This window comes from Eucyclogobius newberryi, unplaced genomic scaffold (assembly GCF_026437365.1).
Source record: "Eucyclogobius newberryi isolate DKJ021-1_F unplaced genomic scaffold, fEucNew1.0.hap1 SCAF_12, whole genome shotgun sequence".
Classification (NCBI taxonomy): Eukaryota; Metazoa; Chordata; class Actinopteri; order Gobiiformes; family Gobiidae; genus Eucyclogobius; species Eucyclogobius newberryi.
In genome coordinates this window covers 18,247,167-18,312,136 of record NW_027315746.1, presented here as the reverse complement: position 1 = coordinate 18,312,136, position 64,970 = coordinate 18,247,167, and the positions used below count along the sequence as shown (strand labels likewise).

The following is a 64,970-nucleotide window of genomic DNA, read 5'->3' as shown; positions in this document are numbered from 1 at the left end:
TTGTGTTTGGTTTCCACTAAGGACACAATCCTTATTTGTTTGTTTTTCCTCTCCAAAAGTACAAACAACCTCTCGACCCGGATAATACTTTGTATCACTTCCAACGTGGAGACGAACTTTATCCACCTCTAAGCTGCAGCCCCTCTGAAAATAACAATGATGTCATTTCTAGGGCTTCTGATTGGCCGAAGATGATATGATGGGCGTGGAAACTCTAATGACATGCAGGTTGCTCTGACAACAGGCCCTTGCCCCGCCTCCCGCGATGGTCGACGGGATTAGGTAATGCAGACGCCGGAGCAATGGACTCTGGGATTACGTAGTGTTTTTGAATATTTAGTTACCCGCTCAATTATCCCGCATGCCCCAAATCAGAGCGGCTTCTACTGTATCAAATACACATAGTATTATATATTTGACTATCCGAATACGCAATTTATTCTCACTGAATTAATAAAAAAAAATAATGATGATAATAATTATTATTATTATGTTCAAATAATGACCCCATAGCCCAACCAATTACTCTGTGATCAAACCAGCACAAGAAGAAAATAAACTTGTTTTAGGCTTGAAGATGCAAAGTGGCAAAGGGGACAGATGCTGTCCGGTCTGTCTAGCCTCCTCATTGTATTATTCAACATGTTCTCCTCCAGCCACCTATAAATAAGTAAACAGTCCCAGACAGAAGCAGCACTCCTGAAGTCCCAACTGTTGTGCTACACTAATTCAGGAAGACTATGGTTATATTGTAGTTCATTGATCCCTTGGTGGAGGGTTCACTATGTGTGTGCCGTATATTCCACAATATAGCAGCAAACATGTATTTTTACTGTGAGCTTGCCCACCTCTCCACAGATCTGACCTGTGACTTCCTCCCTGTCTCCATGGAGTCAGATGCCTTAATGTGGAATATTCCAGGTAGAAGACGAACGTGATCCTCTATAAAAGTCAGGGCCGGCCCAGCCTATAAGCGAACTAAGCAGCCGCGTAGGGCCCCGAGGAGTTAATAGGGCCCCCAATCTGGCAACCCGTCTTATGCGAAGTGCAAGCGCAGCGTGCGCCACTAGTGTAGTAGCGCTGCTGGCGCGGCAGCGCACACAGCGGTAACATTACGCACAAACGATGAGTCCAGTTTTGAGGGATTACACCGACATATAACGCACAAACCGCATTTATTTGTAATGACAATCTGGCAACCAAGGCACCAGACCTGCGCTGATTGGTCAACTTCATTATGCGCGAGCAGAACGAGAGCAAAACATAAACACAACACAACCTGGTCCCTGCGTGGTCCTCATGTCCAGAGGAATATATCTCCTGGTGCCGAAAAACGAAAGAAGAAACTTCTTGACGATGTAAAGAAACTGCAAACTCAACAACACTCTCCAGGTATTGAACTTCTCTTACAAAGAGACGGTTAATGCTGCTGTTTGAAACAACACGATTCTGTCACGTTAGTTCGCTCAGGCTGGAGGCGACGAGAGCTCTGCCCCGCACACAATGTGTGTGAATGAAAGATAATAAGCTTAACATTTACACCAGCTCCGTAGTGTCAGCTGCAGGTGAGGCCGGGGAGGGGCGTCTATGCCCCAGGTCACTAAGTTCCGTCTCGTCCAGAACCTCTGACGTGAGACTTTGGAGTGCACAGTGTGCGGCCCCTGTCCCGGGCCCCTGTCCCGGGCCCCTGTGCAGGGCCCCTGTGCAGCCTCAGTCAGAGATGAGCGGGTTTGAGTTTGCGTCTCTCTCTCTCACGTCACCATGTGTGAGATCAATCGTGACTCGTGATGTCTGTTTGACTTCTTAAAGTGCAATGAGAGGAACGTGAAGGTTTATGCGTGTAAGGTCCATCAGCCAATCACATCGCAGCATTGTTTCATGCAGGAGTCCAGTGTGTGATGTTCTGATCAGAACAAACATTTATATTGTAATTCACTTTTAATAGAGCAATAAAACATTTCAATTTATTTAAAAAGCATCATTAGACTATTTGTTATAAATTATAATAAATTGATAGTGAAAAATAACCAGACATATTATGATTACGTCTGTTATAGAATAATACTATATATTTTTATACAAAAGTGGCAAAGCTGCAGAAACGCAATCTCTTCACTATAGCTAAGCTTGGACCTTCACTTCACGTTCTGTTCATTCTCTGGGAATAACATTTTTGCACTGTCTAGTTTTATCAGTGTTAATTGTTAATCAAGCAATGCTTATGCCATTTGTTTAATTTAATATAACTTGTTTTGTCACTTTAGCAAGAAGGAACAGTTGGGAGCTGTAAAAGATAAATTAGTAAGGATAACTATTACTTTTACATTTTCAGTTAAAATGAATCAATTTGATCATAATTATTTTTCATAGCCAATATTGTATTGAGTAATTAAGTACACTAATGTATTAATAACTGGCTTTAGTCATTTTCTCCTGGCACAGTTTCATCACTTCATCATTTTATAGCATTACAACCTCAACATTTGACTCTTACTTTAGCCGGCTGGACCACATTAAAATGCAGCAGAAGACCCAAAAAAGGTCTGAAAATCTCTGGGGGAAAGCCCCCAGACCCCCCTGTTCATTAATTTAAGCTAATGTGGCTGTAGACCCTTAACGCCCACAAATACGCCCAAAAACATATCTGGGACGTGTGTTATTTGTACAGGGAGTAGAGGTGATGTCAGCGGAATACCAAGTTGCATTGTGGGATTTAAGTTATCAATATTTGAGCTTGTGAGGTTTTGAGAATAAACTAACTGGCAAACAGATGCCCTGGAGTTTTGGTGCGCTTTGTTTGCGTTGAAGAAAGTTCCCATATGTGAATTGTTTACTGACAATGGCAATAAAACTGATTCTGATGACGTGGTGAGGGGCCCCCAAAAATGTTTTCGCTTAGGGCCCCCTGAAGGCTTGGGCCGGCCCTGATAAAAGTTACTTAGTGCAGCTTTTATTTTAGGAGTTTTGGCCCGTAGGCTTTATTAGACAGGACAGCTGAGCATGAGAAGGGATGAGAGAGAAGGGAGGACATGCAGTAAATGTCAGCTGCACGTGGAGCCTGATATGTACTGCCACCTTAACCACTCGACCATCGGCGCCACATAATACAGCTTTTCACTTAAAGCAGGGTCGGGGATAAAATGAAAATACAGAGCCGATCAGAAAAATTTACTTTGACTGATTACTTGTAGAAGTGCTTGTAGAAGCCTTTGGAGTGGGAATGGGATGGAGATCTACAAGCCAAGAACAAATATATATTTTCTACATTGCATTACTTAATACTGTAATATGGTTTTGTTGTTAAATGAAAAGATCAGTTATTGTAAAATTATAAGAGTTCAGGCCTGGCTGGGTAACACGACCTCGCAAGTGTTTCAAGTTTTGCTTATCCTTATACCTTCAATTCAAAGAAATGTATTTTGTATCACCCAAAACCACAAAAGCAGTTGACTCAGTGGGAATTCCAGAATTGTTAACCAATAGACCAGAGAATCAAACAATGAAATGATAAAAATCTAATCAAACAATGTCCACAGGAATTAAGCAAATGGATAAATGTTTCAGATTATCCTCTGTCCTTAGACAGCAAGGAAAAACGGTACATAACCCTGTGGGAAAAAGTAAAACCTTGGGGAGAAATGAACTGACATGGTCCAGGACTGATGTGTTTCCATTTACAAATGGACAGTGGAGCTAGAACTGAGGAGAGAGGGTGGCTCGTCTAGTATAGTGAGAGTTCATACAGGTCTACAGGTCAGGGCGGTGAGATGGGGCAGTCGTCACTGAGGCAGCATCAACAGTGTCTGAAACGGTAAGAGGAGAAAAGCATGTGAACAGTAACACTGCAGACTACACAACAGTACAGACTACAGGTGAACTAAAACATGAAATATCGTTGATAGGAAAAGTAGTCAGAAGAAGAGGATAGTGCTCAAGCTGCCACACTTCCCCAGCATAGTTGCTCCTGGGGCAGCGTAGCTGGGAAACTGTAGGTTTTTATTTCTGTTCTGGCCTGACCAGTCGTCCTCTTTAACATGAGGGAGCTGATAGTAGCTAAACGCTCTAGCTCCTAATGAGCTTTATCTTATTGACACATGCACGCCACAGACATGAGCTCAAACCATTACGATTGTTAGGCTGAATTTAATATTTGAATACAGTAGATAGTATATTTAATACACTATTTAATACAGTAGATAGTGTAACAAGTGTCCTCCTGTAGTCTACACCTGTGTTATGTCTGTTTACTGTATTTTCACTGTAACTGCCCATCCTGCTTTCCAGTCAACTTTTCCTCTGACATTCTCCTGATGTTTCCACAGCACAGTTTTCTAATCAGGAACTGACCTCCCAGTAGCACATTGCATATTGTAACCTTAATAAAGGAAGAGATCCATTGTTAGTCTATAGTAGTAAGGTTTGATGTGCTAGTTAAGTAGATTCTACATGTGTCTGGTGCTTGTTACAGACCATCTGTGTCTTCCTGTCTCCTGCTAGGCTTTTCTTTTTCTGTACTCCAGCTCTGTTTATCATTTTGAGAACAAACTCCCAGCTCACCCAGCTGTTTCCAACTGACAGCTGTGAATCCTCTCAACAGTTTGTGACCAAGTCAACATTGTAAAAATTAAGTCCATTCCAACTAGGGGAAGAGAGCATTCGTCCCGGGTCAGATTTAAATGTCTTGCCTCATTTTGTTGACTTTTGTTGAAATTTAAGAAGAAAAAAAAATCATACCAACACCTTAAACCTGTTTTTCTGAAGTTTTAAATGTAACTGTTATAGATCTACTATATAACTTTGGAGGTGTGTGCTCAAGTGTTACAAAGAACCCATATTATTCCTTTGGTCAAAAATATAATTCAAAATCTTTTCTCTACAAACACATTTTGACATTTCTTATGTCTTTAATATTTTTTTGCCGTGGACACAAATTTGCCTGTAGTTGTAGCATCGTCCATACATGTACTTATGCATGTGAATTAAAATAAATAATAACACACCTTTAGGTATTGATTTATTCATTGTTTCCAGATAGTACATATTTGAGATAGTCTCCAAAATCGCTTTAAGTTTTATTATACATATGAACAATCTGACATGTCATTGTTTTGACTTAGAATATATTAATCTGGCCCAGTTTTGATATAATCCTGAAAACCCTGAACCTCAAAGACCCGTCTCTGTCTCAATCGTCCTGCTCTGCACGTGTTTAACGACATGGGCTTTTTGGCCTCTCTGGCGATCCGTAATTCCGTGTTGTCGCTAAAGCTCAAAGTACAGAAACTCATCATGATCACACGTAATAACTAGGAATAACCGCTCAAGTAAGTGTTTCAATGTTTAATGAACACAGATCTCATGGTTATGATCATAACGGTGACATTTGAACGGAGATTCTGTGGATGTGAACGTGTTTGAGTCTCGCTTTGTGCCCACTCCCTGACCTCGCTGCTGTTGGACGCGCCTCTGTCGTGTTCAATGACCGCTGGAGCATCTGAACTATTTGAAATAAAACTCTTTCTTCTTAGAGTCTTCGTCCGTGGGGCAGAGATGTTTTACGTGGGAGTGGACGTGGGCACCGCGAGCGTGAGGGCCGCTCTTGTGACCAGAGAGGGTTTGCTCCAGAGCACAGCGGAAGAGCCCATCAGCATCTGGGAACCTCAGGCCGACCACTATGTCCAGTCCTCCTCTGAGATCTGGGCCAAGTGCTGCGGTGTAGTTCAGGTCAGAAGGTGTAATGTATTTCCAGTGTAGTTCAATGAAATAGTTGACTTATGTACTATGATATATTTTATTATTCTCTTTATTATAGTTTCAAATAAAATGCCTACATGTATGGTGGTCTTTGAAATGGTTCCTGTCTGTCCCAGAGGGTGGTCAGTGGTGTGGAGAGGAGCCAGGTACGGGGCATAGGGTTTGATGCTACCTGCTCTCTTGTGGTATTGGACCAGCGCTTTCAGCCTGTTTCTGTCTGCAAAGATGGTAAGTCCTAAATAATACAACTGTAAACTCAAAAGATCAAATGTCTTGATATTTAACTCAACGTATTTTACTCAAACATTTTCTATATTATTTTCTAATCAAAGACCCGAATTGACCATTTACAATCTCAATATCCAAGAAAAATAATTAGATTTATTCAAAAAACAAAGCAAATGCACAACAAATGATTGTATTAAAACTAATCAGAAACCTGGATATAATTTGTTATCCGAAGATGCATCGTCATGTTGTTTTTTAGGAGACCGGGACAAGAATGTTGTGATGTGGATGGACCACCGAGCAGCAGAGCAGGCGGTTCGTATTACTGGCACTGGTCACCAGGTTCTGAGTCAAGTGGGAGGGGTCATGTCTCCAGAGATGCAGCCCCCTAAACTCCTGTGGCTCAAAGAGGTGAGAGGTGAGAGAGGCCACCACAAACTATCTTATGTTTGATTTTCATACCTGCATTTCATCATTTATTAGTGTGTAAATAGTATAGTTGTCATTTAATTTTTATCATCAGGATAACAATGCTTTCGTAGCTGCCTCTGGCTTCTATGTATTCTCCTTTGTGGAATAAGTGCACAGTTCATTTAGTGTAGCTGGAACTTTTCTGTTTTCCAGAATCTGAGAGAGAGTTGCTGGAACAAAGCAGCACATTTCTTTGACCTTCCAGACTTCCTGTCTTGGAAAGCAACAGGCTCGTTGACTAGGTAACTTCACAGATAATGTAGTAATGCACATAACTTACATAAAAGTACTGTTTATAATATTGATAAGTATTTACATGTGCTTTGTAATCTGATATCATTTTGGTTATTCTTTTCAAAAGGTCCTTATGCACTTTGGTGTGTAAATGGACATATTGTCCCCCAGAGGGATGGGATGACAGTTTTTGGACAACTATTGAACTTACTGACCTCTTGGAAAACAACTACTCCAAAATTGGTAAAGTTATTATTACTGATATTATCGGTAGAATTTAAAATGTGAAACCGTTGTTGAACTAGAGTTGATGTTTTCTAGGTAATGTGACCTGTTCCCCTGGCAGTCCCATGGGGCAGGGCCTGACAGCTGAAGCTGCTGCAGATTTGGGTTTGGATCCGGGAACTGCAGTTGGCGCTTCTCTTATTGATGCCCATGCTGGAGGATTAGGTATTAAAACGAATGTAAATGCATGATCCAGCATTAGATTAGCTTTCTGCTGTACACCCTGTGCTCCTAGCTGTAAATATGACTATAAATATATATTATTAAAGTGAAGTTAGCAACAAAACCTCACCTTGAAGTTTGTCCTGGAAACTCGATCCTAGACATCTGGATTTGTTCTGAGAATTAAACTACACATGAACCCTACCCTCTGACCTCGGTGGCGACCCCTGCAGATCACACATTGTTGTATAAGTCAGAGGCTAAAGAAAACTGCGCTTTTAGTTGTTGTCGATGTCAAAGTGATATACTCCTCTGACCCCAATATGTGGATTGGACCACTACCTCAAACCAAACTAGAGAAAGACCATCTCTAGTCCAGCAGTTAGTGTCACTGCTGCAAGCCACAAGAAAGACTTCAAAGCTTTGATCTTCTGTTGAGAGTCAAAGCCCAAAGCCCAAGCACAGCATCGGTTCAAGTGTTTTATAACATTAGAGTTCATGTTACAGATCAAATTGCAAATGAAAAATAGGTGATCTCTGCTAATATTTCTCTTGATAGGTGTGATAGGTGCAGATGTCGGAGGCTTGAACTTACCATGTGAGCACCAACCCATCACTTCACGGGTGGCCATGATCTGTGGGACATCAACCTGTCACATGGCGGTCAGTATTCACACAAAGCAAAGGTACTGCTCTTAAGTAGTTTTTTTCATGATGTATTTTTTTATTTCTTATTTTTAGATTAGCCAGAAACCTCTGTTTGTGCCTGGTGTTTGGGGACCTTGTTTGTCTGCAATGGTTCCTGGTTTTTGGCTGAATGAAGGAGGACAGAGTGCAACAGGAAGATTGGTATTTCTACTATACTTTTGTATAAGTGTGTTTCCAAAGTCTTTTCACATACTGGTGCATATTCTCAACAACTGTTATTTATACATCTAGATGTTTTCTTGTTTTTTTAATCGTTCTCATTAGGTTGACCACATGGTCAAAGGCCATGGCGCTTACACCCAGCTTCAAGAACAGGCAAAACAAAGGTTAGTTAGAAGATAAATGATGTGTAGACATGTTTTATTTATTAATTATGTTAACTTTTCTGAAGGTGTCCTTATGCTGGAGAAAACATCTACTCATACTTGAACAGCCATTTGAAAACTATGACCAGCTCTCCAGTTGACCTGCTCACTTCCTCTTTACATGTGTGGCCTGACTTTCATGGAAACAGGTCACCACTGGCAGATCCAACATTAAAGGGAATGGTGAGCCTCTTAAAAGCATCGGTTTAGGTTAAGAAGTAAATGTTTGGAGACGCCCTGTGTATAGTTGGCTGAAATGAGAGATTTCCATTTCTTTCTCAGGTTGTAGGACTCACATGTTCCCAAACGCTGGAAGATTTGGCCTTGCTCTACCTGGCGACCGTTCAAGCTCTGGCTGCAAGTTTATTTCCTTTGACCCGATGCAAGTTGGTTGAGATGGCTCTTTTCATCTTTTTCTTCTTTTTTTCTTTTTAGCTTGGTACATTACATATTCTGGAGGCCATGAAAGAGGCTGGTCATGACATCAAAACTATTTTCCTTTGTGGGGGTCTCAGTAAAAATCCACTTTACGTTAAGGTCCATGCAAATGCAACAGGTATACAGGAAATTATTTTTAAAAAAAAATTCAACATAGTCTATCAAATTCCATATTGATTTTTGTCATCTATTATTTATATTTGAATTATTATCTCTACTACTCTAAGGACTGCCTGTGGTGTTGCCGGACCAGGCGGAGGCAGTTTTGGTGGGAGCAGCAGTTCTTGGTGCATGTGCGTCTCAAGATTATAATTCAATACAGGTACTTTTGCTTGCCGTAGAAATATTGTGCTTTCTACTATCAAAATCTATTTCTATACATGTTTATTATCTTACCTGTAACTATTGAACATGATTTCATTCAATTATTTGACTCCATACTGCCATCTGCTGATAATTGTTTTTTTTTTTTAAATGAACTTCTATTAGAAATACAGTAGTAAAGCAGTTGAAAGATTCAGTGTAGTGTGGATTTAATATATTATGTGTAAGTAGTTGCTTAAGAGTGCGCACTCATGTAATCCTTATGCACTAAATATAAGTGATTATTGTCTGGTCTAAGTTGCACCTGTTGTCCCTGTTGTAGCCATAACTTCTGTAGCCTGGGGTTTCGTCTGATCCTGGAGCTGGACGAGGTGCATTAAGGAGGTTTAGCTAGTGACAGCAAAAGAGGGGGGGGGGCTGCATTGCTTTATTCTTACCCTCCAATCAGAATGCATCTTCAGCAGTTGTTGGTCCCATAACTGGGTCAACTGAGGCCCATAACTGATTGTGGTCCATGATTTATTGAAATATGTTTTATTTATACGTGTGTTTTTTAGGAGGCCATGGCAAAAATGGCTAAAGTGGGTAACGTCGTCTGGCCAGATGATGAAGTAAAAGGGTGAGATACTTTTTCTTTAAATTTTTTCAAAAACTTCATGGGATAAAGTACAATAGATATGGTATGATACTGAACCACCCCGTAAAATAATCAAGCCATGTTTTTCCTTCTTAATTAATCTTTTAGATTTCTGACTTTAGGTATTTATTATTAGGCCCGAGCGCCACAAGCTGGCGAGAGGCCTATTAATCTCGTAAGGCCGTGCGAAGCACGGTTGCGAAAGTGCGCACGTAGTGCGCACGAAATCGAGCGCGAAGCGCTCGCCCACTTCCAAACACTCACTAACGCACTCCTTCACTCACGCACACCCCGTGACTAATTAGTAGTAGGAAAATGGAACATTACCGTTGTAAACGGGCAAAGCCCGTGCAAAAGTGCGCACTAAACGAGCACTTTACATTGACATTTACATTGTCATCCCCATATAAAGCACTCATTTGCGCTAAGTAGCTCACGAATACGTTCCCTATCTCTTGCATGTTCCGTGCATATAAGCATGTAATGTAAAAATTGAACATTATTACTGTATAGAGGGCCAAAAACACAAAGTGGGCGGAGCCCACTGAAAATTAACGAAAGTACCCGTCAGTGACCAGGGACCCACACCATGAGGTAGGAAAGCGCGAGCGCTTTCCGAAAATGTATAGTTTATGATATTTGAAAAATGGGAAACATTGTTTTCGCATCGGAATATTATTCTTTCTTTCTTCTTCTTCTTCTTCTCGGGACCAACCCCCCTATTTTTCACCCAGTGAACATTGACGAAAAGTCACAAAAATTAGCACACCTCTAAAAATCGTGCCTCTCTACATTCTGGCTATTTCCTTTTTCTAAAATTAAAAAAATTGGCGCGTCAGCGCCCCCAAATGTACCAAAAATGCATTGAGAGATGGGAAATGACCCAAAAAAAATCTGATCGTAGAATCATGAAATTTGGCGCAGAGGTAGATGGTGACAAGAGAAGTAAAAAATATTATTACGGCAACGCCGTCCGCCCAACCAAATGTCGGCCATATTGCTTCAAAAATGGCTAAACATGACTTCGGAGTTTTTCCAAACGTCGTACTTTTACGAACTCCTCCCAGGGCGTTAGCCCTAAAACGCTGAAATTTGGTGAAAATGCTACTGAGGAGTGGGACATCAAAAGTTATCCAAATTACATTGACCCTGTCACGGTCTCTGTGCGGCGAAGCCGCAAACTGTAGCTAGAATTTCAGAAATCTCCCAAATTTAACATTTCTGCCGTTTGCGCAGATAAAGTCCGAATTGCGTCAAATTAGAATCAGTTGTTAAACTCTTTGCCCTAAACCTACTTGAAGTGAAATAAATTAATTTGGAGCCACAGCGCCCCCTACAGATTTTATATGGAGGTTAAATATTTAGTTTTGCGAAATTATCTGAAATTTGACACACAACTCAATTTTGGCATCCCCATCAAAAAAGTCAATGAGACCCATGTCATAATTGTTATGGCTTTGCCGTAACGATGACCGAAACTTTCCATGTTATTCCAATGGGGAAATCGCCAGAACATGTTTACACTTTAGACTTTCACGAACTCCTCTTAGGGCGTCAGCCCTATTAACCTGAAATTTGGTGAGACTCATCTTCAGGGGTGGACCATCAAAAGTTATCCACATTTTTATTCTAAGAGTCACGGTGTCTGTGCGGCAAAGCCGCACATTTTGCCAAGAATTCTAAATAAAATTGCTTTTTGATGGTAAAACAAAGGGGAGAAGATGTGACAGCGTCACAGATTCAGCAGTAGATGTACTAAAAGGACAATTGGGGAGCGTTAGCGCCCCCTCCTCTTGCGGCGTGGCGAGGGCCGATCATTGCCGCTTGCGGCTATATTTCTATTTATTATTGTTAGTCAATTATTGTCAATTACTCTGGGCTAGGACTCGGCTGTAAATTTCAATTATTCATTTCAGTGTGACATTCCAAATTAAATATACTTAAGAAAATAAAATATTTTACTTTGGCATGTCTACACTGCCCCAACCCTCTTGTCTATTGATTTTTTTCTCTTTTACCTGTTCCACAGCTTCTATAAAAAGAAGTACCGCGTGTTTCTGCGCCTTGTCGACCACCAGAGGGAGTACCAGACCCTTATGAATCCAAGATGACCATGTGATGTACCGATTGGAGAATTCACACACTGGAAACACAAATGACTGAAACGCCACTGCATTTCTGAACTTTTTTCCACTTTAGTGTTTGAAAAGAGAAATAGTTATTTTTGATAATCTAAGGTGAGACTGTGATTGTATCAATCCTCTACATGTAACCTGTTAATCTCCAAAGATCCAAAATAATAAGTACTTGTAAACCCTACATGGATATTTTATACTGATTCAGCACTCTTTTTTTAATTTGTATTATTATTATTGTATGGCTCAAAACAAATAAACTGTTGCACATCAAATATACAAATCATGAATTAAAGGATAATTATGATACAATATGCGTTATACTTTTTGTTTGCATTTATAAAATCATGACATTTGTTATAATCTAAAATGAGATGTTCCTGTGATCAGATGAGACAAAATTAATTACAATAAATTAAATAAATTATGTAAAAGCAGCTGATTTCATTGTTTATGTGATAACTAGTGGTGGAAAGATTACTTAAATTTGTACTTGAGTAATGTACAATTACATGGCTAATAATGTACTCTATTACAAGTAGAGTACCAACATTTTACTAAGATAAAAGTTAAAAGTATGCATGAGAAATACCACTAAAGTACATGTAGCAGTTACTTTTGAACACAATTTTAGATCATGTTTTTGTATAAAGGTTGGCACGGTACAGCAGTTAGTACTCTCACACAGGACCTGGGATCGATTCCCAGGTGGCGCAGGACCTTTCTGTGTGGAGTATGCATGTTCTCCCTGTGTCTGCGAAGGTTTCCTCTGGGTGCTCTTGTTTCACCCGCGAATGCCTATTGTACATTAATGCCTATTGTACATTAAAATCATGTACAATAGGCCAGGACTCCCCTGAAAAAGATATGCTACATCTCTATGACTTTCCTGGTTAAATAAAGGTCAATAAATTATACAAAACTAAATCAATAAAGCTGTGTACAACTGAATTTAGCAGTTTATCTTCACGTTCTTTGAGTTCCCGCTGAACCGAAAGTAACGCCAGTACTTGTAATTGGTTACTTTCACGTTATACTAAGCCATTCAGAACTATCTTGTGTTGCACGTCATAGTCACTTCCTGTCTGCAAGTGGTGTCAGTTGGCAGGATCTCTGCAGATCAAAGACAACATGCTCCTCGCTGACATCCTTAACCCAAAGAAGAGGACACCAAATCCTTCACAGCTGAGGTAACAGTCAGCTAAAACAGGACCACTCATTATGAAAGGGAACGGGGTGAGTTTTGCTGGCCAAAGCAAACAAACTCTTTGTTCAGTAAAGTCATGACTGAGCAAGTTTATTGGGGGCAAGACTAACACAAATGACCTTTTATCTCACATAGGAAGTTGTTACAAGAACTTGTCAAGCCTTTTGTCCATTAAAGTACTCAAAGAATTGAACCTTTATTAAAACAAAAAACACAAACACTATAAAAACTTATCCATCAGGGTAAATAGAAATGCGTACATATTTTGATTTAAATAATAATAAATGCAACTTCCTGAAATGATTTTCAAGAAGTAAACATATAGCTATTATCCTCTGTTTACCGTTGCAATTGATTTGGGTAAACTAGTTAGTTAGTAAGTATGGATGGCAATATGACATATATTTCAGAATTTCTCTTTCAGCACAACTTACTGTATTTTGTTAATTTGTGTTAATGATTAGCATTATGGTTTGGTTGGGGTGTGTAGCGAAGGTACTTCTTGCCAGATGGCAGCTCTTTCGTGTAGATGCCAGCAGGAAACATGGAGGCTGCCTCTTTATCCGATAGAGCTGGAGGCACCATCACACAATCTCCTGGCTGAAGGGACAAACTCACTTAAAATGTTGGCATGACATCATAATAGTTTAGTTAATTTATTTTTGGCTCGTGCTGTTGACATTTTGCAGTGTCACTACTACTCTTAACATGAAACTATGTATAAATGGTTTGTGTTTGACTTTACCTGCCAATCAGCTGGAGTGGTCACCTGCCTGTCCGCTGTGAGCTGCAGTGAGTCCACCACTCTCAAAATCTCATCAAAGTTACGTCCCGTTGTAGCAGGGTAGAGGATTGACAGTTTGAGTTTTTTATCCGGGCTGATGACAAAGACCTATGAACATGGACAAAAGCATAATGATTGTAGTTACAAGTGTTTCAAATCAAGACGACTTTTCTCATTCTTTTTCAGGCTCACACATCGTGCAGTCAGTGGCATGCCATTTTTGTCTTTCTCATCTGGGTCCAGCATGCCTAGAGCCACTGCCAGATCTCGTTTACTGTCCGCGATGATCGGAAAGGGCAACGAGACGCAAGATGACTCTTCACAATTGTAAGCCAGAATATCCTAGTACAGTCAAGAGCAACAACAATGTGCCAAACAAAGTTAGTGTCAAATTGAAACTAGACAAATACAAGAGACGTTATCATAACCTGTTTGCTGAGTGAGCATATAACAGATCAGATCTACTTGAGCCAACCATAAACCACTTCTGTTTCCGATGTTTTTCTAAGCACCTTGGTCCAGCCTTGGTGATCCTCCACAGAGTCGATAGAGAGACCAATGATTTTGACGTTCCTTTTGGTGAACTCACTTCTGAGTCTTGCAGCTCTGCCCAGCTCTGTGGTGCACACAGGGGTGTAGTCTCTGGGATGGGAGAACAGGATGCCCCATCTGTGGAGATACAGAGGACAAGTGTAAACACTCACTTTTATGTTCATTTTTCATATTTTCACAGAGCAGTTTACCTGTCAGTCTATCAGGATGTGACACGTGGTTTAAAATGTGCAAATGAGTTCACACCATGTTGCCAGTGCTGCTCATGGCTTTTTGTTTTTTATAACCCCTTGGTGTGTATTTATATTGTTAAAGTATAGCATGTATTCACATATCTATATTGTTATGTAAAAAAAAAAAAAAAAAGCTAAAAGCCTTAGGCTCACATTTAAAAGAACTAAAAAAAAAAAAAAAAATCTAATGATATTCACTTACGAATTGCCAAGATATTCGTGTAGTTTTATCCGTCCAACTGTGGTCTCCGCTTCAAAATCAGGAAATACATCTCCGAGCAGCAGTCCGGGCATGTTGTGATCACTTTAATGTCACCTTCACTCAGACCTGCATCTATTATGACTCAGACACAGTGACACGAGCGGAAACAAACCCCTCTGCGTCTGATCTGCGCACGCAGCATCCGTGAGAGGAGTTATTACTTCAAACATGTCATTACTTTTTTATGTCAGGAATGAGATGTAAGTAGTTTTAAAGACATGGGCTCTATAGTTTGTGCTTTGTTCTTTTATGCTTTCTTTTAATTGTTAGTAACGTGGCCAGAGTAGTCTGTGGTCAACTTTGTCCAGGTTTTGCATCAGCGGCAACAAGGATTCAAGTGTTTCCTGTCCACGGTCAGAGGACTTCACTTCATAAAATGTCCACCTCGGTGTTCAGACGGAACAGTTGTCGCGGGGCGTCGTGCCACCGGCGCAGAAGCTCCAGCTGTTTCCCGCCTGGAGCTCAAGCTGAGAACTTCTCTGTCAGCCTCAACCAGCCCATCGTGTCCATCGCTCTGCGCTTCTTCTTGGCCATAGACCTGTGGCTGTCCAAGCGCCTGGGAGTGTGCTCCTGTGAGGAGGCGGCGTGGGGGAGCATACGGCCCCTGGTGCGGCTCGTGGAGCTCTCAGGTCACGTCGCCCCGTGGCTCTGCGGCGCCGTGTACACGCTGCTCCGTGTGGAGACCGCGGAGGAGCAGGAGATCATGCTCAACCTGACCCTGGGTGAGATATGTCTGTATATACATGATAAATCACACTCATCTCACCCTGTTTTGTTTTGCACCGCAGTTTGGAGCGTTTGCACGTTGTTATTAGAGTGATGCTACTAGTCAGATTGTTGAAATTGTTATAGCCTATTGTAATAACTTATAAAAAATATATTGATATGTTCCTATCATCACAGACATGTATCTCTGCAGCAGCTTCATGCACTCTCTGTGTGCCCCCATTACCCAAAAAAGATCAGCCATGGAAAGTTTTCCACTGTCAGGCCACAGCTGAGGGATCTGATGGACATGCACGTGACAACTGTGCTTTTTCTGTACACAGATTGTCATTGACCGACACTCACTGACACTCACCGACCAGGACCGGGACAGAAGTTATCCTCTAGTTTATTGTTTTTGATATTAATATGGCAGTACACTTTGTGTACAAGACTAATTTAGAGCAACTCACCCCAATAGTTAAAACAATTATTTTATGGCGTCATAAATATTTCTTAAAAGTTTAATTCAAGTTAAACTAAATATATATGAAGTTATATTAAATGTACATTTTCTATTTGCAGCTTTGCTTCTTGACCTGATGATGGTCAGACTTCTGAAAAAGTTGGTCAGACGACGAATGCCTGTCCAAAATCGATCAGACATCTTGTCTACCTTTTTTGTGGAGAAGTATTCTTTCCCATCTGGTCATGCCACGCGGGCCGCCCTGTGCGCTCGCTTCCTGATGGCGCAGCTGGTGGACACTGACTCGATGCGGGTGCTGGTCCTGGGATGGGCCTCTCTGGTCAGTCTGTCCCGACTGCTGCTGGCCAGACACTATGTGACAGATGTGGGCTTCGGCCTGGCCATGGGCTACTGCCAGTATGGACTGGTGGAGCGGCTGTGGGTGTCCTGGGACTGTCTGCAGGACATTCTGCTGCTCAAAGTGAGGGAAAGGTTCACCAGGGCCTACAGTGAACTGTGGACAGAAGACTGGGCTCTGTAGAGTGTCTGTGGGACTGAAAGGGCAACAACTGTGATTTTCACACTTTAGAAAAGATTTGTCTTTCCAATTAGGACCCGCTTGATGAAGGACCTTTGAGAAACACCTAAAGAGGCCTAATATCATCTGGCATCAGTTACATAACTACTGGCTGAATAAACCTACTGTATCCTGACACAGACGGGATGTTATTCATCATTGAAACACCATTGCCAAGAAATCAAGATCATTTGAATTTACTGCCTATTCGTGCTTCAAATTTTATTATTTGAATTACATAATTACTTGTGAATAAATTTGATTAGATTGTATACATTTGACTGGTCTCAGATTGCTAAGACTGTAAAGGTTTGACTGATTATAGATTTGGTAAATGATAGTGAGAATGTTTTTTGTGTCGCTAAAGATAATGTTAGATGTCTTACTGGGAGAAAATGTCAAAGAGCATGATCAGTCTCATTGTCCACCACATCATTACTATACACTTCTGTTTTGTGCTTGCTACCATACTGTTTCAATGTCTAATGACATGTCAATTTAAGTGAACTAATGCAAAACATTTTTATATTTTGTGTCTGAAATATATGCCAAGAGGATGTTCTGCTTTATATCTGTGATGTATGTGATTATAGCTAGCATACAAACATGTACAAATAGTCAAACTAAGTATTTTATTAGATTATAATTCTGTATTCCTGTATTAAAAGTAAGGAAGCAGATGTTTTTCATCCATTCGTTTTACAGTTTTTAAAACAGATAAGAAAAATACTATGAACAGTGATATTTAAATGATCCATTAATTAAATCTACAGCCATACACATACAGTATAGCTATGTACCAGCTTTATTATTTTATTTAGAAAAATGTACATATATGAGAAGAAATATGCAGACAGTGGTATGTACTGAAGTCCAGAAGCTGTGTTGTTGGTGTTGTTGAAGTCTAGCTGGTGCCATGGGCAGATCTCTCCAGCAGCCTGAGGTCATAGGTCACCATGTTGAAGTTGTCCCAGGCAAACAGCCTCCTCAGGGCGTGGTTGTAGTCCACCATGCTGTTGTACCTGTACTTGTTCTTGAAAGGAATAGCTATGGCCCTCCCTGCGTTGGTGGCTGTGTCGAACATGTAATTGATGGTGGTGTTTGGTGCGGTGTAGCTGCCCACAGTGTACAGACGCCCGCAGATCATGAACGCATTTGCCACTGTGTTCTTCCTGAGGTTAGTCTCCCAGCTCTGCCTCACCTCCAAACTCTCCGGATCCAGCGTAGAAATCACAATGGCGCCTTTTGCTTCGTCAGTGCTGTAGATCGCCCACAGTCCCTGCTCGTCCACTGCCAGGTCAATGTCAGTGCGGCCCCCCCAGGAGTACGGGTGCTGACCATGGAAGCTGGCGCGGGGCAAATCCTGTTGGTTCACGAGGCTCTCTGATGTCAAGTCGTAGCGAATGATGGTTCTGCTCTGCCTGCGCTGGTAGTAGAGAGATCCTCTGTAAACTGTGGCTCCAGTGCTCTCCACAGGCTCAGGCAGCAGGAGGACCTTCATTGGGAACCCACGAGAGAACTGGTTCATGTCTTCATATGCAAAGAGCTGGCGAATGTTTTTGCCCACGGCATCGATGCGCCACACTGTGCTGTTAGTGTAAAGAGTGCCCTGTGGTTCTGGATCCTGCAGCCACACTCCATACTTTCCGGTGATACTTTCTGCCTTTTTGTGGGACACTGGCTCTCCAACAGTCACAAGCTCTCCACAACCTGAAGAACACGAGGTCAAAGATCATGAGGTCAGGTTTAAGTTGAAAGTTTCTTAACCCCATTGTTAGGTTTTTGTCCATCCTCTGTAAACTAGGCCAAGTTACAGGTTAAGTTACAGTTTGTAATAATGTTTTTTTTTTTTTTTAACAACAAAAATAATTGAACCTAAACTGAAATGTAAGTTTGATAAGTTTAATGTTACACTGAACATTCCAAGCGAAGCAATATCATCTCCACAGAGACAAATTATCTGAATAAAAATCTCAATTCTGTTATTTAGTTTGTACTTCTGCATGTATGTGAAGGAGTCAGGATAACATGACAGATGAATATCACATGCTCTTTCATATTTACCTTTATTGAATGTTTGGTTACTCTCAGGTAGGAGATGAGATGCAGGAACCTCTGTCACCTCCGCCTTCATCTCCTGGTATGCATTTGTGCTCAAACTATTTTCAGAACCTGGAAACGGAAAGCGACCCATAGTCAAACATAAACAAGTATGGCTGGTCACATAGCCACACAAGAAGACTTGTGAATTCCTAAAGACCTCATTAACCTACTTAACCAACGCAAAGGCCAACTAAGCTATATTTGTGGATCTTAACTGAGGCATGTTATAGTATCAAAACTACATATAATTGCACATTTAAATTACTATGTTAAAGCATCTCATGGCAAATTGAAACACACTCACTAATTAAATTAATTCATATATTTTTCACATTGGATTAAAAAACATCTTTGTAACTTTATTTTTGTTTCAATAAACACGACAAAATGTAATAATCAACATTGTATTTTATTTCAAGTTTCCAAAATGACCAAATTGCTTAAATTCAATTTACAGTGGATTTTCTCATGTTATTTGATTTGTAGAACATGTTACATTGTCTCCCTGCTTTCTTTTTTTAAAAAAATCCATGCAATTTTCAATGTTCTGGAGCAACTTTCATTAAAAAACTTTTCTTATTACCAGATACCCACTGACTGAAGTTGCATGTTGTTATAGTGTAGGTCCTACCAGTGTTTGGTCTGTGCCTGTTGTCTTGTTGACTCCCTCCAGTGTGGTGTTGCTGACATGGTTTCAGCCTGAGACTCTCCACCTCCAGGCTGGTCTTGGACAGTCTCCTCTGCTGCTCCTGGATCTGCTTGGTGAGCCTCTCCTTGTCCTGCTGCAGCTGGTCCCTCTCCTCCGTCACCTGAGCATAGGCCTCCTGAAGATCCTCTCCATCGGGCTTTACGTCTCCACCCGTGCCCACGACGAGCTTGTTGACTAACGCTTCCAAAAGGGTGAGTCGGGACAGGAGTCCATCTCTCTCTGTCACAGCGCCTGGGCAGCTGCTGGACCCATCCGAACTGGACACAGTGAAGATGTACTGGCAATGTCCTTTGTCGTTGTGACTATGGTTGAAAGATCCTTGGTTTTCAGCGAGGCTCTGGCTAAATACGGTAAAGCCACAAACAAGAAACACCTGGACCCACATTTTGAAGATTTGCCTTTTAGTCTGATTTTGACTTCAGTTGGAAGAGCAGGTCTGAATCCTGACTGTCCTGGGACATGGATATTTATACAGTGAAGTCTTGGCGGTGGGAGGGGGCGAGGATAGGTGGGGAGTGTTAGTAGCATCCATGTGTTTGTGTTGTGAGTAGGTTAAGTATAAAAACAGTAAAAGGACAGACATTTTTTCATTGCCTCTCAGCAGTTTGTACATTTTTGAATGTTGTTTTGGATGAAGAGTGCCTCCTAATGTCTCTGTCAGCTGTGGCGCGGTTTACTTCCCCTTTAACGCTCAGTTACTTTCATGTCATTAAGTGTAGACAATTTTATGGCATGGCTCCAGGGTGTTGTGGTCAGGAGTATGTGGGCAGTTTTGTAACACATTAGGAGTTATACAGACCTGCACCTTACGCCCCTCATCTCAGTGTCACAGGAATGTCTAAGACGCAACAAGTCGTCAGTCTGGAGAGAAAAGTGTCATAGGCTGTCATTACTGCCCAAACATATGTCTTACACACGCAAAAGAAATTAGACACAACAGGACTCCACTAAACAGTGAAGAAAACAGGCCATGGAACCAGGTTACTTAGCTTTTGAAAACTTCAACGATAAAATGTGTATTCAACTACATGATTTATAATTTAATTCTTATTTATAGCAGAAAAATACAATTACAAACTCAATCGAGGTGATTGATCAAATTAATGCACAATTGTGTGTGGCCAGCCCCACCATTTAGGTGATAAATGTGTGAAAATGATCAAATGTAAATGATCAGATTAATTCTAAGCACATCTGAGAGAGTTGACACAGGAAAGAAAGTACAAAAGGATCACCATTGTCCTCTCTGTGGAGTGTGACCACACTGCTCTTAATATTTTCCAGGCTTATTTTTAAACTATTTCTTAAGACTGTTTATGGATCTTGGGAAGTTGAGAGAGGTTGGCTGTATTTTCACAGTAAGTGTGCTTCAACTCTTCTGTTTTCCCTGAGCAACAAAAGTCTTCTGCAGACCCCGGTCTATTTACCAAATGCCTGTTGGGAGCAAGCACTATTTGAATGCCTAGCATGTGGGGGCATTCACCTTTGCCTCTCTGAAATGTTTAATTTGGTTCTCACCATAGATACATAAATGACCATAGTCAATAATGTACGAAGCAGAAAGAACTACCATTATGTTGACAGTAAAATCCATCAGCAAATCCAAACTCTTGATGGATCCCCCATATGTATTATTCAATACATAATGCAAAGACCAGGTAGTTTAAGTCATTTTGTGGCAGCTTGTAACAAGCTTGATGTAGTGGGGGTACACCATTCATTTGTTTTGGAAAATACAATTTTGCAGTTTTTGTTAGCCAATTGCTTGGTCCCTGAAATCAAAGTGACGATTCTCATTTTCTCAACGTGAAATTACACCACACCAGGGTTTGTAAAACACCACTGCAACAGCGTCGTTGTTTATCCTACTGTCCATCAAAATACTACCTTCTGTTACGAAAATCTACGAACCAAAGGCAATAAGGCACTAGGTCTAGATCCAGATAATTTCTGATTTAAGACACTCAAAAGATTGTTTCAATGAAAATAAAGCACTGCAGTAGGCCTGTGTCTTTGCCAAAAGAATGAAGTTGTTTAGGGACTCTTCTACAATGATGATGGATCAAAGAAAACTTCTGTCAAGTGACACTGCTTTATTTTCTTCTTTCACTTTGAATTTCTCCCCATTTGAGAGCTTCGTGATCCGGGACAAACACATTCCACCAAAGTGTAGTCACAGGTTGTTGTCAGACAAAGAGGGATGCATTCAAACTCAAGGAATTTTAAAACATTTCCCACTGGCGACATCTTGTTTATATGAGTATGTGTTTACGGAATACTTTGAGTCATAATATATATATTCAAGAGTTGCAGTTAATTCCTCTTCTCCTCATGGTTATTTTACAGGTATGAATTATGAGATGGGGCCAGACTCCTCCTAATAACAGTTTTACTATGGTGACAGCTGACTTTTTTGATTTGGCTGACTGATTTGCGTCTTGCATTACAAAAATCTGGAGGAGAAACTGTGAAAATATGTATTTTTCAATTATTTTTTTTCAATTACACTTTTTTATTTTGCCAGATTCTTTACAAGGAGGACTTGGCCAAGAGACATAACATAATTTATGTCCGATTGAAACAAGCAAATCAGTCGGCTACAACATAAAGCCGACAGAGGGGTATGGATACCAACATTTATATTAAGGTTGGACATTAGATAGTATATTACAGTGCCTATTGCCTATAGGATTTGTGATCTCAACACTCTCATCATCATAAAACATGATGAAGTGGCCTTGTGAGACACATTTTAACGACAGAAAGGAGTCTAGGGGTGATTCTGACACTGTATGCCCCTGTTCACCCTCATGGGGTCAGAGTTCATGGCCCACCATAGAGTGAGGTTTTATGTGTATTCAACTATTTCACAACACCATATTCTGAAACATGTGTTTTCTTACTGGCCACAAATACAAACCTAGATACGCAGCGGATTTAAAAGCCACTTAAGTTACGTAATCGACATTTCATTAATGAATTCATTCTTGTGTCATTATCATGTAAAGCCTCCTCAGGCCAAGCTGAAGTAACTGGATTTTTGTGCCATCTAGCGGCTGCTCATGGCACTACACTGAGGAGGCCTGATTATGACGAACAGGGCCAAGTCCAAACTTAATCGATTCTGTATAATAGTCGGTCAAAGGGGTGGGGGTGCAACCTTGTAATGTTTTAATATCACAATACACAGCTTGCCACAGTGGCAGCTAGGCAGGAAGAGGACATCCGCGTTTTCTTCACTTTACAGTGTAGACATTTTGTGTTCCCCTTTATAACACACATCCTATTCTCTGTTCTAAGGATTTTACTGTGGACTTATTATTTCAATAGCCCAAGTTATGCAGATACAGCCCTTCACTGTGGTTGGTATGAAGGACTAAACTAAACAGATGCTTAAACAGTCTAACAATTAACCAGTGTGCCAAAATCTCACCCACCCACCCACCCACCCACACACTCGCTCGCGCACTTGAACGCACATTCTTGACTCATATGACAAAGGGATCAGCTGCTTTCATTGTAAACTAATCAAAGGACTGTCAGAGCCCGTGGTGTTGATGAAATGACAGATTTATGTTTGGTACTGGGCTGCTACTGCGGGGAATATGTCCACTTCTTGTGTTGCAGCGATGCGCAGCCGTGCCGCATGACTCACAAACGGCAAAAATGGCACGGATGTAAACAGGGACGGGACGAACCTGAAATCCTCCCCCAATCACAAAGCACGCTTTTCTGACTCCACTTTATGTGCGTCACTCTCATTGGCTGTGCTCACTGCCTTTACGCTGACGTAGCCTCGCAATTACACCGCGGAAAAGGGGAGAGAGAGGGGAAAAAAAAAATAATCTGTCAAACACAAATTTGTGTTGAGAATAGGGAGTCACTGTCATTTTCCCCGACTACGGTCCAAATACAGCAAACACGAAGCTAACATTGGGATTTCCTGTCGCTTGGATTGTCTTGTCTTTGACACTTGTCTTTGGAGCCTGTCGTCGTTTCAGCACTGGACAGCGACCAGGACGAAGGGACACAAACAACGAGGATCTTCTGAGGCGAGGTAACGCAACCAAACGCACAGTTTAGCAATGCAACCACCAGCTCTGTAACACACATCCAGACCTGTAACCTTATATCCACGACATATATGTGCATGGACTGTTCGTCTGCATTAATAATGTGCCATATGCACCATTATTCATGGCGGTTTGGCGGTAAATCTGTCCTTATCAAATGCCCTTGACAGAAGCAGAACATTGGCAAGGGTTTCTGTTTCCCTGTGAGAGAGGCGGCCTGGTGCTGGTGGTTAGCAACTGCGCAATTGTCTGTCCTGTCTTTTCTCATCTCCTGCTCTGTTTTCACCTCTTGCCCGGTCTCTTTTCACCTCTCTACTGTCTGCTTCCTCCTGCTACAGTCCGTGCGAGCCTCGCTTTCGCCCGGGGCAGTGCGCGGCTAGATGACTTCACTACATCAACAAGCACCGCGGTATCCTGGACTAATATAGCAGCGACACATCCCCAATTCCCCCATCTCTTCCTCCAACTCCCTGTCTCTGCTGTGTCTCCATTCGCTGATCCTCGGGTCCGGCTACTAAAGGCACCATGGGAAACCGTGGCATGGAGGACCTGATCCCGCTGGTCAACAGACTGCAGGATGCCTTCAGCGCCATCGGACAGGCGTGCAACCTGGACCTGCCGCAGATCGCTGTGGTGGGCGGCCAGAGCGCAGGGAAAAGCTCCGTATTGGAGAACTTTGTGGGCAGGTAAAAATGACCACCAGAAATAGGATAATCCCCTCTCCTTGACGATGACATAAGAGGCCTACGAGGCCAAGCTCTCAGCGCAGAGTTCAAAGCATCTTTCCGTGAGCTTTAGTGTAACAAACAACTCATGTGCTGGTCTCATGCTCTGGTTACTGCAGGTGTCTGTGGAGGAGGCTGCTTTGTACGTTACACCTGCATTAACGGGACCTGCATTCCAAATACATGCCTACAGAGTCCCAGAATAAACTCATACTATGCCTTTTGAATGCCAAAAAGACTCTTGGTTCAGCTTTAGTTTTTCTTTTTGGTCTCATGTCTTAGGTGAAAATGTATTTTCTTTGTTCTCTCTGTTTAAAATATACATGTACAGAAAATGCTTAAGGTCATATGTTTTATGGTAGAATGTCCAAATTACATGTAGCCTTATTACACGTAGAGTTGTCTCAAATACAACTGGAAAAGACACAGTGAGAATCATATTAGGTATTCATTAGTGCTCCCATATGACATAGCTTAGCAGCTTTCAAATGCAACCAGAATGATTTCTTTGTCAACCAATTAGATAGTGTTCATTCATTGCAATACGTTGTGATGGCCTCAGATTTTGTTATACTTGTGCACATCGTAACGACTATTTTTGCTTACATATATATATATATATATATATATATATATATATATATATATATATATATATATATATATATATATATATATATATTTACTTTTTTCCCCTTCAGTTTAGTTGTGTGGTCCATTTGAATTTACAGCAGATGACCTCAAGTAAACAGGGCCCATGTGTTTCTCTGCTGTAAGATGGACTGCATTGATTTAGTTTTGTTGCAGCCGTCATTGTGATCGGCCCTGCTGACTAATGGTCCTTCTGTCCGGGATTACCTTTGCACTGTGCTGAATGTTCAAGTGGGCAAGTCTATTTTCCACACCCATTCTCCAGTGTGGGGGGTTCTGGTGGCTGATGTCTTTTTTAGCTTTAGATGTTTTCTTGTCAACTGATCCATAGAGGATAAGGATTGCAAGAAATGTATTAAATAAAAACTATTGTGTGTGAATTAACCAATCTCAGAACTAAAATATGATGAAGAAGAAAGACATTTTTTTTTACCCCAGTTGTTGTTATGCAGCTAAACGTGCCTAAAGAAGCAAAATTAATGTCAATAGTAAGGGTCTTGGAAACTGATGCGTGTTCCCGTGGATATGACCTTATTTAGATTTTTTTTCTCAGGGACTTCTTGCCCCGTGGATCTGGCATTGTCACCCGCAGGCCCCTGGTGCTGCAGCTTATCAGCTCGACTGCAGGTATGTGCAGCCAAATTCACCCCCCCGCAATTGCATACATCTCATGCAAAATCCCGTCCCTACATTTGTCATAATCTTTTCACTGGAATTGAAATCAAATGTGCTGCTAATCGGTGCCTCTTATTACTCTTTTCAGAATGGGCTGAGTTTCTTCATTGTAAAGGGAAAAAGTTCACAGACTTTGATGAGGTTCGCCAAGAAATCGAGGCTGAAACGGATCGAGTTACAGGAGCCAACAAAGGCATCTCTCCTGTCCCCATCAACCTCAGGGTCTACTCCCCACACGGTACAGCTCTAATTTCTAAAACAAAACTTGTTAGTGATACTGACTGATTTTTCATTTAATTTAGGACTTCAAGTATCCATGGTAACAATATCTTCCAGAATTATAAATAGAGACAAACACTCGAAATTTTACACTCAATATTGTAGTTCTACGGTATTTCTACAATATGAACCTACCGTAATTGTATATATATATTGATATCGTAGAAATACCGTAGGTTGATACTAGGAAAATACACCCATTTGAACATGTTGCGTACTATCTAAATGTGTAATAAGTGGTTCATTTGGACTGTATCTGAGGTCTGCCATTCTCGCCTCTGCAGTGCTGAACCTGACCCTCATTGACCTGCCGGGGATCACTAAGGTCCCAGTCGGAGATCAGCCGGTGGACATCGAGCAGCAGATCCGGGACATGATCATGCAGTTCATCTGCAGAGAGAGCTGCCTCATTTTAGCCGTTACCCCGGCCAATACTGACCTGGCCAACTCGGACGCCCTAAAACTGTCTAAGGATGTGGATCCGCAGGGTAAGATCAAAGTAAAATGCCCTTCTATAGAAATACATAAATGGTAAAAGTGGCTTTGTGAATCTGGGGATTAATTTATTGAACTCCCAACTCATCAGCTATTTGATAAGTTGTGCTACAAATGATTCGATTCAAAGATGATTAAAGCACGGTAAAAGCACCACACATCACACGGCCCACAGACTTTTCTTTTTACTGGGAAGCTGTTGTTTTATTTAATGAACAAAATTGTCCTTGGCAAATAGTTGCAGTGATGTTAGTCCTCCTCAAATTCAATAAGTTTTAAACTTTTTTTTAAAACAACGATTAATTTCTTTATTTGACTTACTTTGACAAAATAACAATAATAATATATTGGAATTAGCACTACATTTGTTGCCAACACATCTGAATGAGCGTGCAATGCTTAGACGGAGTGACCTTGTGCTCTGACCTTTTTGAATGTGGAAACTGAATTTCTTCCAAGGACTGATCAGTGTCAGAGTATTAATAGCAGCTATGGGGAAACCTAAGAGCAAAGGAGAGGCTACGAAACACACAAATCAAACTGGAAGTGACTGGAAGTGAAGGGAGCCATGTTAGAATTAATCTTTCAATGAGGGCTACGTAAGGTTAAAAAGGACAATTGAATCAGATGGAGTTTTACATCCAGAGACTTTAACCATCAGACGGGAAGAAGGATGCAGAGGAAGGTGAATCACTGGCAGAATGAAAGAGAAGAGAGACCGAGGGGGGTGGGGTTGGACAAAGTGTCCCAGCTCATGATGCTCAAAAAGATGGACAATCAAAAAGAAGATACTGTACATTAGACAGGAGGAGGAGCAGGAACACAGAGAGGAAAACGCATTAATACATGTATTTATTCATGCTTACATCCAAGATATCAAGAACAACCAGAAGCCTTTGAATTGTAGATTGAATCCCCCATCTGCTTTTATTGGAAAATGCACTTGAGAATTCCTAAACAATCATAAAAAGAAAGAATAGAAACTTGCAATATGTAAATGATATGCTCACATTAATTCTAGTCTTCAATGTTAAAGGACTGAGTCAAGTTTATTATTTTAAAGTCAACTTTGTTGTTCCTAAGGGCTCACAGTGCTGCAGGTCACATTCCTCACAACAACCAGACACACACACGCACACACGCACACTCACACGCACACTCACACGCACACACGCACACACGCACACACGCACACTCACACGCACACACGCACGCACACACACTCACACGCACACGCGCACACTCACACGCACACAGGCACGCGCACACGCACGCACACACACACACACACACACACACGCACGCACACACACACACACACACAAAATGAGATGAGATGAGAATAAATGTATTATAGCAAAAGACATTCTCAAAATGAACACAAGCAATTATAAATATGTAAATATGTCAGACTATTTGGATTTGTTAAGCAAAGCTGCAGATGTTGTGTAATGATGTTATCTTATCTCTTTTCACCCAATCAAATGAGTGGCAAGAAGCTTTCAAATTATTATAGCAACCTGTATCAAGTATGACTGCATAACTTATCTTGTGGTGTTTTTAGGTCTTAGAACTATTGGCGTGATCACTAAACTGGATTTGATGGATGAAGGAACAGATGCTCGAGACGTTTTGGAGAATAAGCTGCTGCCACTGCGACGAGGTCTGTCTCCTCCACTAGTGTTTATTCTATTTGTGGCATGTTTCTTATCAGGTTTTGTATTCATGTTTTCTGCAGGTTATATTGGTGTAGTGAATCGTAGTCAGAAGGACATAGATGGAAAAAAAGACATCAAGGCTGCTCTAGAGGCTGAGAGGAAGTTTTTCTTGTCCCACCCAGCCTATAGACATATGGCTGACAAAATGGGTACTGCTCACCTGCAGAGAGTTCTCAATGAGGTGATCACAGATTTACAGCTTATGTTTCCACTGTGCACTTTGCAAAATTGATTGAAAAAGGCGGGACAAATTTCCCCTGTTGCACAGTGAGAGCAAGACAAATGTTGACGCTTTTCAGTAGTGCACGCTCCAATTAAGATTTTTTTCCCCTGCAAGAAGTAGGAGTAAAGAACTGTTGTTTTAAGATTTTCCTTCATAGACTTTTGTGCGTCTCCATAGCAACTCACCAACCACATCCGGGACACTCTGCCGGCGTTCCGCAGTAAACTCCAGTCCCAGCTGTTGGCTTTGGATAAAGAGGCGGAGGAATACCGGGGATACCGACCCGATGACCCGTCCCGCAAAACCAAGCAGCTGTTGCAGTCAGTCCACCATGCCTAATTTTCCCACGATGCAATTGTTCTCAAGTCAAAGTATACATATTTTTAAGGATCCAGCATGTCTTGTAGTAACATCTTACACTTTGCTGTTAGAATGGTGCAGCAGTTCTCAGTAGACTTTGAGAAGAGAATTGAGGGTTCGGGTGACCAGGTGGACACAGTGGAGCTGTCCGGAGGAGCCAAAATCAACCGTATCTTTCATGAGCGCTTCCCTTTTGAACTGGTCAAGGTGCATACAACTAATGCAGGACACATGATTTTATTTATTTACGTTATTTTTTCCATTAAACACATACTGCACATACAATAATTGAAATATCTAATATAATTCAATATCTATCAACCAATTCTGGTCTGCACTTTAGATGGAGTGTGATGAGAAGGAGATGCGTCGTGAAATTAGTTATGCCATAAAGAACATCCATGGTATCAGGTAACAATTCCATTAATCTTTGTTTGTTTGTGCAATTTTATGACACAATTAATATCAAGCTTATCTATATCTACATCTATATATTTGAGAAAAAGTGTAACCTACCCTTATAATTAGTTATATAGTTTTATTTACATTTATCAGTTATCTTTATTTTTTTTACAATTTAAGTCATAATCATCTTCCTTGTTGCCTTTAGGACTGGTCTGTTCACACCTGACATGGCATTTGAAGCCATAGTGAAGAAGCAGGTGATAAAACTGAAGGAGCCGTGTGTGAAGTGTGTGGACATGGTCATCCAGGAGCTGATCAACACTGTGCGCCAGTGCTCCAACAAGGTCAGTGTCATGGCCTTTGGGGAACTCCTGTCTATTTGTTTGGCAATATGTCTTATACATATTTTTACAGTTTTTAATAACATATTACTTTGTTAATATTTAATCGCAACTCACTATGCAAGTACAATTGGATTTCAGAATGCCGTGATGGTTAATTGAGTTGATAGTCAAAGGACACTACCTAAGCTTAAAAAGTGTAAAAAGAAGACTGAGAGGCATTTTAATGTGTTTTCAGTTGGAATGCTTCCCCCGACTTCGTGAAGAAACTGAGAGAATTGTCACTGCCCATATTAGAGACAGAGAGAGTCGCGCTAAGGATCAGGTACCTCTTTTTTGTTTTTACAATTAAATTTTTTTAACAAAGTTTTTATTTACCTCCCTTTGTTGCATCTTGATTTTGTGCAGGTGTTGCTGTTGATTGATGTTCAGCTTTCGTACATCAACACTAATCATGAAGACTTTATTGGATTTGCCAAGTAGACATTTTATTTCAGTAAATTATTAAAATAGAGCAGTTCCTTTGCGCTAACATTTTTCTTCTTCTTTATCATTACATCGTAGTGCACAGCAGAGAAGCAGTCAGACCAACAAGAGCCAGGGGGCAGCAGGGAATCAGGTGAGACCACTACACACACATAACAGAGAACAAGTAGAAAGTCATAAGAGGCTCACAAGACTACTGCAGACTCTTGCCTGCCACAATCCTACCCTCCTCATGTTTTATTTATTTATTTTGGCTTACTACTTTTAATGTGTGAATAGTAATTTGGAATCCCCACTTTGGAGATCATTGTGTATTAAGTCTACAGTATAAAAGTATAAGCCATGTATATACTTAGGTTTGTTGACATTCACCCATGTTATTATTTTTCCATATTTCCATATAAGTAAATTTCACTTTTAGTTGTAACTGTTTTGAGACATTTCCCTATGTGTTTGAACCCTTCCTGTATCATGAATGTGCCGCCTTTCATCCTATCCCTTAGTGAGGTTCTCTACTGCCCCCTAATGGTTGTCTGTTGGTGAGTATAGCTCGTTAGTTCTGGCTTGCCATCTTATTCATGTGTGTAGTAACACTTCTTCGCATTGTGTGGGGCTCTGTTACACTATGATCTGCCTACTACTACTACTTGTTTCCTTTGTGGTATTATCTTGGATTCCTGCTATTAATAGGCTTGTATGCTCTAGGTTGTACTTGACAGGGGCACAGATTGCCTTGTGTCATTAGCACCACAGGGAGTCTTATGGTTCTTCCTATTGCAGGCCTCCTCTCCTCCTGCTTCAGGTCTGATTGTAAGAGCTTATTCTCTGGTCCTTTACTCCTAACACCCTCCCCCACCCTTTGACTACAAGGGGTTGTCAATAATGTCTAAAAGCTGCAAGCTCACCAAAAGGTTCAAGGCTGTTGAAGCCAGAGACTGTGGGTAAAATACTAAACATCTGCACTTGAAATATTGTTTTACTTCGGAAAGCTGTTTTTTCAAATGTTTTTCCCCCTTATTGGTAGTATCCTCTAATATTCTTATTCTAAAATGTTGCAACATTTGTGTTTGTAAACTAAATCTATTCTCATAAAGTTGATATCAGTTCAAATTGTTTGGCCGTTTTTGCCTCTAGTGTCTTGCATTCATTATTTGGGTAACCTTTGTGAGTAATGGGTGGTCAAAGACTGACAGCTATCTAACTCAATAATCACTAGGCACTATGCCTATGGAGTTGTTTGTAAAAGCTTGTTTTAATAATATGACTAACACACTCAACACACAATTGCTCTTAACAGAGTGGTTACTTAACAATTTAACACTGCAGGCCTGTGTACACTGACACTGCTGTCTGACACTCTTTTGACACTTAACACACCTAACCTCACAAATCTATCATTGTAAAACAAATTAATTATTATTTGTTATTGAAACACTGCATTTAGGGTAAATGTATATAATTCTAGTTTCTAACTTGTGACTTTTTTTTCTCTTAGGTCATCCGCAAAGGGTGGCTGACCATCAACAACATCAGCATCATGAAGGGAGGAGCCAAAGAATACTGGTTTGTGCTGACTGCGGAGAGCCTGTCCTGGTTCAAAGATGATGAGGTGAGGAAAACATGTCCCAGAAAATCTCAGAAAAAAAAAAAAACAGTTCAAAGCCAACACGTTTAATATTATATTGTATTGAATTTTTGTCCACACATATCACAATACAGGTAAATGTAGACCCATGGGTGCTAAAAGTCTCCTTCACAGGTGGTGCTTGCATTGTCAGACTGATATCTGCCTGTCTGTGCCTGCTGTACAAGTTGGAGGATAGTCTGCACAGCAAGTGTAGATAGGCAGACACACTGCAACTTTTTGGCTTTGAAATACAATATAGTTTCAAACTGATTCACAAACTGTAGATAATAACAACAAATAACAATGTAATTATTCTCAGAGCAAGTTTTATGTTTTCAAAAATTCCCTCCTCATTCACACTTGGTAACTTGGGTGCCATTCTGTGTCTATGGCCTGTCCAACCATAACCACTCACACCTTTAAACAGTGGGTGTAGTATCGAGCCCAAGGGAAATGGCATGCGTTGGTTTCAGGGATCAAACCGGCAGCCTTTGGGTTAGCGGGTGAACTTGAGCTACCATCTTGTGTTTCTGCAGCCCATGCATTTGTAGTGAATGATATAGGTAGCATATTAGTGTTAAAAATGCCATGTGTAAAGATCTTCTCCTACGCACGTGTCCCTTTCTTTTTAGTTCCATTAATCATTAACACAGTATGATTGTTTGTTCTGCTCCCTTCTCTTTCAACTGAGACTTTGGGCCTTTGTTATTTCATTGTGAATTTGGCGCTATCCCAATCTTAACCAAATGTTCCCTCATAGGCACTCGGCAGCACTCAGACAGCACACATGGGTTACACAGCACTAGATCCACACGCTGCCATTTGATACGTAAGTGTGGTGATGGAGCAAATTATAGACTGCCGTGGCTTATTATATATTTCAGTTGAACTTTCTATAGTCACATACAAAGCACACACACACACACACACACACACACATACACATACACACACACACACACACACACACACATACACACACACACACACACACACACATACACACACACACACACACACATACACACACACACACACACACACATACACACACACACACACACACACACACACACATACACACACACACACACATACACACACACACACACACATATGCATGTGCTTTTTCTAAGCGGAGTTGGCAGTTAGTTTGGAACTGCTCACATTCTTGGCAGCAAAATCACAAGTTTATAATCCAAACATCAGCGTCCAATGTTTTAGCATAAGGGAGCCTTTTCTATTCAATGTCAAGATCACTACGGTTTATCTGATAACTGTCCCAAAACCGTATATATTAATGACCATTATAATCTTCTGTTCCGTGTGTTTACTCTCATTTTCCCTAAACGACCACAACACGTCACTGAATCCGTCTTCATAGCCATAGGAACTAATATGTTTTACTCTAGCTCTACAGTTCTGTCTATCTGTATGCCATCTCCTATACCTACGTCACTGTCTTTAGTTTTAAATCCATTTGGCCACCCACTGACATACCTCTTTGGAGGCATCTGATTGTATTTTCAAACTCCACTTGATTGATTGGCCCTGCTTCGTTCAGTGTGTACTCTATGCTCTATGCTGGCTCCTCCCACTTGACCACAGCTTCACCAGGGCACCAGGATAACTGCTTGAATATCTGACTATAGATCAAATTAAAGCATTTCTGTTAAAATGGGGATTACTTTTTAGATTTAAAACATGTTCACAGCCATTTGTCCAGTGCATGGTTAGTGGTGAGGATCAGTGTCAATGTTTATTCCTGTAATGAGTAAGGAGGATGTAGTGAGTGTTAGATTACACAATATACAAATGGACAACATCACTGGTATGTTAAATTAGTACAGGCGAAGGAAGATATATTAGATGCAATCAAATTACACAAACATTTTTGGACTTGAAATGACAATAGCACAAAGAGAGAGAGAGAGAGATAGAGACAGGGCACGCTTAAAGACAGACTGACAGAAGAGGGTCCATGCCCAGTCTAACCAATGTGCAGACTACTGTACACCAGTATGATAATGAACAGGTAGTCTGAACACTGGGTGGACGGAGCTGGAGCTGAGAGCCAGGCCTGGTGCTGTCCGCTACCAATCCAGATGCGCGCTCGCCGCCTTGTGCCCGCTTGACCAAGATCCCCTTCATCGTGGCGCCCTCGAAATGCATTCGTTGTCGCTGTGCGCCGTGGGGCTGGTCTCTCTTGTTTGTTTGTTTTGGTATAAGTCTGGAAAGCGTTGGTCCTCTCTCGCAGTCCAGGTCATCATGCCGGCCATCAGCAGTATCCAGCTTTGACGTGGCATATTCTCTCATACGACTGACTGGGACAGACTGGGCTGCACACTCAGGGAGGGGATATTACAAAAAAGAGGGAACAGGAGGAAGAGGGAGGGGACCACGCCTGACCATATATGGGGTGGAGTGACCCCGTAGGGAAATGCAACTCAGACTGATTTGCAGACTTTCTTATCCTGTCTTCTTCATGAACCTCACTCTTTACTTTGCCAATCTCTGAACAAATTCCCAAACATTTGCAAAGGTTCTTTTGTAAATCTTATGGAAATCTACTCCAGTGTATGTTTTTTCCGCCATCCCGACTCTCCCGCCTCTGTGTGCAGCTAAGCACTACCAGATGTTGAGTTTTAACGCCAGGCTGTCATTTAATCTCTCTCTCCCGCTCTCTCTCTTCCCTTCTTCAAAAAAATTAGGCAGGAAGTGGGCCCCTCTGGAATGGAAAGAAAAAATATTTAAAAAAATATTGAGGGGGAGGGATATAAAAGACAGGCACAGGGATGACGGTTAAATGTAGGACAAACATGGCCAGTACTGTAGACGTCTTTGCGCTTTAGACGTTTGCATGTTTCTTTATAAAGTCAAATTGTCTCAAAGTATTTCTCAACATCACCTCCGTTGCTTTAGCGCTTCCTGAGCTGTTACCTCCCAGGACTCTCCTGCAGAACACAGTGAAGAAGAAGGACTTGTGTCTTGACCCGCTCTTTAATGACTTCCACATGTGGTCGCCCTCTCTGTTTCTCATTCTTCTCCTCCCATTGCCCCCCACCACGTGCACCACAACCCCCCCCTCAAATTCTCTCCCCCATTCCACCTCGCTCCTGACACCCTTCGGTTCTTACTTTGATTTCACCTTTTCTTCACAAGAGTTGCACGACACCAAAAAAAAAAAAACATGCCAAAATCGAAGAATCTCATTGTACACCATGAGTCACTGAATTGTTCACGATCGTGTATCTTTTGTTCTCTCAGGAGAAAGAGAAAAAGTACATGCTGCCCCTGGACAACCTGAAGGTCCGTGATATGGAGAAGAGTTTCATGTCGAGCAAGCACATATTCTGCATCTTCAACACTGAGTCAAGGTCAGCTGTAATGTCAGAGTCTTTTTGCTCTTGTGACGACAACAACAACAGTGCATTTTGTATGTTAATGTACAGGATGTCTGTACAAAACCTTTATGATGGTCTGGTTATTCCAGGATTATTTCCCTTGAATGTTTGCTTATTTGAACTTTAACATCAGTCTGCATAGGAACTACAGGTGTAAATTAGCACTTTTTCTACAACATGGTTCAATGCATCTCCCCTGTCACTGTCTCATTAAATAACTAATATGAACCTAAATTTGAACCACATAATGTAGGCTGAGCAAAGTCCTTCAACACACAGTGCATACTTTTTCTGCACCCAAAATGTTTAGTATTAGGAGTTGAAAATGATGGGAAAATGATCTAGTCTAGTGGGATTCTTTCCCATCTGCTTGTACCAATAAAGGGTTACTGTACTTCCAAAAGGCAGTGCTACAGTGACAGCAAAATGATTAGGCTTGGCTAAATAAAAACTCTTTAAAAATATATGAATTTAACTCCACAATTAATCAATTCCAAATAAAATCAAAATCTATAGTATAACGTAAACATTGAATATTATCAGCTGTTGAGAGTATACACTCTTAATTCTATTTCTAGGAATGTCTACAAAGACAATCGCACTTTGGAGTTGGCCTGTGATACTCAGGATGATGTTGACAGCTGGAAGTCTTCTCTTCTACGTGCAGGTGTCTATCCTGAAAAGACTGTCACGGTTAGTACACTTAATAACTTTGTTTAAAGTTGGCTTTTTTCTCAGTTTTTTGCTCTCATCTGCAATTAGAAACCTGAAACATCAGGCCTTGTCTTTTTTTTTTCCAGGTTGAGAGTGAGAGCACAAGCTCCTCAGATAATTTCTCAATGGACCCTCAGCTAGAGCGTAAAGTGGAAACCATCCGTAACCTGGTGGATTCCTACATGGCTATTGTGAATAAATGCATCCGAGACCTGATGCCAAAGGCTATCATGCATCTAATGATCAACAACGTGAGCTTTATTTTTAACTACAGTTTGTCATATATATATATATATATATATATATATATATATATATATATATATATATGTATATATTTCACATTTTTTATTTAAACTACAAACTGTTGCTCCCATAGGTGAAGGAGTTCATCAATGCAGAGCTCTTGGCTCAGTTGTACTCGGCTGGTGATCAGAATGCCCTCATGGATGAGTCCCAGGAGCAGGCCCAGAGGAGGGACGAGGTGCTGCGGACCCACCAGGCCCTGAAGGAGGCTCTGGCCATCATCGGTGACATCTCCACTACCACGTTTACCACTCCTATGCCTCCGCCCGTCGATACCTCATGGATGGGTATCAATCGCAGGTACAGCACAACTGTTTGCTAGGCAAATAATACATACAATTTGATATGACAAAATACTGAATTTTTAAGAAAGAAAAAACAAAACAAAAACAACAATATTTTTGTACTTATATGGAATCCACAACAACCCCATAAGAGTGAGGCTTATATAGTATACATGTCCACTAATAATATAACAATAATGAATAAATATAGCAGCAAGCGGCAATGATTGCCCCTTGCCACGGCTTGGCTGTCAAATTAGTTTGTTTCAGTTCAAGTAGGTTTAGGGCGAAGGGTTTAACAACTGATTCAAATTTGACGCAATTCGGACTTTGTCTGCGCAAACGGCAAATTTCATGCCCACTTTCACACGGGCTTTGCCCGTTACAACGATGATGTTCAATTTTCCTACTAGTAATTAGTATACACAGAACGTGCATGAGTGGAGGAGGGCGTTAGTGAGTGTGTGTGTGCTTACGGACCTAATAGGCCTCTCGCCAGCTTGTGGCACTCGGGCCTAATTAATGTGTCATATTCTTTCTCAGATCTCCTCCCCCCAGCCCCACTGCTCCCCGGAGGATGTCTTCAGGCCAGCGCCCTGCTCCTCGAGGGGCTCCCCCTCCACCAAACCGCCCTGGACCTCTGGGACCTTTCAATAATAGCGCTGAAAGCCCCCAGGCCCCCAGTCGTCCCAACAGGGCTCCCCCGAGCATCCCCAGGTGAGTAGATCACAATGCTCCAGAGAGTCATGAGAAGTAGCCAATATTCCAATATATCCAATAAAAGAAAATTCATAAAAACACACAATACATTAAATACACCATAGATTTTCCATTTTTTAAATAATCTTGAAACCCAGAAGACACTGTATACCTCTAATAAAACAAACAAAAAAAGCAGTTGAAAACATTCTGGACATTTTTCTAATCCCTTTTCCTTCTGTAAGTGACTCTCTAATCTGTGTTTATTCTTTTCTCAAGCCGGCGGCCCCCTCCATCTCCTACAAGACAAGCCCCTCCATCTTAAACTTCTGAAGGGGTGGCCTATTCCCTTATCTCATCTTCTCTGTACTCCTCTATCTTAGCCATGGCTCTGCTGTTTGTGTCTTTCCTTAATGCAGACACTCAGTCTTTACCCCACTGACCCTCGATTTCCTGCCAGGTGACGATGTCCATATATCTATGTACAGTATGGTACTTGTCTTGTGGTGTATATGTATGTTGCGCTTGTTGCTCACTTGTGGTCCAGGTTTGCTTTGCTGACCCAGTATGACTCCCTGGATCCTCCTTTAGCCCTCAACCCTTTGCCAAAACCGTCACCTCCACCCCAGTTGCTGCTTCTCCATGAAAATATGCTCAGCAGTCGCACTGCCCTCCTCATTCCAAATGCAGCATGGCACATACGCTGCTTTGATTGCATGGAAGTGTGTGTATGTAGAGTGTGTATGTGTTTGTGTGGATGTATCAAGGGAAGGGGATGAATTTCTATAGGCTGAAAATTGATTTAGTATTGTATTAATTTATCTATTGTATATCACCCTTAAGTGTTAATTATCAGCTTAATGTTCTCCTAGGAACACAAGCTGTATTTTAGTATGTGAGTGTATATAGAGTATGTGTTTGTGACCACTTCCATAGATGTAAGACCGTCGGATGCTACATTCACCTTTTTCAGTCATACAGGAAGGTACTCAAATGCCAGCCATATTAGGAAGGTAACATTAAAAGAGAAATAGTAGCTGAATGTATTGGACAACATTCTTCTTTTAGACAGTTATCAACTCAATGCTCCACCATGATGATCCCATGTCTAGGTTTCTCCAAAGACATGTATATTATGTACTGATGGCCATAAACAATGAATGTGAGAGAGAATGATTGTGTATGTCTCTGTATCAGCCATGTGGGCAAACCACCCATTATTGTCCCCATAGTTAAATAATTAACTCTGACAAAAGGTGCTTTTACTGTTAAAAGTAAGAAGAGGTCCAACAATATTAGTCTTTAAATAACCACTCCCATCTGATGTGTTATTTTATGTTGTTCAGTTTCATCTTTCTGGACAGATTTTACTAGACCTGTGCCATAACATTTTTATTCCTACATTCATATGTTCACAAAAAAGATACAACAACAACAAAAAAATCCCCAAGAATACTGCGTTGATGTCTTCCTGAATATGGCCGCTATAGACACAGGCTGTAAGAATGTGGCATCTCCTGTTCTATATCTATGATCACTACAGTCTACATGAGTGTGTGTGAGTGTGTTCAGACCTGAGTGCATGTGCCGTCCGTCTGCACGTTTGTTGACGTTTCAGTTGTGACCGTTTTCATGAACGCTGTTATTGATGAACTAGAAAAACCCTTGAGGTAAAAATATATGTTGGACTTTTGTGAGTTGTTCCTGTGTTATAGTAGCAGCCATACACACATAGCGAGGCTGAGGAGCACCTATAGTATTCTGTACATGGAAACGGCATAAATAACAATACATATAACCAAATATCGGTGTCCACCTGTGCAGTATTATTGGTCAAATTGCGATCCTTTCCAACCTTACGCTTTGATGTAGATTCTGACTGTCAAGATTTGTAAAGAGAAGTGTTTTATTGAAATGTTTCAGTAGGCCTTTTTCTCAGGTTTGAGACTCCATGCACACCATAAAACAGGCTTTTCCTTTCTCAATTCTTTTTGCATCACAATGAAAGCAGTGGGATCAGTCAGTGTCTGCCTTAAAGCTATAGGCAGCATTGTCAGTTTTCAAGTGCTTCTCCGTCTGTCTGTTATTGTGTATGTGGGCCTAAACTGTGTTCTTATGTATATAGGTAATGATATAAGAGACAAGTGGATCATAAAGACCTCATCAAGGACCCTAGCGCTTTAATTGTTCTATGTCTCACTAAATTGTCTAATTTAGGCAGCCTTGAATGGCATCAATAGCTATTCTGTATTGCCAAAGCATATTGTAGTCAGAGAATATAAAATAAAATTAAAAAACAGCTGGAGACCAACAGTGAAATGGTTACAGTTGCAGTTAAGACGGCATTTAGAGGATATAATGTTTAATGGGGGAATTGCATTGGTTGTTATGTTCTGTGTCTCTGTATTGATCCTCAATAAAATCCTGGTATATTATAGTGTTTGTATTGTTTTTCTGTGTCACTGAGGCTTCCAAAGCCTAGGGGGAGGATTAGATTGGTTTGTTTTATGACTTCTACAAATAACCTACTATAAATATGATATGAATAAACATGTGATAGTAAAGTTCTGAGTCCTATTTCACTTTGATTCTCCCACCATAGACTGTCTCATACGTTTGAATTATTAGACAACTTCATGCACAATTGAATAAAGCGCTCCCTCTGCTGGCAAAAACGCAAACATACACTTATAATATGTGCAAAGAAGGACGGGACATTCAGGCCAGTCTGTTTTATGGTACATTTAACTGTAGTCCAACATACAACTCTTTGAAGCCTTCATTGATGCCACATAAACAGTAAAAGTGGCATTTACACGATAATAAGCCTCGCAAATAAATCCAGACTTTTAGGATGTGCTGGCTTTAGTGTTGTTTTGGGGACTCATTCTAATTTCTGGGTACAGATATTTGAATGGATCCGTGTTGCAGCGTTGTAAAAACACGCACGCCTTTCGATCATAATAGATCCATAATAGATCCATGCTTTTGACGCGCGTTTCCATTGGACGATCTGCGCAGACGCAAGTGACGCACGTGACGCACGCTGACGTCCTGCGGCAGGTTCAGTAAACCGAGCGTCACTAAAGAAGAGCTAAACACCAGCCAAGTTTCCAGCAAGTTTTACCAGTCATTTTGAGACATTTAAATCAACAAGAGAAACTGTATTTGAAGATGTAAAGCCATTTCTGAGCTCAGTGAGGATGAGTCCACCGACTGGAGACGGATGAAGATGACATTTCTGTTCTGGCGAGCCCTGTCTCTGTGTCTCTGTGTAGCTGCTTTATGTTTGTAAGTAGTGCTGGGTGCTTGATTATTATTCAAACATGAACATGAACAGCTACTGTTTATTACATGGATGTAGGAGTTTCCACGATGTCCATTTTTAGGATCAACGTTACATAACAAATGTGACTTTATGATTTCCCCGCGATAGCATGTTAGCAGCTAATGTTAGCCGTTAGGTGGCATCTGGCGCACTGACCTGTCAACATCACACGAGAACCACAAACTTTATGCACTTTATGGTTATTCTGATATTATGCCAAAAAACCAAGCTCTGTGTTAGTATACCTGTGCTGACAGTCAAACACAATCTCATTTTGTGAAAGATCTTTTCTACAACTCATCGATGTGTTATTACTGTTGTTATTAGTCATCATTTTTGTTGCACCCAATCACCACTGAACCGGTCTGTACAAACTATGATGCGTTATTATGTGAGCAAAACCTCACATTGCAGTTACATTTGGTGGATTTGTCTCTGTGTCGTTGTGCTGAGCCTTGTCATGCACAGCTTTGTCAGCTGCTGCGGACGGGATTAAGGCTGATCTGGGACAGTAGCAGCCTCTGTGGTCTCCAGAGATTTGTGACTGCTCTTGGTCCTTCCCTTCCACACAAATCGAATTCGATTTTTCAAATATGGAGTGTGTATGTAGTGGGATACTCCGACTCTGTAATTAGTCATGACTATTTGCTATCTGCTGGGTTACTCTGAATAACTTGAGCCATTAGAGCAGTCAGTACTTGATTGTTATGTTATGTTATGTAACATAACTGTAGCTTCTAATAATCAAACAGGTTTTTATCATGTGTACGAGGTGTGTCCCAGGCAAAGTACAGGGTGGGCCAATTTACAATATTTTACAACACTTCCTTGATTTAGGACAAACTATCTTCAAGATAGTTCAAGTCTTAACTAAACAATCTTTTGTGAAATTACTTTCCTTTATCAGGTGTCTTGTTGAGGCCCATGTTGGTGGTACAAAGCCTCAGGAAGAGGCCAGGAGGCCCGAGCCCCCACAGGACATGGGTTCGGAGAAAGGGTGCGACCAAGTGATTCATAATGAAAAGGTAGAACAACCTGACTGACGCATACGACCCGAGTTAGGCACTCATAGCTTTAAGATTATAGCCTACTGTATTGGTCAGAACTCATTTCTACAACTGTTTTAATTGTTGTTGTTGTTTTTAGCTTGAAGCTACACAATCATTTTCAAACAACGAGCACCTTAAAGTTGAGGTGGAGGACGAGACAAAAGATGAAGCCAAAGACAAAAGAGAACAACAGGTAGAACTAATTAATGGTATATAAATCTCTGCAATCTGATGTATTTTATATATACTACAAATATACTCCTAGTATATTCAGTATTACATACAGAACATACTTTTTTGGTCTGCTGTTCCATAGATACTGGATTCAGAAGTGCCTGCCATAGAAAGTTTTGTGAGCAAAGTATCACAAGATGAGCATGATCCAAACTTTGCCCATGAGCTGGACAGTCTCTCAACTCTTCAGTCTTCTGAGGAACAGCTTAGTTTGGCTGAGATTAAACATGAGTCTATGCAGCACATTCAAGAGGAAACCTTAGAAAGGCAAGTCATTTTCCGTAGCTCAGGTTATCTGCCTCAAATGTAACATGGCTTATATAACTTCAATTATTACCCTGTATGTATTTGTTTAGTGTGTCAGACCATGCCCCTGATGTACCTGAAGTACATCATTCTGACCATCCTCCTGCTGATTGTGAGGATGAGCCAAACCCCTTTGACGGCGACAGGTCAGTGTAAATGTCCTTTATGGTCGGCCAGCACATGATGATGACACTGACATAATGTATGATTGACAGCAGCCCCCCGGTGGTTCTGGAGAACACCTCTAACGCTCACACCACAGGCACAAAGTCCCTCCCTTACCCTTCTCCGAGCTCCTCAGCTGCTCCCAGCACACAGCACCTGGAGAACAACGTCTCCCACACGCTCCAAGTACAGAGCAATTTTTTGTCGTCTCCATCTGAATATAAAAGGAACTGTTCCATCTTTTATTGTAACTATTATCTTCACAGGACCAGGGCACATCTGGAACCACAGAGACAGACCCCAGTTTGGGCAGCAGAGACCCAGAAGATATTCCAACATTCGATGAGTGGAAAAGAAAAGTGATGATGGAGGTCGAAAAGGAAAAAAGTAAGTTTACAATTACATACAGACAACACTGTGCGACATATTCTGTACAGAATCTAACCAGTTTTTTTTTCTTCTCCAGCTGTGACTACACACACACCTACTGATGGAGCGGCTCATCCAGTGAAGAAAGTCCAGAAAAACTTTAACAACTATGCTTCTGTGGAGTGCGGAGCCAAAATCTTGGGTGCTAACCCTGAGGCAAAGGTAAGAGTTATAGAAATATACACACCAAATATACAAGCCACAAACAAATATTGAGTAACACTGTTGTTTTAAACAGAGCACTTCATCCATTTTGAAGGAGAACATGGATTTGTACATGCTAAATCCTTGTAGTAACAAAATATGGTAAATAAAATACTGTAAACTTGGCTGCATATTATGTGTTTTCCTGCATTGATTTGTTCTGTTCCCTCAGGTTTGTCATTGAGCTCTGTGAGCCCGTTCAGGTGAAGCAGTTGGATATTGCCAACTTTGAACTCTTTTCTTCTACTCCCAAAGACTTTCTTGTCTACATCAGTGACAGGTTTGTGTGACACCTGCGTCTTACAAAAGAATCTGAAACATTATATGCATGAAGAACAATACACTGTTATTTTACCTGTTGTGTGCTTGAACAGAATGTGTTTATGCTGTTACAGATATCCAACAAACAAGTGGCTGAAACTGGGAACTTTTCACGCCCGAGACGAACGAACTGTCCAGAGCTTCCCATTAGATGAACATCTTTATGCAAAATATGTCAAGGTAAATTTCTATTAATTAGTTTTCTCTCCTCACTCATTGCTCTGTTGTAGTTGCCTGTATTCATGCATTTGTCTTATTTCCACTTGTATTTTTCATGTGCAAAACTATATCACGTTTAAGTGTTTGCAGTCTCTTTTAGTACATCTGTAGAATGTCCCTTGCATGTTGTAATAGTTTTCTAAAAAGCCAAAATGAATGTACTGCATGTAATGTTTTGGTGCTTCTTTCTCTCGTAGGTAAACAGAACCATCTTTGAGTTGTGCTTGAATGCATGTGGGCTTTCCTTTAATTGTTTCTATTCTTCTTTCCCTTAATTCAGATGTTCACCAAGTACATAAAGGTTAGCCTGTTTTTATTTGTACACAGGTTTAGTGGTGTGAAGTATTTTTTTTATTTCATAATAATAAGAATGTGGTAACTGTTAGTCATTGCATAGCTAATTCGTACTTTAAATTTAAAGTAATCAAGTATATACTATATAAGCAAACACATTTTTCATATATGTAAAAACAAATTTTAAAAAATAGATAGCGATAAATAGATAAAAAAAAGTGACAAATCAGTCCACTTTAACTTAAGTCTTGTATCCACATTCATTCCCCTCACAACTAGAATTCTATGTTTACGTCTTCTGTCTTGTTACTTTCAGGTGGAGCTGGTCTCTCACTTTGGGTCTGAACATTTCTGCCCCCTCAGTCTCATACGGTATGTTATTATGAAAATATAAGGAGAAGATACTTTAGAGACCAATGTACAATGCTTACTATTTACGCTTCTCCTGTAGAACTTCAATTTAAATCTCTTGTAATGGTTTTAACAGATATGTGTTGTTATGTAATGGTGACATATTTGCTCTTGAGCAGACAGCTTCAATGAACCATGTGATATATGTATATAGGTTCTCAGCAGTGGCTTCATATCTGACATATTTAAATCTTAACTGGGTCACTAATGTAGAGCACGGTCATGGGAATAAAACAACATGCAACGACGAACCATAGAATTTAATTTTCTTAATTGTAGTTGTTCTTAGATAATAATGTTGGTATTTACAGTTGTCAATGAAACTCTGAATGCATGTTGCCCCCAAGTGTAGCTGGGTCTGTAAAACCTTGTGAGCCGAGGATCAGTGTAATATTCAGAGTGTCTGTGAGTCCAAAATAGAATTATATGAATTTACTTTTGTTGCCAGGGTGTTTGGCACCAGCATGGTGGAAGAGTATGAGGAGATCGCTGATCCCTCTGAAAGGCCAGAGGAGCAGGACGATGACCTGGGTAAGATCTACGATATTAAAGCTTCTCGCAGATGTTTCAAATAAACCTGTTTTTTAAATGTTGAGTTTAAAAAATCTAATGAAGTCAGAAAACATAATGTTGCTTTCCGCAGATTACCCTGCTGGCCATGCACTAGGCGAAGGAGACTCCAAAAATTTAATTGGATCTGCAAAGGGTAAGAACACATAAGGTCAGTGTTAATGGGCATTAGTATAACCTTTTGTGGGTCATAATAATATTAGTCAGGAGGTAATTCACCATTGGTGAATTACCTCCTGACTAACATGCACCTCAAAAAACACCATGTGTGTGTACTGTAGCTAATTTGTCCCATCTCTATCAGAAAAAAATGCTTAACATTGTATTGAATAAACTTGAATTCATATTTGTCTTGACAGATGCCATTTTGAACATGGTGAAAGACATTGCTGTTGTTCTGGGAGGAAGCGATGACATATCAGGTATTATCACTTTGCACTGTTTGGTTGTCTCTTTTTTTTTAACAATCAGCTCTACACATTGTACTTAAAATGTGTCCTACAGGCAACATAACATCCCAGGAACTTAATATGACTGAGCCACAATTACAACCTGAAACAACCACTGAAACAAAAGCAAACATCCAATCAGAGTAAGTAAGCCTTTCATGCCCAAATATTAAAAATAGCATGTTTGTACACTCTTCTATATGGTTTGCTCTTCTATATCTAGGCTAGAAGTGGATGACCAATCCAAAGCTGCAACAACTCCTGAGACTGCCGTAACTGATTCTAATAATGGTGCAGCTACAGAAGAACAAATTGTCATTCCTTTAGAAAAAGATGAGGATGAGCCTAGTATCAGCTCCACCATCATTTATCTGGGCGAGGAGAAAGTAGATGAACAGAGTCAGGATCCATGCGCTCTGTTGCCTTTATCGCCTGCCTGCTCCTGTGCTGCTTTCCTACACGAGTACTTGCTGCAGAAATGCTTACTGCACATGCCCCAAAATTGCACAAATTGCCAAACTGCGGAACAAATGCTAACGGACATGCCAAATTGGGTGATATACCAGCCTCCTTCTTCTTATCCACAACCTCAGCCGCCACAAAAGAATCCCCTCGACACATCTGAAAAAGAAGATTCCGTTTCTGATCATGAGAACGAAGCCAGCGTCACTGAAAAACCACAACAATCAAATATTGTATCCCAACCGGAACTTCACCCTGTAGAGCCGAGTCAGACCTCAGACCACCTTAAAACTACAGAGTCTTCTGTTACCAAAGCAACACCTGCTGCAGAAATGCCACAGTTGGTCCCTGAAGTACCAATCAAAATGCCAGAAGAGTCTGAGGTGCGAACTGAATCGACCCTTAGCAGCTCTCTCAATACTGTCAGTGCAACAATGGACGATACATCGCTGTCAAACGAGAAGACAAATCTTGATCTGTCTCAAGAAATTAAAAATAAAGATGCCAAAGACCCGGCACTGCTTGTTGACCTCAAATCACCTCTTTTAGAGCTGGACGAGAATAAGCTGCCAGAAATGGAGGCCATCCCTGACCCACAACCTTCTGAAGCGCTCGGCCTGGATTCAGGAATGGATGACTTGACAGAGGATTTAGCCGCAGGTATCTCTCGCCCGTCTGTGGCTGCTACGCCGTCCCTCTCGGATATTTACGCGGAGTCGCCCAATGGTACGGAGTTGAATGGCAGCCCAGTGCACGGCTCCAGTCAGAAGGAGTCCGTGTTCATGAGGCTGAACAATCGAATCAAAGCCCTGGAGATGAACATGTCACTAAGCGGACGCTACCTCGAGCAGCTCAGTCAGAGGTGAAAGTCTGAAAGCTGCAAATGGTCATGGCGGTGGTTCAACTGCAAATATGTGCTAATGGTGTGTTTGATTTTAGATACCGGAAGCAAATGGAGGAGATGCAAAAAGCTTTTAACAAAACTATAATCAAGCTCCAGAATACCTCCAGAGTAGCCGAGGAGCAGGTCAGTCAAAACCTGCATACAGTTGAAAGATTTGTTGTTGCTTTTCATCCTAAAGCTGCTTAGAAAATGTGTATAGTGTGACACGGGGCCCTTGATTCAATTGTAGTTTCAAAATTATTCTTACAACTTCAAGAAAGTAATTGAGGAGATGTTACCCACGGTGAATTACGGCCTCTTTGACTAACACCAGCACGTATTAAAATGTTAAAGGAATAATGGAGGATTTTTCGCAGAGTTGAAAACTCAGGCGACTGTTGGTCCCTTATTTCATAATGCACATGCGCACACTCACCAGACTCACCCCCTCCTGAAGTTTCCAAGAGGACTTGGAAACCTCCTGCGGAAGCATGCAACTGCCCCACTGCTACCCAGCTCGAACACAGTCTTTCTCTGTCGTCATTTTGTACTGTACACTGAAGGAACTCGCTAAATACACACCGGGATAACAACCACGCATGCACAGCCAGGGAAACGTGCTGTTATGCTGGGAACGAGGCTGCAGGTGTGCAGTAGTACGCAGGGAATGATTGAAGAACTATCCTCGGCTGTCCACGCCAATGAGACTCAGATTGCGCACCAAAAATCCTCTATTATTCCTTCAAGCGGTCCCTTTATTTTGGATTTTCCTGTATTCATCAACATTTCATTGGCCAGTAGTTACAATAGTGTAGAAGGAGATGCGCATGCTGGGTACAGAAGAGTTCTACAGCAGTTCAAGCTCTATTCAAGCTATTTTGCACCACAAGCCTTTCTAGAAATTAGCTATAACTGGTGTGCTTATGCTTATTTTCAGTAGTTACAATAATACATTGTGACAAATATATTGTTTTAATATTGAAACGACTCAAACTTTAACCCTGTTGTGCAAAGAAACTCCATATAAACCCCTCACTCTTGACATATCAAAAGTACAAATTATAATTATTTAGCTCTATAAATGTTGTTAATCACTCATTTATTGAATGATAGTAATTATCAGGACAGTTCTAAAGCTTTAAATTGTCCGTGTTTTTATGTAGGATCTCCGTCAAACTGAGTCCATTCAGCAGCTGCAGAGCCAGTTGGAAAATGTGACTCTGCTGGTTCTCAACCTGTCGGTCCAGGTCAGCCAACTGCAGAGTCAGGTCAGTGCTTAAGTTAAAATGTAACAATAATCAAATATCTCCCTCCACATGAGTCCATCGCATCACATGTTTCCGTTTTCAGGTGTCCGACCGAGAAAGCTACTTGCTGCTCTCTCTGCTCCTGTGTCTCTGTTTGGGCTTGCTGCTTTACATCAACCGTTGCCGAGTGTCCTCTACTTCCTGTCCGGAGCCTGATCCACCGATCTCAGAGAGCTACACCTACTGCTGTCCAGAACGGTAGGAAAGGCTTTCACTAATAAAAGGTGAAGGGGCATTATTTAATAGGCTAAAAGCTAAAAGACATTTTTTAAAAATAGTAAATGGTTATGGAAGCATGAATGAATTTTCCTCACCAAAGCAATTTGTAGAGTTAATTATTCATCAAGAACAAATGGAGTGAGAAGGAATAGCATCGAGTCCGATTGCGGAGAAGTTCTGAAAATAGCCTTGTGGCCTTTTCTCCATTGCGCATGCAGGCATATGTTAATGCCTTTCGGACAAACACAGCGCCTGCTGAGTGTACGACGACAGCCATTTTTGAAATCCTTTTGGGAATTTCATGAAAATTGCTTAATGATGGTGACTTCAAAGCACTGTAGTTATGGTGTATGTCGTAGCGATTCACAATACTACAATAAGCACTACATGAAGGGAGTAATCTTCATATCATTTGTGAAACCTCGATGCGATCTCGCTCGGTGCAGAAAGTGGGCTCGAGCTTGTGGACGGCCTGACTTTACACATGAAAATGTCAAAAAGGACACTTGTATATGCTCCAAAAACTTTGTTGGCGAAGCTGGACCTACTGACAAACACCCCGATCCAATACCAGCAACATACACACCAGATCAGGTGAGTTTTTCTGGTTAAGTCCGAAGGTTCACAAGTCCGATAGTCGCATTATCTAAAGTGCGCATGCTGCTGCTCACCGATGTGGATGATGGAGTCCGCGCTCACCTTGGTGTTGCACCGGAATATCCACTGCGCGGCAAACACCAGAATCAGCGTTTCCATCTCGGGTCAGAGCCAGAATGCACATCCAGGCCGGCGCCTTTCACCGCCGGTAGAATCCCAAAGTCGCGGACAAAAAGCAAAGTATTCCTGGGGTTAGCCCCGGGAAAGCGCGGCGGGAGGCGGGGAAAGCCCGCTGTGAGTCTGCTGCGCTGGAGAAGAGATCCAGCAGCCTTCGGACTTGTGAACCTAAGTATTTGACGCAGAGCAAGAATGTTTAAAAGTCAGACTGGGACTGAGTCTTGGACCACTCTCCAGAGAGAGCGCGTCGGAGGGAGCAGCGTTCTGCCCCGTGCAGGTGAGCGAACCACGGGCACACAGGCTGTCACGCACCGCTGCCTGCGCTGGAGAGCTCCGGATATATCACAAGTTTATCGTGATACGCGCACGCTGTAGAATTAATCAGTTTTATTTAGGCACGTAGACCTTTACAAATGCCATGTCATAATGTTAAAAATTCGGACTTGTGAACCTTCGAACCAGTATGCTTGATTCACAACAACTCGCTCACCACGAACAACTTTCTTACTCACCTTTTCACTAAATCAGACTTTCACCAGTAACAGGCAAGCCTCGACATTCAAGCCACCTCTTAAGCTGAACTACACTGTGGTCCGTAATCGTTTCATGTAGAAATTGCGCTCCAGGAACATCGTTTTCGCTGAGAGAAATTAAAGGCGTACATGTATGTCCGAAACATCCGGGTAACTGGCCGTGTGCCTGTCGCGCTAAAAATAGACCAAGCCGTGACGTCATTCGGACTATTACTCAGCCATGCCTCCTCTGAAGAAGGGCTTTCTTTAATATTTTCTTTGACCTATTATCATTTCCTTTATAGGCAGTTTTCCAGCGATGAGGCAGCACTCAAGAGAAGCGCTTCCTATCCTCTCATCCACTCTGACTCATTCCAGTTAGCCTCCACTATGGGTAATTTTCCATACTCCACTGCTTTCATTCATAAAATATCCGTTCAGTTATCTTTGTAGAAATGACAATGATGCTGCTGTTTTGTGTGTAGGTCCGGAAATTCTGCAACACGAAGAGACACAGTCACTATGCGCAGCCAATAAAAAGGTACTTTAAATAACATCGGTTAAAATGATAAACAAGTAGATATTTCTTGGACAAAAAGGATTTTTAGAGATGATCTGTAAAGAGCACACTCGGGGTCTACAGAGACCTAAAGTCAAATATGCTCCCCCTGATTTACATAATGCAGCTTTTGTGACTTTATTTTGTGTATTTTTGTTCTTTCAGAGAAAACGCAGGAAGGTGAAGTCACTGGAGAAAGTGGAGACTCTAAAGCCCTCTCTCAATGAGTCGATCCAGAACAAACGACCTGATAAAACGTGTAACGGAGGGTCCCTTCTGACTGAGCCCAATCCTCTCACACAAAGGTTACTTGAACCCCCTTTTAGAGACTCTCCTTCTGAGGGCAGCTCCGAGGGTTCGTCTCACTCAGACGACCCTTCCTTCTGTGGCATTACAGCGGCCTGTAACAGGATCTGTGATGGACTTCCTCCAAAAAGCCGCGCAGAGAGGCGGGCCCTGAGGCGCAGGCGTCCCAGACCCTGTGCAGTGGTGGACTACCTCAAAGCCCCCAGCAGATACAAGAGGAACTCTCTGCCTATTTACACCATTCATGACATTATGGACCAGCAGGAGCAGAGCTCCTATGCACTCAATATGCACCTGTCAGGTCCTGTCTGACTTTAAACTTGCACTCGCTGCTAAAACTGTACAATATTGTGTAGAACAGAAGCTCCAAGCTTGTTAACGCTCATGATTTGTTTATGTTCCCTGCCTGTTTGTAACAATGTTCAAGTTATAGATTCTTCCTATTTGTTTGGAAGTGCTATTCTAGATCTATCAAATAGAAATACTGTGTACAATTACACACTTTTCCACAAACCTTTTTGTAAGCCTTTAATTCTTATAGATTTGTGACAACACATCGCGTAACCTTTTTATTTATTTATTTCTTTTAATCAAAGATTGCCTATAAATTCCCTATTCCTCCAATTTTGGTAATTTACCTTATACTCCTTGTTCTATTGGTATTTGGTGCACACAATCCATTGTTTTACTCCTGTGCAAACCTTAGTCAAAGCACCTTAAAACAAGATTATTTTTGTTACATATTGCTACTGTTGGTGATGACCCTTATCTGGACAATCACTTTGTTTTTTAAATACTATAAAACTTTTACAGCGTCTATTGGCTTTTTTCTCCAGCAGAGGGCAGTGTAACCTTTGAAGTGCCCAGTAGGATTTATGTATTTGTGCTCCCTCACCATACTTTCTGTGGATGAGTCATTGCTCTGGATTGCAGTAAATAAGCTCAAAGGCTAATTCTCCCTCTGCTTTGTGCAAACCTTTTATCAAACATCTTCACCTCAAGTGACCATGAAACTGGTCCATTACATTTCCTCTGTATATTTCAAAAGCTTAATTCAAAGAATAATCTGGAACTTTCATTTGTGTTCAAGGCAACGGACTAAAAATACTTAAAAATCCTGAGTATAGAAATTTGACCTTTTTTGGTGAGTCATACTGGCAAAAATGTACCTGGATTATGTAAGATATCCAGTTCTGGCCTTTGAAAGAGCACCACTCAGGTGATGAAGGAGGAGAAGATGTCCGGAACGTGGAAAGAATGAATGTAAATTTGAGAAGTGTGCGGAACTGATAGAAAATGTTTGCACTGCCCGAGGAGAAAACTTGAGGGAAAAGTGTGTAAAGTCCGATATTTTAATAGATCCATGGTAAAGTCTCAAGTGAGGTCTGAAAACAAATGGTTTTAAGCTTCTGAAGCTGTGAAGAAAGTTAAGGAAGGTGGGGAAAATATTGAAGAAACAAAAGAGCGCAAAGATTCCATCTCTGGATTAAAAACAATTATTTTAAACCATTTTTGTCCTTCATTGTTATGGTCATAAATTGTGCTTGTAGACTTCAGGGAAGGTCAGAACTAATAGAAGTGACACTTGATGGGGGAAGAATTTCACCAGATACTAAGGGAGGGGAGTGCACATTAATGGGGTGAGCACTATAGTATAGTAGACTACAGTATATACCATATTTATTATATTATCGCCTGCGGCAGGTTCAGTCATGGATCTATTGGTTCAGTGACTGAGCATCTCTAAAGTAGAGCAGGTCATTTTGAGTCATTTAAATCAACAAGAGAAACTGTATTTGAAGATGTAAAGTGTTACGTTAGACATTTTAGACATTACTTTCTGACCATTTATTGTGCATACTCATTAACAAACATTCCCTGATCACCCAAGTAACACATATCTACTATTATGCTCAACACTCCCACTCAAAGGCATGTGTAGAGTTCTCTATAGTGGTAAATAAAAAACAAAAATATATAACCCCAAAATAAAACATTTGGCATACTGGCAAAGTTCTAAACACTTCAAAACAACTTATAACAACTTAACGTATATTAGCAATGTTCACATTACTCTCCAAATAAATATCCCTTAAAACTCTCAAACTTAGCTTTTGTCAAAGGCTTGGTGAGGACATCAGCTACCATGTTTGCAGTAGGGCAATATTCTATAGATAATTTACCTTCTGCGTGTGCGGACCGTACAAAATGGTACTTTATGTCTATATGTTTGCTTCTCTGTCTGCAAACTGGGTTCTTTGATAAAGCTATCACCCCCTGGTTGTCCTCATTCCTCATATATCTTGACTGGTGAATGCTGGTTACAACTATCTATTCCTCCAAGTAGTTGTATAAGATACATACTTTCTTGAGTAGTGGCTGCTAGCGCCATATACTCAGCTTTGCAAGTGGATAATGCCACCGTTTGCTGTTTCCTGCTCTTCCATGATATAACTGGATCATTCTCAGTTAAAGGTTGAATGGACGATTTTTTGGGCCCAAATCCGAGTCTTATTTCCTCGTGGCGTGGACAGCCGATTAGTCCTGCTACGTATCAATCATAAAACGCACCTACTGCTCACCTACTCGTCCCCTGAGAGCAGCACGGTTCGGTGTGTCTAAGCGCATTGATCTATCATAATATAGTTCCCTAAGTGTACGGGACAAAATGAAGACGGAGAAAGACTGTTCGAGCTGACTCAGAAGAAGACGGAAATCTACGGGAGACGAGAGATGCGATGCGCTCCGTTGCGCTGATAAACAAACGCACGTGCGTGTTAAGATAAGATAAGATAAGATATTCCTTTATTGTCCACACATGGGGAAATTTCATTGATACAACACAGTAGATACAGAGGAAAAGAACAGATAACTTATAGGAAGTTTGAAAAACACTCTCAATAGAAGAACTCTTATGAACAAAAACTCCTATAGACAAAACCTTCCTTCCTTCCCTACCCTTCTACCTTCCTTTCCCAACAAGGGATGGAGGGGAAAAATAATAAAGATAAAAATAAATAAATAAATACCATTGCATGTGATCACGACAGTAATTGCACAGTAATTGCACAGTAATTGCACATGAATATCAGTGTTGTATCAGTCCGCACGGGGGAGTGCGCTACTACATCCGCTATGAATTTTTCTGTAGCTTTTGTCGTGTCACTTTTTGTTTTAAGAAAGTATGGAAATATCATCCCACTGCGATCATCAGTAAATGCTATTGCATATCTGTACCCATCTTTATCTGCTGGTTCTATAGGACTGCATAGGTCTGTGTACAAGCTCTAACACAGCTGTAGCTTTAGAGTCTGTGTACAAGCTCTAACACAGCTGTAGCTTTAGAGTCTGTGTGTACAAGCTCTAACACAGCTGTAGCTTTAGAGTCTGTGTACAAGCTCTAACACAGCTGTAGCTTTAGAGTCTGTGTACAAGCTCTAACACAGCTGTAGCTTTAGAGTCTGTGTACAAGCTCTAACACAGCTGTAGCTTTAGAGTCTGTGTGTACAAGCTCTAACACAGCTGTAGCTTTAGAGTCTGTGTACAAGCTCTAACACAGCTGTGGCTTTAGAGTCTGTGTGTACAAGCTCTAACACAGCTGTAGCTTTAGAGTCTGTGTACAAGCTCTAACACAGCTGTGGCTTTAGAGTCTGTGTGTACAAGCTCTAACACAGCTGTAGCTTTAGAGTCTGTGTACAAGCTCTAACACAGCTGTAGCTTTAGAGTCTGTGTACAAGCTCTAACACAGCTGTAGCTTTAGAGTCTGTGTACAAGCTCTAACACAGATGTAGCTTTAGAGTCTGTGTACAAGCTCTAACACAGCTGTAGCTTTAGAGTCTGTGTACAAGCTCTAACACAGCTGTGGCTTTAGAGTCTGTGTACAAGCTCTAACACAGCTGTAGCTTTAGAGTCTGTGTGTACAAGCTCTAACACAGCTGTAGCTTTAGAGTCTGTGTACAAGCTCTAACACAGCTGTAGCTTTAGAGTCTGTGTACAAGCTCTAACACAGCTGTGGCTTTAGAGTCTGTGTGTACAAGCTCTAACACAGCTGTAGCTTTAGAGTCCGTGTACAAGCTCTAACACAGCTGTAGCTTTAGAGTCTGTGTACAAGCTCTAACACAGCTGTGGCTTTAGAGTCTGTGTACAAGCTCTAACACAGCTGTAGCTTTAGAGTCTGTGTGTACAAGCTCTAACACAGCTGTGGCTTTAGAGTCTGTGTACAAGCTCTAACACAGCTGTAGCTTTAGAGTCTGTGTACAAGCTCTAACACAGCTGTGGCTTTAGAGTCTGTGTACAAGCTCTAACACAGATGTAGCTTTAGAGTCTGTGTACAAGCTCTAACACAGCTGTAGCTTTAGAGTCTGTGTGTACAAGCTCTAACACAGCTGTAGCTTTAGAGTCTGTGTACAAGCTCTAACACAGCTGTGGCTTTAGAGTCTGTGTGTACAAGCTCTAACACAGCTGTAGCTTTAGAGTCTGTGTACAAGCTCTAACACAGCTGTAGCTTTAGAGTCTGTGTACAAGCTCTAACACAGCTGTAGCTTTAGAGTCTGTGTACAAGCTCTAACACAGATGTAGCTTTAGAGTCTGTGTACAAGCTCTAACACAGCTGTAGCTTTAGAGTCTGTGTGTACAAGCTCTAACACAGCTGTAGCTTTAGAGTCTGTGTACAAGCTCTAACACAGCTGTAGCTTTAGAGTCTGTGTGTACAAGCTCTAACACAGCTGTAGCTTTAGAGTCTGTGTGTACAAGCTCTAACACAGATGTAGCTTTAGAGTCTGTGTACAAGCTCTAACACAGCTGTAGCTTTAGAGTCTGTGTACAAGCTCTAACACAGCTGTAGCTTTAGAGTCTGTGTACAAGCTCTAACACAGCTGTAGCTTTAGAGTCTGTGTGTACAAGCTCTAACACAGCTGTAGCTTTAGAGTCTGTGTGTACAAGCTCTAACACAGCTGTAGCTTTAGAGTCTGTGTGTACAAGCTCTAACACAGCTGTGGCTTTAGAGTCTGTGTACAAGCTCTAACACAGCTGTGGCTTTAGAGTCTGTGTACAAGCTCTAACACAGCTGTGGCTTTAGAGTCTGTGTACAAGCTCTAACACAGCTGTAGCTTTAGAGTCTGTGTACAAGCTCTAACACAGCTGTAGCTTTAGAGTCTGTGTACAAGCTCTAACACAGCTGTGGCTTTAGAGTCTGTGTACAAGCTCTAACACAGCTGTAGCTTTAGAGTCTGTGTGTACAAGCTCTAACACAGCTGTGGCTTTAGAGTCTGTGTACAAGCTCTAACACAGCTGTAGCTTTAGAGTCTGTGTACAAGCTCTAACACAGCTGTGGCTTTAGAGTCTGTGTACAAGCTCTAACACAGCTGTGGCTTTAGAGTCTGCCTGTCGGTTTCTACTTTGTGTGAATTTGCCCTGTGTGCATATTTCACATTTTTGGTTGGATCTGTCATTTTTCCCTTTTATAGACATTCCTTCAACCACCTTTTCTAATTTTGCAACATCATCAAAATTGCAATGACCAAGTATCCTATGCCACGTTTGAATGTCATGACACCCATATACTTCATCAACATTTTCATCTTCTACTGTGCTAAGGTAATACAGCCTACCATACACGTCCATTTTGAATTTGGTACCATCCTTGTGGATCAGCCAGTCATTACCGTCCTTAAAGCGGACCTCAGCTCCGTTGGCCGTCGCTGCTTTGACTGAAAAGATGTCCTGCGATATTGTCCCCTTCCGTGCTGTGTTGTGTCCCATTTTCGTTCCTCTTTTCTCAACTGGTATCCGTCCGGACATGTCCTGGCCATGTGTCCCTTTTACCGCATGTGTAACACTCAACATCAGCCAGGACCATTCTCTTCCCTCTTCCCTCTTCCTCTTCCTCGTGACCTTGTTGTCCCGCTAGTCTTCATCACATTGTCTTCATCAGCAGTCACGTCACTCTTCCCATATTTTTCAGTACTCTCATAACTTCGCAGTTTCGTTTTAAACTCGCTGAACGTCACAGTGTCATTTGTCTGGGTGATGTGCACGACGAATGGCTTGTATGAATCAGGTAGCCCTTTAACTACCATCGCTATCTGAAGCCCATCACTAATGTGCTCTTCTGCTCTTCTCAATGACGTGAATATAGTCTCTGCTCGAATAATATAGTCAGTTACCGTTTCATTGCTGGCCTTATGGAGCGAGGAAAGTTCACAATATAAACTCACAACGCGAGGTTTGTCCTTTCCAGCGTAGTGTTCGCGGAGAATATTCAGTGCTTTTCTTCCGTCTCTTTTCGCGTCTCTCATTACCAAAGACAAGCTCTTGTTGTCTAGACGTTGCACTAGCTCTGCATATGCATCGCTGTTCTTCGTCTCATCTTCCGCGCAAGCTTCTTTGTCCTCCTCGTCTATCTCCAGGTCTTCCGATATAACTCCTCTGAGGCCACGTAACTCCTGTGACTGACCGTGGATAAACCAGTCACAAGTCTACCCGGAGACATTTTGAGTTATTCACAGATTCTGAAAGTGTGAATTCAAAGCTATCCAATGATGTCTCAGTCATGCACATCTGATCATATTTGAGTAAGTTGTGGTCATTTGAATGTAAACAACTCTCAAAACCTTTCACTGAGAAAACGGGGCTCCAAGTTTTTCACCTGAGTGAGCCCAGAGTCACAGGGGGGCTCATTTGCATCTCATTGAGATAAGCCCTCCCCCCTGTCCCACTGGCAGCACCTTCCCCCTACAGCTGTCACTAAAGACTCAAGGAGTGTTGTTATTGATGTGAACTGGACTTGAATCAGAATTTGTCGATAAACAGAATTCACAGGTGATTCAGTGCAACACAAATAACAAAACATTAAATATATGAGATATGAGATAATAGATATGATACGTACACCATCGGAGTCCAATTACATCAGAGATCACATCCGTATTCTCTTCTGCACATTCGTCTGTGCACTCTTCTGTGCTGTGACTCTCTGCGCTGGGCATGTCATGTCTTTTGCCTCGTCAGTACAGAAAGGCCTGATTTTTTCATGCAGATAGGTCTGCCTGTCAAAGTTCAGTCCAGGTGGCACCAGGACATGGAGATTGTCAACCGGAGGCAGATCAGCTGAATTGCGTAGTATCTGAAATTCCACGGGTTCTGCTTCACTGTGACTTTTTGCAAGCACCACACCTGGTCTCTTGGCATCAAAGCTGAAACAAATAACAGGACATTTAAGAAATGGCAAACTATTTCACATAAAACACTCATTAACTCAAGAGAGTTTCAATATAAATAACTCTTGATCTTTGGAAGCCTTCTGAAGAAGGGATTCAGATGCTTCTGCCAGTCGAAGTTCTTGACAAACACTGTTCCAACAAGCTGTGGGATATTGAGGTGACTCTCAGGAGAGCTGTTTTCCACTCCCTGATGACAAAGTCGGCAATGTAAAAAAAATGAGAACAGAAGAAACATATCTTAAGCAGAACAGAGAGCAGCACTGAAGTTTTGCCAGGCTAATGTTTATACAATATAGTAGTAAAATAATATAAACTAACCTCAGTGATGTCTTCCAAAGTGTCAACCCTGGTCTTCATGTATGCTTGCTTGATAAGTCCAAAGCTGCAATCAGGGGAGAATTTGGTGTGGCCAGCAATGAGGAAGTGAATGTCCATTGTGTGGTGAAGCTTGTGTCCAACACGCCAGGCAGCATACCACAACATTAAATAGTTTTTGTTTTGGCCACTGCAGTTGTCACAATGAAGATCTACGTATTTTATTTTATTATTGTGGTGGGCTGTGGTCCTTGCTGATGAACCCAAAATAAGTTGTCCAACATTGCGGCTGCCCCGCACGTAGACCGTAAAAGTTATCTCAAAAATTTAAATAACTTTAGATGCCCCACTTGTCTAGAGGACGTACACCGATTTTGAGGTCGGTGGGCGAAACGGTTTGTTAAAGTTTGACGTGAACAATATTGCGGACTCAGCATGTTTTAATTTTCAAATGAAGATCGCGGCCACAGGGTAAGTCTGGGGGCGTGGCCACAATTTTTTGTCCTCACGAGAGGAATGCGTGTCCCGAATTTCGTAGCTCTACGACAAAGTTGACGTCGGGGCGTCTCCCATAGGCGCAATGTATTTTGACTTTTGTCGGTGGCGCTTGTCGCCCCATTTTCTGACAAAAAAAAAGGCCCGATTCTGAATTTTTGGCAAAGTTTGGTGAGTTTTTGAGCATGTTCAGGGGTCAAATTAGAGCTCAAAGAGGATACGGTACAAGAAAAACTAGATAATGTGCCATTGCGAGTGTCTGCATTCTTGCCTAAAAGTACTACATGTGTGTATGTGTGCATGGGCTAGTTCACTGTATGTGCCAGGGGCGACGGGGTACCAAACATGCGGGCTGCTGGGGCTCGGGCCTAATAAGATTCAAAACTTTACTATTGCAACGTTTCATAATCATATGTTTATTTCTATCATATTTATAGTAGATTATTTGTAGAAGTCATAAAATAAAATCTAATCCTCCCCCCAGGCTTTGGAAGCCCCAGTGACGCAGAAAAAGAACACAAACACTATAATATACCAGGATTTTATTGAGGATCAATACAGAGACACAGAACAAGAGAGTGAACTAGGGACACAAAAGGGAGAATAATTAGCCCATTAAAGGACTGATAGTACCCAGGAGGCTAGCTTGATAGAAAACAAAGAAGTATAAGTTTCTGTTGAAACAAACAACTTTTTCTTCTGCTTCAGGAGGGAATAGAATAGAAATAAATATCTGAGTTCCCGGTCTAAATTTGCAAATTGACAATTACTCTTAGATGAGAGTCGAAACGTTTTGTTTTTTCTAAAACTGAGTCCAGATGACTACAACTGAACCTTTTTTCCTGCTTTATGTTACACAGCAAGCAATGGTTCTGTTGTAGAACAATTATTATTGCGTTTTTAATTTAGTCATAACAAAACTAACATAGAAATTTTATAAATTCCAAGTAGTGATTCTATACATGGTTTACTTTTAGTTGATGCACAAGTTATTATTAATATATCTTTTGCTTTGGAGTCGTCAGGAGTTTACCTGAGATTACTGTGCCTGCTGTGACCTGTTGGGCTCTGGGCAGCACAGACGGAGGCCAAACTCACTGGTCAGGACGGTCAGCTCTGCTCCTGACGGCTGCTTCACTCTGGAGAAGATGAGAAAGATAATAATTAGAACATGGATATATTATGTACATTTAACAGAGAAAAGCTGGAATATGTTATTGACAGATTTACATTTTGGTCTGTTATACAAAGGTCATTTTAAAGCTAGTACCAAAAGTTGTTTACTTTTGCATAAGTGTAAACCTTAGAGGCTAGAACATGTTTGTTAAATCTCTGCACATATTCCATTGAAGTGAATCCATTCATATAGAAAACAAGCGTGTGCTTTGCTGTTTAAACACAGCACACGTCATTATTAAATTGGTTATACAACCTCCAATTTAGTCTCAGCTGCCCCTGTGAGTACATGACTGTCACTTTTAAATACGTTTACATTTATATTTATATTAGCCGCGCAGAGAGGCGGGCCCTGAGGCGCAGGCGTCCCAGACCCTGTGCAGTGGTGGACTACCTCAAAGCCCCCAGCAGATACAAGAGGAACTCTCTGCCTATTTACACCATTCATGACATTATGGACCAGCAGGAGCAGAGCTCCTGTGCACTCAATATGCACCTGTCAGGTCCTGTCTGACTTTAAACTTGCACTCGCTGCTAAAACTGTACAATATTGTGTAGAACAGAAGCTCCAAGCTTGTTAACGCTCATGATTTGTTTATGTTCCCTGCCTGTTTGTAACAATGTTCAAGTTATAGATTCTTCCTATTTGTTTGGAAGTGCTATTCTAGATCTATCAAATAGAAATACTGTACAATTACACACTTTTCCACAAACCTTTTTGTAAGCCTTTAATTCTTATAGATTTGTGACAACACGTCGCGCAACCTTTTTATTTATTTATTTCTTTTAATCAAAGATTGCCTATAAATTCCCTATTCCTCCAATTTTGGTAATTTACCTTATACTCCTTGTTCTATTGGTATTTGGTGCACACAATCCATTGTTTTACTCCTGTGCAAACCTTAGTCAAAGCACCTTAAAACAAGATTATTTTTGTTACATATTGCTACTGTTGGTGATGACCCTTATCTGGACAATCACTTTGTTTTTTAGATACTATAAAACTTTTACAGCGTCTATTGGCTTTTTTCTCCAGCAGAGGGCAGTGTAACCTTTGAAGTGCCCAGTAGGATTTATGTATTTGTGCTCCCTCACCATACTTTCTGTGGATGAGTCATTGCTCTGGATTGCAGTAAATAAGCTCAAAGGCTAATTCTCCCTCTGCTTTGTGCAAACCTTTTATCAAACATCTTCACCTCAAGTGACCATGAAACTGGTCCATTACATTTCCTCTGTATATTTCAAAAGCTCAAGTCAAAGAATAATCTGGAACTTTCAACAGAATAAAAATAAAACCATTTGTCTGAAGACTGAACCCCCTGATGTGCAGCATAGAATAACAGAATAACAAATGGCTGCATTTGTCAAGTTGGAAAAATCAGGATTAATTCCATTACTTTTCCACGGCCTCTTAGTCTCTGTGGACCTGCATGGGTCAGAGCAGAGGAAAATTGGGTTAAAACCTCTTTATTTACGTGGCCTAGTCGGATAGTAGGAATCACTCTGAGATAAGCGTGATGCCTGATGCGTTCTTCATTATGTTAACAGTATTCCTGGGTTTCCCTTGCTCTTCCCATTTCAAAGATTATCTGTACAAATGCAGGACTGCAATCCTCTTTTCCCAGGCACTTTTATTTGAGGCCGTCATGGACTCGATGGATTTTTTTTCAGACTAGCCCATAGCTGTGTTTGACCTAATGGTGGCTTATTTTCAAACTCACACCCATAAAATGCAAGGACACAGATTATATTTTACTCACACAAGATGTTTATTTTTTGATTGAGACAAATGACAAATTGCCCCAAAATTCAAGAATGTATTTTGACCTTTTATATTTCCAGTGCGTAAAAACCTTTATGATGTATATATTCGTTCATGGTTTGTCTGTCTGTACTTGAAAGTAGGAGTGTCTTGCCTGTGACTTCAGCTCATGATTGGAGCAGAAATAATCCTTCGAGTCTTTTGCTTTCTCTGGTTTTGCAGTATATGATTGGAGTAGTGGGTGTTGGAGTCTCTTTGATGTTCAATGATACCACTTGAGCCCACCGCATCAACCACGGATTTACAATTTCATACAATTTCACATCCCTTCTTTAAGCCACCTACTGGTAATTTACACCTTAACGGCTCATTTGAAAATGTTTTAAACTCAAATTTCTAACACAGAATTCTGGTAATCAAAATGAGTATAAATATCATGATTAGTTTTGGGGGAAACCTTCCTGTGACAATCTATTCAGTCATTTTCAGTTTGAAGCAGATCTATGTTCAAACACAAACACTCTGAGTGAGCGATTCAACCAACCACAGTGAAGTATAACTTGCCGAAGCAGCAGATGGCTTTTGTAACCACTTTACATCAATATAACTGATACAAACAGCATAAATCATGGGGAAATCAACCTCGAACTTGAAAGCTTTTTGGTGCTTGGACAATAACATTATGTAGACTCGTCCATTATGTCGCTCCACGTGTACTGAACTGTGTAGCACTTCACGCTTGCACACACACCACATCATAATTGGAGCTAAACTGGGACTCAACCTGGCTCAAAATCTGAAGCAGACCATCAGGATTAGAACAGGACCGAATCAAGTCTACTTTATAAAGATTGAATCACAAAAGTCAGCCTCACATGCTTTAAACTTGGTTGATTCTCACAGTTGCAGTCCAGCCGCACGCCACAATCTCTGCAATTTTGGGCTCTTTTTCAAGTAAATGTCAAGCAAGCCTGTTGTTATTATCAAGCTTTCTCAAGTCGTAAAATGTGGCTATTTTTCTGTTTGTAAAGGACTGAAGAAAATACTTAACTTCCAAGTACCACTAGATCTAAACCAGGTGCAGGTCTAAACTGGGATTACATTAGGATTAAACTATAACTACACTAACTACTTTTCTGGTGGAGGGTCTTTCACCGGCTTGTCTCCATAGAGATTTTATTGCTTTGCTTATAATGTTCCACAGTATGACATTAATATCATCTATGAAGACAAGCCGGTGACACCACAGGTCAGATCTTTATTTCTGAGCAATAAAAACATCCTTAATTGAGGCAAACAATGGTCAAACATCCGTTATGTGTTTGAAATGACAGTATGTGATTTAGTTTGTCCCTTTCCGAATGTGCGTTGCCTGTTGCATTGCCCTCTTCACATCCTCTTTGGCTGTGTTTGGTGGATTTCTTGCTCCTCTCACACAGGAGCTCATGTGGAAGAATCTGAGCGGAGACAGAAGAGATGTGACACGTTGACTAAACATTTAAAGCACACAATCAGCCCCAAGTGATTATGACGTGGTGCTACCGAAGGCATGACATCAGCATCGCCCAAATATTTAAAAACAGCATTTGTATTTTTGGTAAAAGTATTTATGTACCTTTATGTAACTTTAAAGGTGCATTATGTAACTTTTCTGGTACTGGGGAATGTTCCATGGCATGGCATTAACTTACCTTGTTGTTGTTGTTGTTGTTGTTGTTATTGTTGTTGTTGTTGTTTTATGGCGGTTGGCATCCGAGTGTTGCATTACCGCCAGACTTTATTCCTTAGACTGTGCTGTAGTCCTAACAGTTCTTCTTCCAGTGCTTTGACTTACCTTGCATTTGTTCAAGTCCATATGCTTTTATTGCTAATAGAAATACATGTTTTTACTGTGAGCTGCAAGTCTCTATGAAGATGAAGATTCTGTGAAACATTCCAGGCAATGTAACATTTATGGAGGGTCCGTCTACGACCTGTCTCCATGGAGATGTCATTGCTTTGCCTAGAATGTTCCATAGAATGGCATATTCTATCTATATCTATTGAGGCAAACGGGTAATGCCACCAGGCCAAGGTACAGGTCAAATCTGTGGAGAGGCGACCCCGACGCTCACAGTAAAAATGCACGTTTTTTTAATGTATCTTTGTTTATAAAAATAATAAATGACAGATTTGTCAAAGAAGTTCCAAAGTGCATCTTTGTTTTGTTTTATTTTGCAGTTTTTAAATATAGGACACTGTATTCCACAAGGGGCTGCTAATTTGCATATTCACTTACATAAGAGCCAAATCCCCGTGTGTTTGAGCTGAAATGTGAAAAGTCTACACATTATATTTTTGTGGATGTAAATGCAAAAAGAAAAGGGCTTTGTTGATTGTATTTGTAAATGGAGGCCTTTCCAATTGCTCTGCCCAATGTGGTTCTTTAATGAGCTAATTAGTATTAAAATAATATGGCTCTTTTGTGCGAGTGTCTATTTAATTGTGATTCATGTTTTTTGAGGCTTGCATACATTTTGGGTTGTTACGTAATCCAGTTTGATTTTGGCAAAAATAGATGTTTTGCGTAGATTCTAAATGGCCTGAATCACCCTTGAAAAAGAGACTTCGATCTAAAAGGATTTTTTTTTACCCATAAAGGTTTGTAAGCGCCATTTTACATGGTCAATATGTTAACATGATTAATTTAACAATTGATAATAACTCATTTGTGTTTTGTTTAAAAGTAATTTCAACATGTACACATGTTTTGGACATGTTGGGGCACACTACTGTTACCTTGTTGTTTTTGCTCATGTATTACGAATACATCCATGTGTATTACATGTGAAGAAGTGTTCTGTTTATGAACTTTGTAAATAAAGAGATGCAGGAGGAACACGGCCGTTTTACCCTGTGACGACATCAGTGTTGCGTTAAACAGGCTCATGCAGTCATTAATTATGGAAGAGGTTAAATTAAGAAGAAACTGAATGTAAACTAAGATTAGGTTCTACAAGGTTAATATAGAAACAAAACAGGTAAATTATTGTAAGGAGGGTGTAGGGTGGTCGGTGGAAGGACACGTGGGATTGTAAAGCACATTGTGTTATCTTTTTAGAATGAAAAACACTTTATAAAAAACATTTGATTCATTTATTTGAAAGTGGAAGTAGTATTACAATTGTAATCATTGCAATCAATTACAACACCATCAAAAGAATGAAGTCCGTCACCTGCACTGTACTTATATAATTATGATTATTGCTCTAGTCTAATTGATGAGCACAAATTATCTTAAGTGCATTCATAGTATGTTTAAATATGTCCTTTCATTTCATCTGTTCACTCTCTTCATTTTAGGTGCAATAATGCACTGTTTCTCTCTAAGCGAATAATTGTTGGAATAATCGTGATTTCAATTATGATTTAAATAACTGATGATAATCTCTTATGGAGTCACTAGGAGTCACAACTCAATGCGTAAACAAGGCGCGAAGCTTTAAACATAGATTCCTTTTGTTGTCCTAATCTAAAGGCTTATGTTATATAGGAAACGTTTCCATGTTTATTTAGGAAGATTATTTTTTACCTCTAAACGTGTTTTAAAATACATGTTTTTGTCATATTTCAGTCTTCTCTCAAATCATGAAATGTGCTCACAGACCAACATCCTTAACTATTACCGTTAAAACATAAATCACAAATCTAATCATAATCACTTATATTGTCAGTAAAATATAAATGAGAGAACCAGACCTTTATACGCCCAATAAAGCTGATTTATATATGGTATGTGTGATATAAGTACTTACATGTTAACAAACCTTACGAACACTAGACCATTTGAATGCTGGAGCCCTGACCCTGGACAGCTGCTTATAACATGCTTTGATTGTTGCCATGGTTACTCAGACGGGGTCCAGATGAAGCTATGACGGTGGTGCCGGTGTTGTCACAGTTTGGCCCCCCGGGACACAGTGTTTTCACATCTCCACATCACAGCGTGCCCTTCCCTGGGGAGCTCTGTCCAGGTGAGAGAAGCAGCGTCTGAATCAGTGGAACCAGAGCTCTGCCCTCCAGACACGAGCGCCGCGTGGGCTTTGTGTGACCTCTGTGTATTTTCAACACACACGCACTTATACTTTCAGGACAGAAATGAGTTTGGATGCTACTTTTTTTTATTAAGTTTATTTTAATTGTTTGTGTATATATACC

General features: G+C 40.9%; 7 protein-coding genes across 10 annotated transcripts in view; 4 read left to right on the top strand and 3 right to left on the bottom strand.

Moving 5' to 3' along the window:
* The window catches only part of LOC140356284 (transcription factor Jun-like), a 1,838-nt gene extending 1,662 nt beyond the window's left edge, over positions 1–176 (bottom strand). The window contains exon 1 of the mRNA XM_072441132.1: positions 1–176. This exon is cut by the window's left edge and continues 1,662 nt beyond it. The gene's annotated coding sequence lies outside the window, so the exon portion shown is untranslated.
* A 5,353-nt stretch (positions 177–5,529) lies between these two features.
* fggy (FGGY carbohydrate kinase domain containing) lies at positions 5,530–11,812 on the top strand. Its single transcript, XM_072441130.1, has 15 exons — positions 5,530–5,724; positions 5,871–5,982; positions 6,242–6,393; positions 6,607–6,695; positions 6,815–6,930; positions 7,009–7,137; positions 7,694–7,797; positions 7,876–7,983; positions 8,107–8,168; positions 8,234–8,390; positions 8,490–8,564; positions 8,643–8,763; positions 8,873–8,967; positions 9,527–9,588; positions 11,636–11,812. The coding sequence occupies exons 1-15, from the start codon at positions 5,551–5,553 to the stop codon at positions 11,715–11,717; spliced, it is 1,638 nt and encodes a 545-aa protein (XP_072297231.1). The 5' UTR covers positions 5,530–5,550; the 3' UTR covers positions 11,718–11,812.
* Positions 11,813–12,803: 991 nt separating this feature from the next.
* Positions 12,804–14,817, bottom strand: LOC140355705 (peroxiredoxin-6-like). The gene is made up of 5 exons (XM_072440361.1): positions 14,720–14,817; positions 14,245–14,401; positions 13,925–14,074; positions 13,694–13,840; positions 12,804–13,548 (listed from the first exon to the last, which is right to left on the bottom strand). Exons 1-5 carry the CDS (start codon positions 14,809–14,811, stop codon positions 13,402–13,404), a joined length of 693 nt encoding a protein of 230 aa, XP_072296462.1. The 5' UTR covers positions 14,812–14,817; the 3' UTR covers positions 12,804–13,401.
* A 230-nt stretch (positions 14,818–15,047) lies between these two features.
* Positions 15,048–16,699, top strand: LOC140355704 (polyisoprenoid diphosphate/phosphate phosphohydrolase PLPP6-like). The gene is made up of 2 exons (XM_072440360.1): positions 15,048–15,501; positions 16,070–16,699. The coding sequence occupies exons 1-2, from the start codon at positions 15,156–15,158 to the stop codon at positions 16,489–16,491; spliced, it is 768 nt and encodes a 255-aa protein (XP_072296461.1). The 5' UTR covers positions 15,048–15,155; the 3' UTR covers positions 16,492–16,699.
* A 617-nt stretch (positions 16,700–17,316) lies between these two features.
* On the bottom strand, positions 17,317–20,084 carry LOC140356281 (myocilin-like). The gene is made up of 3 exons (XM_072441129.1): positions 19,262–20,084; positions 18,592–18,699; positions 17,317–18,237 (listed from the first exon to the last, which is right to left on the bottom strand). The coding sequence occupies exons 1-3, from the start codon at positions 19,722–19,724 to the stop codon at positions 17,432–17,434; spliced, it is 1,377 nt and encodes a 458-aa protein (XP_072297230.1). The 5' UTR covers positions 19,725–20,084; the 3' UTR covers positions 17,317–17,431.
* A 3,068-nt stretch (positions 20,085–23,152) lies between these two features.
* Positions 23,153–39,239, top strand: LOC140356286 (dynamin-2-like). 2 transcript variants are annotated; one of them, XM_072441135.1, is made up of 21 exons: positions 23,153–23,396; positions 23,751–24,098; positions 25,342–25,415; positions 25,552–25,701; positions 26,027–26,230; positions 27,802–27,900; positions 27,976–28,136; positions 28,356–28,498; positions 28,610–28,745; positions 28,882–28,949; positions 29,149–29,287; positions 29,523–29,609; positions 29,693–29,763; positions 29,849–29,903; positions 31,266–31,379; positions 34,665–34,774; positions 35,380–35,494; positions 35,602–35,766; positions 35,895–36,121; positions 36,649–36,822; positions 37,084–39,239. In XM_072441135.1, the coding sequence occupies exons 2-21, from the start codon at positions 23,938–23,940 to the stop codon at positions 37,127–37,129; spliced, it is 2,499 nt and encodes an 832-aa protein (XP_072297236.1). In that variant the 5' UTR covers positions 23,153–23,396; positions 23,751–23,937; the 3' UTR covers positions 37,130–39,239. The 2 variants fall into 2 exon arrangements, with proteins under 2 accessions (XP_072297236.1, XP_072297235.1); XM_072441134.1 differs by having other exon boundaries at positions 27,802–28,136.
* Positions 39,240–39,857: 618 nt separating this feature from the next.
* LOC140356279 (SUN domain-containing ossification factor-like) lies at positions 39,858–50,318 on the top strand. Of its 3 annotated transcripts, none has more exons than XM_072441126.1 (24): positions 39,858–40,095; positions 41,040–41,157; positions 41,279–41,374; positions 41,498–41,682; positions 41,772–41,867; positions 41,940–42,072; positions 42,153–42,273; positions 42,353–42,477; positions 42,554–42,621; positions 42,692–42,799; positions 42,915–43,020; positions 43,340–43,360; positions 43,670–43,725; positions 44,213–44,295; positions 44,408–44,470; positions 44,694–44,756; positions 44,839–44,926; positions 45,007–46,107; positions 46,185–46,272; positions 47,292–47,396; positions 47,479–47,633; positions 49,246–49,334; positions 49,426–49,481; positions 49,665–50,318. In XM_072441126.1, exons 1-24 carry the CDS (start codon positions 40,031–40,033, stop codon positions 50,115–50,117), a joined length of 3,642 nt encoding a protein of 1,213 aa, XP_072297227.1. In that variant the 5' UTR covers positions 39,858–40,030; the 3' UTR covers positions 50,118–50,318. The 3 variants fall into 3 exon arrangements, with proteins under 3 accessions (XP_072297227.1, XP_072297226.1, XP_072297228.1); XM_072441125.1 differs by having other exon boundaries at positions 41,937–42,072; XM_072441127.1 differs by lacking the exon at positions 43,340–43,360 and having other exon boundaries at positions 41,937–42,072.
* The last annotated feature ends 14,652 nt before the right edge of the window (positions 50,319–64,970 follow it).

What these genes read in the sequence shown, in the direction of transcription:
- fggy (XM_072441130.1), top strand. Translation starts at nt 5,551, where the DNA reads ATGTTTTACGTGGGAGTGGACGTGGGCACCGCGAGCGTGAGGGCCGCT. An exon ending in GCAACAGGCTCGTTGACTAG is followed by an intron (nt 6,696 to 6,814) that starts GTAACTTCACAG and finishes TCTTTTCAAAAG; the next exon opens with GTCCTTATGCACTTTGGTGT. An exon ending in CATCAACCTGTCACATGGCG is followed by an intron (nt 7,798 to 7,875) that starts GTCAGTATTCAC and finishes TCTTATTTTTAG; the next exon opens with ATTAGCCAGAAACCTCTGTT.
- LOC140355705 (XM_072440361.1), bottom strand. Translation starts at nt 14,811, where the DNA reads ATGCCCGGACTGCTGCTCGGAGATGTATTTCCTGATTTTGAAGCGGAG. An exon ending in ATCACCAAGGCTGGACCAAG is followed by an intron (nt 14,075 to 14,244) that starts GTGCTTAGAAAA and finishes TGACTGTACTAG; the next exon opens with GATATTCTGGCTTACAATTG. An exon ending in CCACTCCAGCTGATTGGCAG is followed by an intron (nt 13,549 to 13,693) that starts GTAAAGTCAAAC and finishes TTGTCCCTTCAG; the next exon opens with CCAGGAGATTGTGTGATGGT.
- LOC140355704 (XM_072440360.1), top strand. Translation starts at nt 15,156, where the DNA reads ATGTCCACCTCGGTGTTCAGACGGAACAGTTGTCGCGGGGCGTCGTGC. An exon ending in CATGCTCAACCTGACCCTGG is followed by an intron (nt 15,502 to 16,069) that starts GTGAGATATGTC and finishes TTCTATTTGCAG; the next exon opens with CTTTGCTTCTTGACCTGATG.
- LOC140356281 (XM_072441129.1), bottom strand. Translation starts at nt 19,724, where the DNA reads ATGTGGGTCCAGGTGTTTCTTGTTTGTGGCTTTACCGTATTTAGCCAG. An exon ending in CAGGCACAGACCAAACACTG is followed by an intron (nt 18,700 to 19,261) that starts GTAGGACCTACA and finishes TTCCGTTTCCAG; the next exon opens with GTTCTGAAAATAGTTTGAGC. An exon ending in TAACCAAACATTCAATAAAG is followed by an intron (nt 18,238 to 18,591) that starts GTAAATATGAAA and finishes CGTGTTCTTCAG; the next exon opens with GTTGTGGAGAGCTTGTGACT.
- LOC140356286 (XM_072441134.1), top strand. Translation starts at nt 23,938, where the DNA reads ATGGGAAACCGTGGCATGGAGGACCTGATCCCGCTGGTCAACAGACTG. An exon ending in AGGGGGCAGCAGGGAATCAG is followed by an intron (nt 29,904 to 31,265) that starts GTGAGACCACTA and finishes TTTTTCTCTTAG; the next exon opens with GTCATCCGCAAAGGGTGGCT. An exon ending in ATCCTGAAAAGACTGTCACG is followed by an intron (nt 35,495 to 35,601) that starts GTTAGTACACTT and finishes TTTTTTTTCCAG; the next exon opens with GTTGAGAGTGAGAGCACAAG.
- LOC140356279 (XM_072441125.1), top strand. Translation starts at nt 40,031, where the DNA reads ATGAAGATGACATTTCTGTTCTGGCGAGCCCTGTCTCTGTGTCTCTGT. An exon ending in AACCCCTTTGACGGCGACAG is followed by an intron (nt 41,868 to 41,936) that starts GTCAGTGTAAAT and finishes TATGATTGACAG; the next exon opens with CAGCCCCCCGGTGGTTCTGG. An exon ending in TTTATGCAAAATATGTCAAG is followed by an intron (nt 43,021 to 43,339) that starts GTAAATTTCTAT and finishes CCCTTAATTCAG; the next exon opens with ATGTTCACCAAGTACATAAA.